At 38.7% G+C, this 72,089-nt stretch overlaps 1 protein-coding gene across 16 annotated transcripts; it reads left to right on the forward strand.

The window, feature by feature from the left end:
- The first annotated feature begins 4,494 nt into the window (after positions 1–4,494).
- On the forward strand, positions 4,495–48,560 carry NAB1 (NGFI-A binding protein 1). 16 transcript variants are annotated; one of them, XM_063791389.1, is made up of 9 exons: positions 4,595–4,680; positions 5,621–5,757; positions 14,931–15,768; positions 26,089–26,222; positions 28,849–28,900; positions 39,501–39,590; positions 41,239–41,401; positions 42,965–43,081; positions 46,039–48,560. In XM_063791389.1, exons 3-9 carry the CDS (start codon positions 14,950–14,952, stop codon positions 46,125–46,127), a joined length of 1,464 nt encoding a protein of 487 aa, XP_063647459.1. In that variant the 5' UTR covers positions 4,595–4,680; positions 5,621–5,757; positions 14,931–14,949; the 3' UTR covers positions 46,128–48,560. The 16 variants fall into 16 exon arrangements, with proteins under 16 accessions (XP_063647454.1, XP_063647455.1, XP_063647462.1 ...); XM_063791394.1 differs by lacking the exons at positions 4,595–4,680; positions 5,621–5,757 and adding exons at positions 4,979–5,108; positions 9,503–9,556 and having other exon boundaries at positions 15,050–15,768; XM_063791388.1 differs by lacking the exon at positions 4,595–4,680 and adding an exon at positions 4,989–5,108.
- The last annotated feature ends 23,529 nt before the right edge of the window (positions 48,561–72,089 follow it).

Genomic DNA, 72,089 nt, shown 5'->3' on the forward strand with positions numbered 1-72,089 from the left:
TCCTCCTTCGAAGGACTGAAAGAATTGAAAAGGGAATAGCTTGTTCAGTACGTGGTTTACTGCTATTTAATGCCAACGTGCATCTTCCATCTCGAATCATCTCAGCATGCTTCTGTACTTTGACAGAGCCATCAGAAGACAATGTGAAGGAGCAGTGTTCATTTACCATTGACTGGTCTTGTGTTCAAAGGTGTGTCATATATACTGACTGTATATTGTCAGTGGCATACATTATATTCTATTTTCCATGAATTACAACTTCCATTCAGAAGCAGAAAAAAAATTATTCTCTTTCTCTAATTTTTAAACCTGAGAGCAGCCATAAAAAAGAACAGGTTCATGTCTTTTGTGGGAACATGGATGGAGCTGGAGGCTGTTATCCTTAGCAAACTAACACAGGAACAGAAAATCAAATACCTCATGCTCTCACTTACAAGTGGGAGCTAAATGATAAGAACTCATGGACACGAGGAAGCAAACAACAGACACCGGGGTCTACTTGAGGGTGAGGGGTGGGAGGAGGGAGAGAGGCAGAAAAGACAACTATTGGGTAGTGGGCTTAGTACCTGGGTTATGAATTAATCTGTACAATGAACCCCAGTGACACAAGTTTACCTATGTAACAAACCACATGTGCCCCAGAACCTAAAATAAAAGTTAAAAACACACACACACACAACTTGAGAGAGGAAATCTGGTTTTCTGAGAGGGGAAATAAACCTGGTGATTTGGCTGTATACTGTGACACACTCTACAACACGGATTAAAATTATGAACACGCCTGTAAAATAAGCTTCTCCCAAATCTACTCCTGACAGGTAAAAACAAAAACTAAGTCAAGAAGGCTTTCAAATTTTTTAAAAAGTGTTTTCAAAATTTAAAACCATACAAGTGATATTTATTTAAGACATCAGAAGTAGCTCTGTCTTGCCCTTACTTTTATATATAAGGAATAAGCCTGGGATGATATTTGCAAGAGATAGAGTTAAGAATAAACACATGAATAATAGATAAAAAACAGAATTTGATGTATTTCTCAGACCACTTTCCAAATGGTGTTAAAAATTCAGAATCTGGTGTATTTATTAACCCTTTGTAATTTATTTAAAAATAAATTTTGTGCCTAAAAATCTAATATGAATTACTTTAGGAACATTCTAAAATTACTTCACAATTTACACACTGCTTCAAAACATATTCTAACTCTTAATATTTTATTGAAAATGTTATATATTTAATCAGAAACTTCTATTAGGAAATACAAATCATACTAATAACATCTACAAAATACAAAATTCTGCTAGTTCATATTTTCCATTTCATTTATTCAGCAAATATTTATTAAGTGACTAGTATGCGTCAGCCAATGTTCTAGCCACTGAATATACAGCAGTGAATAAAAAATTCTGCCCTCTTGGAAATTACACTCATGTCCTTTAGGCTCTTAATGAAATGTAACATGAAATGTGATTTTCCATTTATAAGAAAATTATTTTTATTTTACTATTTGCATTCGACGAAGTATTACAAAAATAATATAGTCTCATTCCTTAGTAGTTTTTATATTCATCTTTTAGAGTGCCTGAAAAGACAATCAAAACTATAAACAGAGACAAAACATTTTCCTTTGTCTTTTAGACTTCCTTCTGTTCTCATTTTCACTGTTTTATAGCAAAGCCCTGGGGGCAGGGAACCATCCATGACTTACTTGTCTTTGTGTTCCAAGCATCCAGCCCTAAACCTGGCACATTCTTGGTGCTTAACAAGCTGTACTGAATAAATGAATAATTTCAATATACAGGTATTTATAATAAAATCACACCAGGAGAAACCAAAACTATTGCATGGACGTTTAACAAAAGATATCCAAAGTGGTCTGAATGGGAACTATTTGTGTTACCACATTCTTACACCTGTCTGGGATGCCTCCAAGAACACTCTAAAGCCTTGAAACTGTTTGATCTCTTCCAGAGGGCCTTCAGAGGATAATCAGACACCATAATTGTTACCTTCCAGGATGGAATGTGAATCTCTTTGCTTTCCTCTAACAAATCCGCAGGGCGTGGGAGTGGGAGAAGACTGTGTGTGTGCTGGAGTCAGGAGGAGGTATTAGGGATGGCATGAGTGACAAAACCTGGTAAGGTGGAAAAAAAGAATCCATCGTCTGACTTGTCTCAGATACAGGCGAATGCTTCAGTTCTTTTTGAGCTACCATATTGACTACAGTGTTGTCATACAGACATACAGAATTGGATGCTTAAAAGCTTAAAATTTTATCTTTCCTTCATTTTCCTTCCTCCCACCACTTCCCCCAGCACCACAGGGCATTTAAGGCAAAGTAAAGTGGGCCAAAAATGCCATTCTTAATGTGGGAAGAATACACTATCTAAATGTGCCCAGAAAACAAACAAGGATAGATTCCACTGTTTAACTGTAGAAACCAGATACAACTCAAGAAAAAAGTATCTGTCCTGACACATTTCCTTTTCAGCATCATGTTCAGCCAGACACAGACAAGCTTGGGAAGAGGATTTAATGTTGTTTCTTCCAACTCTGGAAACAATTCCACTCGAAGGCTCAATAGTTCAGGTAAGACCACTAATTTCGTGACTCATGAATCAGTGATTATACATCTTTACGGAAAAAAGTTCTTTTTTTCTAGCTGTTCAGAACCAAGAGTGTTTGCAAAACATCAAGATTCCACAGAGGAATTAGAAGAGAATTTTGCAGATTTCGTTGCCTGAACATTACCTTCCCCACCAGCCAAGAAATTGCCTAAATCGTCTTTAACATGACCATCTAACTTTCTCTTTAGTAGAACAGGATCCACAGCTGCAAAAACCGTGACAATTAGGGAGACTAAGAGAAACTTCCAGCAGTGATTTCTGCAGTTAAAGAATTTCAGGAATTAAGCAGACTTATTCATTTGAAATATCAACTCAACTACTCCAGACAAAACCTGTCACTAATACTGAAGAAAAAGATTTAACTTTAATTATATGTATTCCATTGCGGCATTACTCATTTCTATAACATGATTTCGCAAAAAGAAAAAAAAAGGTTCTGTACTTTATTAAAGTCTTTTTCTTTCAATATCATCATCACCATCCTATCCATTGCTGCAACATAAAGATGTGGTTTGAAGAATTTCCCATCTCAAAGAATGCCTTGTATCCCCATCAGCGAAGTAGGCACACTCTGGGAGGCCAGCCAGGGTGTGGGAATGGCCTCCTATAAAACTGGATTTTTATGTGTATGTTAAAATGGGATTCTACCTGTCTTTGCAGTAGTTTTATATTAATGAATGCTCTCTAATCTTCAAGAACACAATGCTGAAATTCTTTAATTTTTCCATTTTTTGCAAAGAATTGAAATATAGATTTAAAAAACAGACTTCCAAAATTTTTTTGGCAATAGCTTAAGTACATTTTTCTTTTCTTTTTTTTTTTTTTGAGACGGAATTTCGCTCTTGTTGCCCAAACTGGAGTGCAATGGCACGATCTTGGCTCACTGCAACCTCCGCCTCCCGGGTTCAAGCTATTCTCCCGCCTCAGCCTCCCAAGCAGCTGGGATGTCAGGCATGCGCCACCACGCCCGGCTAATTTTGTATTTTTTGTAGAGACGGGATTTCACCACGTTAGCCAGGCTGGTGTCCAACTCCGGACCTCAGGTGATCCGCCCGCCTCGGCCTCCCACAGTGCTGGGATTACAGGCGTGAGCCCTGGCCAGCCTAGGTACATTTTTGAAGGTGCTTTAATACTTTGGTTAGCAAAGTTTATGCAAACCAAAAAATTCTATATTGTGCCTTGGGAACTCTAATTTAACACACACCAGCACTATACTAGCGCCGTAGTTTTTCTACACCATGGACACAAAAAACATTAAACAGTAAAATAAAAGGCAGATTTTCAGGAGGTTAAAAAGGTTGGAATTAAATTACCCGGCCAGCGCGACAGTTGTCAAAGCTGTACTTCGGACTCCCTGGTTCCATTCCTCCCTCCCGCCTCCCGTCCCAACGCCAGAGAGGAGGTGGGGAGGGGGCAAGATGGGCGAGGCAGAGATGCTCTCCCAGCCGCCGGTTCTTCCAGCGCCGCGCACCTGCCGCCCCTTCCTCCATGCGGTCGCTGCAGCCTTCCCGCCGGACGCCTCGCCCCCCCGGGCAGGGGCGCACCTGGACCACCTGCCTCCCCGCCTCTGCCCCGAGCCTGCGGGGGCCAGGGGAGCCCAGCGCGCTGTTGTTTTTTTTTGTTTTTTTTTTTTTAAAGTCAGCCTCCTAGAGGATGTTGGATTTGGCGGGTGTGCTCTTTGAAATACTATATCGGGAACCTCACACATAATTTTTTTTTTTAATTGCAAACCTTCCCAGTTCACTCCGCAGCTGGAGAGCAGGCCGGAGGCGGCGTCCCCCACCCGTCTCCCTCCTTGTCGTCCCCTCCCCGCGCCCGGAGCGGGACTCGCGGGAGCCGCCCACTCCCGGCGCCCACTTGGTTCCTCCCAGCTGCCGTGTGAATGGGCCGTCCTCCGGATTCCGCGGAGGGGGCGGCGGGAAGGGGCCGAGCCCCGGGCCCAGCGGCCGCCCCCGCCCCCGCCCGGCGGCGGCCCACGCCGGGATCTGCGTCACTCGGCCGCGCGTGGGCGGGAGCCGGAGCGGCGAATGTAGCAAGAGCGGAATCTCCCAATGTGACAGCGCGGGGTGGGGGAGTGGAGGCGGCGGAGGCGGGCGGGGGAGGGGGAGGAGGGTGTAGCGCGCGCGGGGAAGGCAGGGGAGGGGAGGGGAGGGCAGGGCGCGGCGGGGGAGGCGCTGCCGCCGCCGCCGCCGCCGCCGCCGCCGCCGCCGCCCGCGCGCCGCAGCCTGGAGGAGCCGCCGCCGCCGCCGCCGCGGCCAAGCGAGCGCCGTCGGGGCGGGTGGGCGGGAAGAAGCGGCGGGCTCGAGGTGGGGGGGAGCAGAGAGAGCGCGCCCACCACCTTCCCTTCCCCCCTCGATGGGAGCGGGGGCGTCCCGGCTCCCGCAGCCGCCAGAGGAGGGAGAGCCGGGGGCCGTCGCTTCGGAGTTGGGGCTGAGCAGTCCTCGGGGAGAGCGCGCCAAGACCGCTGCAGCCGCTGGCTGAGTACGTACCGGAGCGGACGGTCGCCACTCCCGGTCCGCCAAGTGCGGGACACTTTCGCGGCTGAGCGGCCGCGGGCGAACTTGGGGCGGCTGAGTCGCGGGGCAGCGCGGGCACTTTGGGGGCGGTGTCCGGGGGAAGCGGGCTCCGCGCGGCCGCCGCCGGAAGGAGAGGGCGGCCCCGGGCTCGTGTGGGCGATTCCCGGAGACATTCGGTGTGCCAGGGCGGCGGGGAGCGGGGAGCTCGGCCCTGACTCGTGCATTTTCCCTCCGAGAAAGGTTGGGGTGCCGAGTCCGTTCTGCTAACGGGGTTGGGGGCGTCACACGGCGCTCTGAGGAACCGCGGGGCGCTGTGGGGGTGTGCGATGTGGGTTGTGCGCGCCGGCCCCAGAGTTTTGCAGCCACCTTCGTCAGGGCAGTCTTTTTGTTTGTTTACTTTATAAAAGTGCTGCACTTACCGTCTCGATTTTCTTCTTGGGTATCTTCCCTTTCCGAATGTAGTTTTCTTTTTAAAAGCGGAAGGAGAGTTTTACATGGAAGTGGCTTACAGAAACTTGGCACTGAGGTGCAGGGAAGCCAGAAACTCTTTGTGTCTCTAAGGCCGATGAGGAATTTGCAAACACATGTGGGACATACAAGCGTTGGATATAGAGGTGTGTGTGTGACCTTATCATGGAGAAACACTGAAAATACTATTAAATCTTTGTGGTCTGCAAACTCAGAGCTTCCAAAGCTTGAGATAGGAAATGACACTTCTGTTAAGCCTGAATGTTGCAGGATCTTGGGGAAAGGGATAGTTGAGATGGAATATACATTTGTAGATTCTGCAGACCAAGCTTTGCAGCGAGTGATCGGGAGGAACCGTAGACTTGAATGTACTTACACCTCGCTCCCTGAGATTCGGGAGGCACGGAAAATTTTTGGATGGCTGTTAATTTAAAATTTCATCTAAAAGAGTCGATTTGGAGTAACTTGTCACTACCAGTTGGTTTGCCAGTGACGTGTCTGCCAACTCAAAGAGTGCAAAGATCAGAAGCTGAAAGAGGAATTCTCAGATCTTGTTTAAAAATATTTTGGCAGTTTTAATAGATAATATGAGATTGCATAGGAACAGAGGAGCCGAATTTAAAATAGATTAGTCACGTAGGAAATGCTTAGCTGTTGTAAAAGTGTTCACGCAATGACTTACCTTCCTAGGTTTTCACTTTTTTGAAAATTTTTCCCTGAACAACATACTGAATTATGATATTTCATAATTTGTGTGTGGGTTATAAGAAGTATGAGGAGAGAGGATGCATAGGATTTGCTTTTTCTGTTTTGGGTGGAGATTGAGCTTTTCCTGAAGACCTGAAAGAGCTGCTTTTGATCTAATCTGAGTGCCAGTAAAAGTGGCTCTTAGATGAAAGGCTTTTTCTTCTCCATATTTGTGTCATTTAAGACATACAATATTATCTTTTCTTTAAGTTTAAAAGATTATATTTTGTCATCGGTATTAACATACAAATAAGGGTTTTCTTGAGACTTTGTAGATGACTGGCTAGGTCAGCCTTTTTTATCCCTGATTTGGGTATTAGATATTGGAACATTAGGTCTTGAAAGAAAATTTCAAGGAACTTCTGGAAGAAGCTTTCTTGTTTCAATTTTATTATTTTTACCATTTTGCACTAAAGTTAATATGCCATTTCGATATTAAAAATGTTTTTTGTCCTGACTCTGATGGTCTCTTGTTACTTGTGAAGGTATCAATAATAATGTAATAATGACAACATTGAGGAACTGTAGATTTTTATTTTATTCTGCCTGCTAATTATGGATGTAATTCAAATGACAGAAATTCTTAGGATTACTATGGTTGTTACAAGGACATTTAGTAAGCTTATATGTCTAGTAAATAACTTGATCTATCTAAAAAATACTTTATCTCATCTTATTTCAAAATTATTCAGTTGAGTAATCTCTTTTTTGTAAGTGGCAAATAACATCCACTGTCGTATGAGAAAGTTAATAGATGTTTATTCTCCTTGTTAGAGAAACACTGAAAGCATTAGGTATTTTCATCACGGTATAGCTAAGAACCTATTGGTTTATTAAAGATTTTGGGGGTTTGCACTGTGGATGCTTCTTTGAAAGAAGAAATTATAAAGTGGGGGACATCTTTGATGAATTTGTTAATGAACTTTAAATATTTAAAGTTCAGGTTGGATGAAAACAGAAGTATGTCAGTTTCTAAAGAAAATATAGACATGGGGTCTCGCTATGTTGCCCATGTTGGCCTCAAACTCCTGGGGCCAAGGGATTATCCCACCTTAGCCTCCGAAGTTATGTCAGGTTTCATTGGCCTAAGACTTAGGACTCATTTATTCCATTATAACAAGCCTGGAGCTGTTTTTTGTGAGTGCTATTTATGTACATTTTTGGAAATGAAATCTTTTTAAAATTTACCTTTAAATGCAAAGCTGTGTTTTGGATGGAAGTGACCATTTTATAATATGTTTTGAACAGTTTAAGATCATGCTAATGTATAATCAACCCGTCTATGCATATTTCATTGTGGAATTTGCTAAACATATTATAGCATAAATAATACCCACTTGAGCATAATAGAAGATTGCTAGACCCTTTGCTTTGGATTTATTTTTATCTTACCTGCTTCTTTTATCCTTTTCAACAGTAGAATGAAGAATGGTACAGTTGTTATATTAAATGCAAATTCCCTTTCTGATCTGACATGTTCAATAACTCATACAACAGTAGAATATACTCCTTAAACTTAATAATGGAGCAAGTGGGAAATTTGAGAAGTTGATGCTTGGAAAAAATAGTAATCCTCATCTTGTGAGAATTCACACAGCTGAAACATGCCATTAAGCTTTCAAAGAGTTTGTCATTTCTCAATACATTGTATTTAGGGGGTGACCCATTAATTTGCATGGTATATTAATTTAATGATTTTTACAGAGAAACTTCTGAAAAGGTGAAAAAAACTTATAAATATTGCCCGCATACTCTGTGCTCAGTGGGTACTTAATGTTTGTTGAATGACTTGATGGTTGGTTGGTTAAGAATTTCCAGCCATTGTATGAAATGCTAGTATCTGCCTATTGTTACTATAGTTAAATGAATAAATACATAGTTATCATTTAGCAAAATCTGGTTTCGTTTTTTCTAATTTTGGCAAGTAAATTTAACCTCACACTGAATATTTTTATTAAAATTTTAAGGTGTCTCTAAAATTTTTTTCCAGCTTCATTCATTCCATTCAGAATTTAGAAACGAATCAATAAGAGACAACATTTTAAGTTTCCCAAATTACCTTCAATTCATTAGAAGGTATATATTTAATTCATAGCTAAGATCCAGAAGTATCTTGACTTATATGGTACACCACTGAATGTTTACTAATATGTGTGCCTAGGTAAATCACTGGAAGCTTGAAACACATACATGGGAGTTAGTACCTAGGCCAACCCTACAATCTTAAGTAACCCATAAAGTGTAGCTGAACTATATTTAATCATTTTAGCGTGAGTTCTGGGTCTAGGATGAGAATAAAAGCGAAAATAATTAATTGCATAGAGCAAGCTTGTCCAACCCGAGGCCTGTGGTTGCATGCAGCCCAGGAGGGCTTTGAATGCGGCCCAACACAAATGCGTAAACTTTCTTATCAGCTATCGTTAGTGTATTTTTTGTGTGGCCCAAGACAATTCTTCCAGTGTGGCTCAGGGAAGCCAAAAGATTGGACACCCCTGACACAGAGGCTCATCCTTCCCTAAATCAAATTCTTGTTTGTTATAAACCTTTTCTGTTTGAGCCTCTCGTGTGCCCATTTCACCCTTCTCTCAGGCCCCTGTACCTTCAAGCTATACTCTCCTGAACTTGGAATACTTCAGAGGCTCTAAGTGTAGTCTTTCTGTCCTCAGATTTCCTATTTTCATTGTCCCCATTTCCCATCTCAGTCTTTCATTAATGTGCATCAGATCTTGTCTAGATGTTAAGAGGAAAACAATCTGATGGAACTAATTTACCTTTATCTGTAAATGACTCATGAGCTCTTAACTCTTCCCAAGGTTTTTCACATTTTTTGTAAGTCTGTAAGAGGTTGCTATTAACTCAGATAATTTTAAAGTAAAAATTGCAGGCTGTGTTGGGGGAAGGAATTTCTAGTCTTATGCATAAATAAGTCAGGCCTTACTAGGATTTTGCCCTTGGTTTCTTCCCACTCCTGGAAGTGTGTTCATATGTGTATTGCTATATATGTTTGTGTATGTGTATCTAATAATGATTCCCATAGCATGGAGGGGAGAAGATGCAAGAATAGTGATTATAAATCCCTTTGAGTGTATGGATCATTAATGAGATAGATATTTGATGATAACTTACACCGTGTTTAATTTATAGGAACAGAGAAGAAAAAGACCTAGGATCTCATGACTGAACTTGAATTCTTAAAAGGCAGGTGTTGGGGCCGGACTCGTTGCATGATGTGTAACACTAACCACTTGTAGTTCCTGTATTGGCAGGAACTTTTGCTTTCTTGGGAGAATAGCCATGTTATAGGAGTGCACCGTATAGCTTTTTAAGAAAGAAGAAGTATTAAGGATGAGAGAATGAAAAGGATTGTAGGTAAAGTAACAGGATGCCCTGTTATTGGATTGGCAATTCCTTGAGATACTGGTTTACACAGAAGGCCTCCCCCCTTTGGAATATGAAAGGTTGCTGATCAGATTCTGACTCAGACATTGGGTTTCATTGCACAGCAACCTTTCCAGAGATGTTATTCATCATAGAAACTTTGCTAGGAATAAATGGGGATAAAAGAGTAATGAAACCTAATTCCTACCCTTGGGGTGCTTATAACCTAACAGTGACTTGTTCTGCAGAGCCAGGCAGGTTGCCTTCCTTGTGCCATGACTCCTTCACAGCTGCACAGCATTTACCACATTGTTTAAGTCTCTGCTTCTTGTCTTTCTCCTTGCTCTTAACTGACTCTCCATGAAGGACTGTCTTTCCTCTGTTCCCCAGAACTGGCTTAGTTCTTGGTGTTATTTGAATAAGTTCAAAATGTAAGAGAGACAAAGTGTTGCGGGGTTCAGAGAAGGGAGATGACAGCTGCAGCCAGGGGTAGTGGGAAAGACATTTTGGGAAAGGCTGTGAAGGTTGGAGGGAAAGAGGATGCCTAGCACAGGGGCAGGGAAGTGGAAGGCATATTTGAGGAATGTCTAGTGTATCTGCTTGGCACAAGTATATGGGCATGTTAAGGAACAGAGAGAAGGCTGGAAAGATAGGCTTGGGTCTGGGATGCCTATATGAGTAGTTTGGATTTCTTTATGCACTGGTGGAGAAGTTCGCAAATCTGTAAACTTGGCATTGCAGTGTGGGATCTATTGAAGGTGAAGGAGCTTTTTTCAAAATTGGGGCAAGAAGCAACGAACACTAGAATTTGGTGCTTTTGAGGCAGAGAAAGAAGTGGTGGTGTAGCCTAAGGACATGTAGATTTGAGGAAGAAAGAAGAAAAAGCAAAAATGGAATCCAAACTTACTTAAATCCGGGAAACTGAAAGACCAATGGTGCAACTGAAAGAACTAAGAGAGTTGGAAAGAGTAGACTTGGGAATGTGGAAGAAGGGCAGAAAATGAGAGAATGTACTTGATTTTGGACACATCAAATTTGAGGTTTTGACAATGCCCAGGTGGAATGCCAAATTACAGTTTAGAAGAACAGTTTGGGCTGATGGTTCTGAACTTTTCAGGTGTGAGGATAGCTTTTTAAATAAAAACTTGCAAATATTCATGACTACTTTTAGTATTTGTTTTTTGAGAATACATGTAAAGACAAAACAAAAATTCAGCTATACTGTTAAGTGAGTTTTACTGAATAACAGAAGTGTCTATTTACCTTCATTTGCAAAGTAGACGTGTGTGAGAGGCATCTTTTTCACTGAGCAGTTGGTGCTTTGTGTGTATTTGGATTTGAGAACACTTGGAGTGACTCCATGGCTCTTGTCCAAGCTACAAATACAGATTTGGAGGTCATCTGCCTATAGTGATAATTAAAGCCTGGGAATGGGTGAGATCATCAAAAGAAAATTATGGACACACAATAGAAAAGAGATGTAATATAAAAATTTGGAGAATTCTTAGAATATAATAAGTGAAAGAAGGAAAAACAAATAATATAGCATTACCAAAGTAAGGTGAAGAGCATCTCAAGGAGTGATACCATGCAGCAGACAGATTAATGACAGAGAGGCCCAGAGTTTTGATAGAATGGTGAGCCCAGAAAACAAGCTGGCCTGAGTCAGGTTTGAAGGAATGGTTCTTCTTTTCTCTAGTGACAATTAAAGCCCTCTGTCCTATCAAAAAATCCTCACATCCCAGCTTGGAGACTGTCAGGGAAATTTTGTTTTCCATAGCGAAACAGGAGTTGACCGGTAGTTTTGTGGGCCAGACTAGCTCCCTGCTTCACTTAGCACAGTTGGAATCTGGCAGGTGACTGATGCTACCCTGTAAGGAGCCAAAGTGAGTTTTAAAAAAAGTTTTGGAACAAATGATTACCGTTTAAAAAATCAGTGAATAACAACAACAAATGGTCTTAAATTAATGCATTGTTTAATTCCTCTTCTCCTAACATCATTGGGATTCTTTTTATGGGACTGAGCAGGGGGAGGAACATTTAAGCTGATGGAAGTGGAAGTGGAAGTTGCTGTACATTGGCAGCAAGGCCTCCGAGTTAGCTTTTGAATGCAGTTAACTGGTTTCTCTTAACTGTGGAATTCATTGAAAAGTCAGACTCAGAGTGGTCGTTCCAGGATATCTTGAAAAGCCCAGGTAACAGTAGTTTTCAGCTGAGTGGATTTACAATACTCTAAGCTACCTGTATATAATGTGTTAAGGACCCATTTTATATTTACTTCAGATTGGAGAGAGGCAGGTAGAAGCTTTCTTTTGACTTATTTGACCTTCATGTTGAATCATTAATGGTTATAGATTTTATGAAAACAGAAAATCTTGTAAAAGTTTTCTTTCAAATCACATCAAGTTCATGTATGAAGGGGTGGGTGTTTAAATTATCACAGCCGGCTTTGGAAGGAAACTGAAACATTCTCTTAAAGCAAAAGCTTAGGAGGAGAACTCCGTTTCCAGTAGTAAGTGTGGGCCTCTAGAAAGCTCCAGGGACCGAATTGGTTACTTAGTTATGTTGCATCTGTTATCTTGGCTTTGGAAATGTACACTTGGTCCTGTCAGTCTTTATGGAGAAATTATATTCCTAACTACTTTCTTACCCATGCAGAGGGCTTTCTCTTAAGAACTAGGGGGTTTCATTTTTTTTTAAGTGGGTAAAGATGAGAAAGGATAAAACTTGAAAATTATTTTCTAAAATCATTGCCTTATCTCAGAAGAATAAAATATAAGCTTGAATCTTTTAGTTCTTAAGTTTCTCTTTTGTATTTGTCTAACATATATTTTTTCTTATTGCTCATAAAAAGATTTAAAAGTATTTTTCCAGATTTCCTCATGTAATCTCTCCTCTATTCCATAATGTGAGGAGCACATATGCTGAGTTAATTGATCACCCTGTAAACCTTGCAAAGTTACAGTCCTCTTATTAAAAAAAGATAGTGTGTGTACTACTGGGAAGCCCCATGTCTTGGAGCTTCTGTGTCTTCCACAGTCTATTTTGATCATGTGTATGTATATACACATTATACATGTACTTTTTTTTTTGTATTGCGTTGAAAGCCTATGAAGGAATTGCATGAGGTGTATGATAGGAAAGTAAATGTCCTTTCTTCCACCTCCAACACTTTATAGCAGCCCTTCTATTTGGTATAGTGTAGTTTAATATAGCTCTAAACTTGGGTCTGTAACTCCTGAGAGCTCTGTTTTTGTGAGTTAGTGCCCAGGTGGATGATAGGTTCTCCCTGGAGTGGGAGGACAGGCAGAGCCTCCTTTAGGTGATTTAGAAGATGCAAGAACGTTTTTATCCAGAGGACTGAGGTGGCATGAATGTGAAGGTTGACCTAAAGAATTACCTGGGTCATCACAGTACCTGTAGGAGTTTGTGGTGCCTGGAGGATTTATTAAGTAGGAATCTTGTGCAGTGTGTCATATTTGCCTAATCATGGAAGTCTCCTGAGATGCATCTCAGGCACCTGGGAAACTGCATTTTTCAAAAGCACCCCAGGTGATTTCCTGGGTTTTAGTAGAAGCTACTGGGCCCTAATTCAGCCTTTGTTGTCTTTTGGGAAGTCATCAGGTAACCTGGTTATGCCCATACTAGCCCTTGCAAAGAAAGAGACATAAAATTTGCGGAAGTCAAAACAGATGTGGATGACACAGAGGTTCCAGGAGATGGGGCTTCCGGTAGTCAGTGCTTAGAGTGGTAGGGACACCCATTCTCCTGGCTTGGAGTGACTGAGACTAGAATTTTGTGTAGCATTCTGATTGGTGGCATAAAACAAAAGTCCCAAGTTCAGTGACTTCTTGGCTTTCAGGGACGTCCCAGTTAACTATTGCTGCATACTGTCAGAGTTGAGAGTGGGTCTTCCATTTTTCTCTGATGCACATATTCTTTTAGCCTTCTGTTATCTTCTCCATAGAGGGCTACAGGGTACTTTTAATCCTAAGGGTGCATTTGATTACAACAAGTTTATTTGTTTCTCTTAAATGGAAGTACTTGGCCAACTCCTCTTAGTATGTGGGAGGTCTCCAGGCAACTGTGAACAACTTTTAAAGGCTGCTAAGAGGTCAAGAAGTACTTTGCTGAGTCTTGTTCTGTCTCTTTAAAAACAGACTTCTTTGTCTTGCTTGGGCTCAAAAAGTATGTCTCTTCCTTGGCTCTGTCTTAGGCTTTCTGCTGCTGCTTTGGAGTGATCACCCACCCTCCTTATTTTATCCTACAGCCCTCTCCCTGATACGTAGTTAGATTCTAGTCTATTATTTTGCATGCAGGGCCATTCTACATAAGCATTCTACCCTGTGCCATGTGCGAGTGCCATGTGTTTGAAAGGGAATCCCATCATCCTCATTTTCCTGTGTCCCCAGTGCCTGTTAGAATTCTGAACTCTCAGATGTAATCTCGTAGTCACCTGTAACTCTTCCCTTAAACCACAGAGTGTCAATAAATGTAACTGTTTTCTTCATCAATAAATGTCAATAAAGAGTAACTTCCTTCCTCACTTAGATCTAAGTGATCACCAAGTCTTGTCAGTTACTTGTTTGACTTTTCTCTACCTCTTCTTTCTTGATTCCTAAATTAACACCTTCTATTTCTCACCTCCAATTCATACTGAAATGTATCTTCCTCTGCCTGCCAGACTCATATTGCTCATTTTTTCTCTATAAAATGGGAATAACTGTACCTGTGTCACAGGGCCATTGTGAGAATTAGACATACGTAATGTAAAGTGTTTATTGTATTGCCTGGCACAAAGTAAGTATTCAGCAAATGGTAGCATACTCTGCTTCTTACCTCCTGCTAAATTTGATTATCTTTCACTCCACCTGCGTCCATACCTTGGCAGTAGCAAAGTATATAGCCAAAAATATGGGACATGGAACCTTTGGTTTGATCCTTGGTTTGAACCTCCAGATTCCTGCTTACCATTTATTCTCTTTTGGGAAAGTAGGTCAGTTTAGTTACTGACCTATAAGGTTTTTAGGAGTTCAGAATGAGATAAAGTATGTAGAGAGAATGCTGCCTTCACAGGCAGTCACGATGCAGATGCTTCTCGTTTTTGTTCTTAAAACCTGTAGTGTAACCTATTTGGTGTAAGGAGTTTGAAGCAAGTATGATGAGTTTTTACTTTTTTTTTTTTTTTTGGCAGGTTAAACCCATCCAGAGTAATGGCTGCGGCCTTACCCAGGACCCTGGGGGAGTTGCAGCTGTATAGAATATTACAAAAAGCCAATCTACTTTCTTATTTTGATGCCTTTATCCAACAAGGTGGTGATGATGTCCAGCAACTCTGTGAAGCAGGAGAAGAGGAGTTTTTGGAAATCATGGCACTCGTGGGCATGGCTAGCAAGCCCCTTCATGTTAGAAGGCTGCAGAAGGCTTTGAGAGACTGGGTCACAAACCCTGGGCTTTTCAATCAGCCACTGACTTCCCTTCCTGTCAGTAGCATACCCATCTATAAATTACCAGAGGGATCACCAACATGGCTGGGAATATCCTGCAGTAGTTATGAAAGGAGTAGCAATGCCCGGGAACCTCATTTAAAAATCCCCAAATGTGCTGCCACCACCTGTGTGCAGAGCTTGGGACAGGGGAAGTCAGATGTGGTCGGGAGCCTAGCACTGCAGAGTGTTGGTGAGTCCAGACTCTGGCAAGGCCACCATGCCACTGAGAGCGAGCACAGCCTCTCCCCAGCAGACCTGGGCTCCCCCGCGTCCCCAAAGGAGAGCAGCGAGGCGCTGGATGCTGCTGCTGCGCTTTCTGTGGCTGAGTGTGTGGAGCGGATGGCCCCCACACTGCCAAAAAGTGACTTGAACGAAGTGAAAGAGCTGCTAAAAACCAACAAGAAGTTGGCCAAAATGATTGGTCACATCTTTGAGATGAACGATGATGATCCACACAAAGAGGAGGAAATTCGGAAATACAGTGCAATATATGGCAGATTTGACTCAAAGAGGAAGGATGGGAAACATCTCACACTTCATGAGGTACAAAGCCCGCGTTGTTCCTTCTGTGTGTGTATGTGGCATGTTGCTAGTCGTTAGAGATAAATTTGGTAATAGTTTGCCACAAATGTGATACACTACCTGAAAGCAGTATTAAAAACATTGAGGTGTTAGCAACATGTAGCACTTTTGTGAAAATAGACCATATTTATTGTGTTCAGGGTATATTTGTATTGAACTTGAACATGTTTGAGCTTTGGAACTACAGTACGAGGTGACTTTTAGAAAAATGTCAGAATTTAAGCAGTGAAAGTGTAAAGTCTTTGCATTTGTAAGGCTGTTTGTTTTTTAATTAAAAAAATAAAACTAGGTTTTAAATATAACTTTTAAAAAACATTTTTGTAGGCTTTTTTTAAAGAAAAAATTTCATAAAAATAGCAAGAACTTAAAGCAATTCTCAGCTAGCATAGAAAACAGATGAATGTTGGAAGAATTCTCACTTTGAACATTGTTTTGGTTTGATGTTTGGCATTAAACATTTTTATTTTATCTTTATAGTACTCTAGACATAGTCTGCTTAAGTTCATGTGTGTGTATATGTGTGTGTAGATATAACATTTTGTCCATATAACATATTATACTTCACGTGTGTGTATAAACTTTGGCATTTACTCCTTTTCTTGTCTATCTGGTCAACACATATCTTTAAAACTCAGCCAAGAATAAGCTTGTGTTTTCTGTAATCTTTTCCTTCAAGTAGAATGACCTTTCCTTTCCATTTTTATCCCTACATATACTTCTGTCACAATAACTTTAACTTCTTATTGTACTCATTTGTATACTGGTCTGTGCTTCACAGTATACTCTGGGTTTCTTCAAGGCAGAGATAATGTCTCCTTCATCTTTATATCCCCAGAGTCAAATGTACACAATAAGTGCTTGGAAAATAAATGCGTTTTCAAAAGTTAAAAAGACTATGTCATAGCTAATTTTTTTTTTTTTTTTGAGATAGGGGTCTCACTCTGTCACGCAAGCTAGAGTGCAGTGGGTGCAGCCTGGACCTCCAGGGCTCAAGCAGTCCTCCCTGCTCAGCCTCTTGAGTAGCTTGGACAACAGGTGTGTGCCACCACACCAAGTTAATTTTTTAAGTTTTTCATAGAGATGGGAGTTTCTCCATTGTTGCCCAGGCTGGTCTCAAGCTCCTGGGCTCAAGTGATAGAACTGTCTTGTCCTCCCAAAGTGCTGGAATTACAGGTATGAGCCACTGTACCTAGCCTGATCTTTTTAAATAAATGATTTTAGACATGAATGTTGGAGCTTGAGATCAGATAATTGGTTAGCAGAATTACTTAAGTCATAGCCAGTCTGTGACTTGATCTATTTTGGGAGTATCCTTTGAACCAGTAGAGGAATCCACTAAAAGGGCTATATGGCTGTCATTAGTAGAAAAACAAAAGGCAAAATGTGTTGGCAATTTTAGTTTCATGCTTTAACCTAGTTTTCTTATAATTTTTAAAACATAGCAGATGAAATACAAAGTTGAGTCGAAATACATGTGTTTTTTTTATCAAAGTAAAAGTATTTCTAAAAGATTAACAAACCTAGTTAACCTGACTTAAAAAAAATCATACCCTACTTTTAAAAAATCTAAAAAGAATTATTTTACACTTAGCTTTTGCTAAGGGGCTCTTTGCCTCTTTAGATAAGTAGGTACATATGATATTTAAGTGATGAGACCATGAATTTCACAAAATAAGGAAATACTCAAAATGAATGCCAGTAGGCTGAAATGTGGGGGTGGGGGCTTTGGAAGTTGTGGCTTGTGTTTTTGAAACTTAACTTAGGCCTTCTTGTTACTTGTACTCCAGTATGTGAATCTGGTCCAATAATATAGTTTAGGATAAATGTTTGTGAATCAGGAAGCTTTCTTAAAACTAGTAACTATCCAAGATCTTGGAAGAAATTACAGAATCCTGGGGGAATTGAAAGAAGGTACTATTAGGTATATCTTTTAGGTATTATGAGAATTTTGTATTTTTTCTCCTGATTATTTAAAATTAGCAGAAGTTTTTTTAGTTCTAAGTTCCTGAGATTAAAGAATGTTGCTAGTTTGTACTCAATTTCCACATAAGGAATACATGACTTACTCTTAATTCATTGTTGGCTTAATCTCACTGTTCTGAGGGCTTTCTTCATATAAATTGTGTGGATACTGTTCTTTTAATCTTTCAAGACATAGAGCTGTATGTAGGTCACTGGTGGATGAAATTCAGGAAGCTATCTATACCTGTAAGTTTTTTTCAACTGTTCAAGTACATAAGATTCTTTTTCTTGTAAGAAGAAGAAAATATTTGTTTATATATTTATAATAACATAATTTGTTTCCAAATGTACACCGTAAAGAATTATGGAATGACTTATTGTTAAGCCCCTCTTTTTTTTTTTTTTAAGCTAAAGAATCAGCAGTAGTCCTACAGCCTGGCTAAGTACAGTCTGTTTTATAGGTGTCAGATTGTGAAGAGAGTGAGGGCTGAAGCTTAGAACCACACACCTTGCTGGTGTTTGGCAGGTGCCAAGGGACAAACCCAGAGATGATATCAGAAAAAAGCCAGCAGGCAGTGTTGCATCTATCGTAAGGGGTGTTAATAGATAGTAGGTGGTAAACTAGGCAAGCAGTGTGCCCCCAATCTTAAATCAGTGAATGGATGAGGAGAGAGCAACTAAAACTTGGGAACAGCAAGGCAATAGAGAATGTAGAAAGTTGTAATACTCAGAAATGTAAGCAGGTAGATAATTTGGCATTACAGAATATTTGTCAGCAGATAGCAGCTTCCAGTCAAAGAGCTCTAGAAAGATAGGAAGGAGAAGAGGAGAACGTAGTCAGCGGGTAACTGTAAGCTGAGCAGAAGAAATTCTGCAGGAATTGGGGTGCTGAGCAGGTTACCAAGATAAGTACCCAGGCCTAAAGAATAAACAGTGATGCCAAGCTTAGGTCAGTTTCCATTATAGTGCTGAGAAGTCAAGGCTGAGTGTTTCAGAGGAGGCCAGCAATTTCACCTTTGAGAGAGGAGGAATGCTGACTCTGAGAACCGCATAAACGTGGTCACATTATTAAGTTAGCTTGTTTTATTCTGAACTCTCAATCTCAGAATTCATAGATTTCAGCATCTAACACTTGAAATGCTGGACTTTTCCTTCTGATGATTTTTAAAAATGAATTATGGTAGTCTATTTCTTGAGTCAATTTTGGTAAGTTACATTTTTCTAAGAATATCCATTTCATCTGAGTTTTCAAACTTAGTGGCGTAAAGTTATTTATAGTTTTTTAAGACCTAATATTGACCTAATATTGATTTTACACTTCTCTCTCCTTAGCCCCTGACCAACCTTGCCAAAGGTTTGCCAATTTTATTCTTTTTCAGAGATCTGCAAACTAGGGTCTGTGTGCCCAGTCTCACTCACCTCCTGTTTTTATAAATAAACTTCTATTGGCACACAGCTGGGCCTATTTATTTATGTACTGTTTGTGGCTGATTTTGAGCTACAATGGTGAGTTAAGTAGTTGTGACACAGGCTGTTTGGCCCGTAAAGCCTAAAATATTTACTCTCTGGCCTTTTACAGAAAAAGCTTGCCAACCTCTGATCTTTTTGAAGAAGCCACTCTGGGCTTAGTTGCTATTCTTGCTTGTGCTGTACACGTGTATATATTTGTCTCCTCTCTTAGTTATTTTATTGTTCTTATCTAACTTAATTTGGGTGCTTAGTTCATTAATTTTTAGTCATTCTTTTTCTAATATGAGCAATTAAAGTATAAATTTTCACTATGTATTGATTCAGTGTTATTCCCAAAGTTTTGTTATGAGGTTATTTTATTATTTTTCAATTTTAATTATTTTTATGATTTCTGACCATGTGTTATTTAAAAGTGTTTATTTCCAAATATGAGTAATTTTTTTTCCTTATTTTTCCTAATGATTTCTGACTTAATTACATTGAGGGCAAGAAAACATGGTTTGTGTGATGCCAACCCTTTAAAATTTGTTGAGAGTTTAGTTATGATTCATTTTGTGGTCTGTGTTTTTTACGTTTGGAAATGATATCTTAAGCAGTTGTTAGTAGAGTGTTCTATATGTGTCTGTTCTAACAAGCTTATTAACTCTGTCATTCAAATCTTATATTCTTAACTATTATTTTGTCTGCTTGCTCTGTCAGTAAAAAAAGAGTTGTGTACTAAAATTTTACTGATTGTAGTGTTGTCTGTTTCTCTTTGTATTACGCAGTAATCTTATTAACCTTTAATAATGTATTTTGCTTTAAAAAGCTATTTTCTTTAATGTTGATATAAATACATGAGCTCTCTTTTTGTTAGTCATTGCCTATTACATCTTTATATCTTTTTTTTTTTTGGAGACAGGGTTCACTTTGTCACCCTAGCTGGAATGCAGTGGTGAGATTACAGCTCACTGTATCCTCGACCTCCCAGGCTTAGGTGATTCTCCCACTCAGCCTCCTGGGTAGCTGGGACCACAGGCATGTGCCACCACACCTAGCTAATTTCTTTCTTTTCTTTTTTCCTTCCTTCCTTCCTTTCTTCCTCTCTTTCTTCTTTCCTTTTTTTTTTTTTTTTTTTTTTTTTTTTTTGTAGGGACGGGGTTTCCACATTGCCCAGGCTGGTCTCAAACTCCTGGGCTCAAGCGATCTATCTGCTTCAGCCTCCCCAAGTGTTGGGATTACAGACGTGAGCCACCACACCTGGTCTATTCCTTATTATATCTTTATATCATCCTTTTATTTTCAGCCTTTCTGAATCCATGTTTTATATATATCTTTTATAAATACTGATCAGTTGGTTTTTAAAGAACCCAGTCAGACATTCTTTGTTTTTTAACTGGAATATTTGGTCCATGTACATTTATTTTATGACTAATATTTTGTATTTTTTTCCATTATTTTATTTGTATCTCCCCTGTAGCCCTGATATACTTTCTGTACAGATTTATCATCTGGGATTAGCTTCCTTCTATCTAAAGCTCATTTAGGATTTTCTTAATGAAGGCCTACTGGTGGCAAACTCTGTCCTTCCCTACTTACTAGAAAATATCTTTATTTTGCCCTCATTTTTAATTACTATTTATTTGGGGTATTAAATTCTATAATGTTAGTGGTTTTCCCTTAGTAATTAAAGATACCTTTGTGTAAATAGCGGGGCGTGGTGGCGGGCGCCTGTAGTCCTAGCTACTCGGGAGGCTGAGGCAGGAGAATGGCGTGAACCTGGGAGGCGGAGCTTGCAGTGAGCCAAGATCATGCCACTGCACTCCAGCCTGGGTGACAGAGCAAGACTCCGTCTCAAAAAAAAAAAAAAAAAGTTAGTGGTTATTCTGCTATTTATTGTGTACTTTTAAAATCTTGTTTCTGTCCAATTCTCCTCTCCTGATTCTCAAGTTTCGTGGTTATTTTTACTGTACTGCTTTTTAGTCGTATTTTCAAATCCCTTTGTTTCTTCAAATGAAGTCTTTGAGGGTCTGATTTTGCTGTCTGTTGTTTCTACTAGTGTTCACTTTTGTTCCCTTGTTTCTTTTGATGTTTTATGATTTATGTGAATTCATATTTCTTGGAACTTTAACTGTGAGAACATTTAGAGTCCCGGGAAGAAAGTGAATTCCCTAGAGGTTATTTGCTTTTTCTTTTTACTGGGCATCTGGGGACATTACAAATCTAAGACCCTATGAAAATAAATTCTCAGCCCACTTAGTGTGAATTATGGTTGATTGGGGGTTATGAAATCTCAAGAGAGTATCTTCTGTTCTCTCCCAGTCATTACTAGGGTTCAAGACAGATAATTTTCTTTGCATTCTCCTGGGGGTACAGGCGTATTTCTAATTCAGCCTTACATTGGGTGTGTGTGGTGAGGTTTCAGCTTTATGGAGGAGGCATCTTAGACTCTTCAATTCTGATGGGCTGTGGGCTTTGCCTCTTTTTTCCTTCCCATTCTCCTCAACCCCATGAGGCCATGAAGATTGAAACTCAAGCTCATCAAGTTTAGCAACTGTCCCTAACTTAAACTTCTTTGAGGTACTGTACTCATTCATTTTGGCCTCAATGTCCTTATTCTCATCAGCTCATTGAGCATTTAAAAGATGATCCCCTCCCTATTTTATTTAACATTTTTAGTTTTTTTTTTTTCTGAGAGGGGCCAGTAATGGTACCTAGCCCTCCCAGTGCTGGAAATGAAAGTCCTGATTGCCTTTTGAGCCTCCCTATCACACAGTTGTTCACAGTGTTTTTGTACCAACAGTACTTAAAGTCACAATCATTTAATTGTTGGAGATTATAATTTTAACAACCTGTAAAGAAAGTTTTTTTAGGAATCAGTAAACCACTCTTCTTCAGGATAAAGATAACTGTAGTAAGTCCAGTTTTTAAGTCCAGTTATAAAAGATAGCTAACTTCAAGAGGCCGGGCATGGTGGCTCACGCCTGTAATCCCAGCACTTTGGGAGGCCAAGGTGGGTGGATTGCTTGAGGTCAGGAGTTCGAGACCAGCCTGGCCAACATGATGAAACCCCGTCTGTACTAAAAATACAAAATAATTGGCCGGGCATGGTGGCACATGCCTGTAGTCCCAGTAACTTGGGAGGCTGAGACAGGAGAATCGCTTGAACCCGGGAGGCTGAGGTCGCGCCACTGCATTCCAGCCTGGGAGACAGAGTGAGACTCCATCTCAAAAAAAAAAGAAAAAGGAAGCGAACTTTAAGAAATCTTTCACATAAAGACATGGTGGAATTTTGGTATTTTGGGCCACAAAAAGAGGAAATGGAGGAAATAAGTAAACCAGTAAGGGAGAATATCTTGTTACTTTATCCTTTTAACAAAATTAGAGTATTGGCATTCAGAAAAAGCTAACAGTGCTGCTGCAAGTGACGGGAATATTTTCATATTTTCCCAACTGCTTGGGGATATTTTCATTTTTCTTTTGTAATTATATCATGATAGTTATTGATGTGTTCATTATTAGCAGCTAGGGAGCATGAAATCTAGGTAACTCTGACAGAACACGTGTTTTTAAGGGAGAGGCTTCATGAATCAGCTTTTTATTACAACTCGGGGGTGAGCTAGAGTTACTTCTCCAGCCTCAGTTTTTTACCAGGTTCCCTGAGGGCCTGGAGTTTAGTCTACTTTTTTGGTTTGTGGGAGCCTGAATTCAGTGACAGTGAATGCATTATGTTTATTTTTCTTGGTTTCTGGAAAGGTAATAGAAGGAATACTAGAATATTGTTTTCAGTTTATGTTGAAAAGTTATTTTCTGTGTTTGTGCATAAGCTAGTACCTCTGAAATGTTGTCAAATAAAACGTCTTACTGAAAATCAGAGGTTTCGTTAGTAATTTAGATTTATTAATATGAAAAATAAATCGCTACATAAAAAGCTATTTGAGAATCCTCTTCAAGGTCATTTAGCTACTGCCATGCTGAAACTGAAGTTGATTTATTTTGAAAATCATTATTTAAAGTATACATTTCACTTTTAACTCCAATAACATTGTGCCTTTCAAAGGCACTTAGGGGAGGAATTTATCTATTGATGACTCTTTAGGAGGAGTGGAGAAGGCTGAAAATAAATTCTTCCTTCAATTATGCTTTCATATTCAGCTATGGGTTTAAAACAGGAGACCTGGGTTTATTGTTATAACTTGCTGTCAGTGGCCAAATTAATTGTCTCAGAACAAATTAATATAAATTACAGTTATAAATTTGGGGAGGAGGATGTTAAATATCTATATCATACCATGTACCATAACACATTCTAGATGGTTTAAATACTTAGGTGGGAAAAGTAAAACGATTAGACTAAATTATGGAGCATTTATATATTATTAGAGTAGGAAGAGATTTTCTTTGCCTGTCACCCAAGGCATAGAAACTGTTTGGCTAATGACAAACTTAAAAAAAAAATCCCATTACATATGATGAAGAGTTAATGCTGTTAATAAAGAATTCCTGAAGTTCTAAGAACATGAAACATTGTAATGAGTCAAAGATGTAAGAAAAAGCTTTAGTTTCATAGTCAAAGGGATGCAAATTACAACCAAATGCTGTTTTAGAAATATAAAATTGGTAAAGTTTTAAAAAGATAATAACTAGTGTTGGTCAAGATTGTAGGAAATGGACTCATCATGTAATTATTGACAGCATTATGATTTAGAGCAACTTTTCTGAGGGTAGTTAGGTGGAATGTATAAATTTCTTAAAATTTTAGTATACCCTGTGACCTAACTGGTCTATTTGTAGGAATTTATTGCAAAGAAATAATTGGATATGTGTGCAAAGGTACACATTTAAGAATCTCTTATGCAGCTTTTGTTAAAATAGTCCATGGAAAACTGGAGGTAGTTTGATGTCCAGAGCGAAGGTAGTTTAAATAATATATGGTTGTTTTCTACAATGGAATATTGTATGTGTGGGTAGTAAAAGTGATATTATAAAGGATTTTTCAATTCATTCATCAGTCAACAGATATATATTGAACTTCCAGCCCATGCCAGATGCTAATGTAAACAAGCCACGTCTCTGCCTTAATACATCAGTAGAAATGAAAAATATAGCATATGTAACTGAAAAAAGTAGATTACAAATTTGTATGTACATATATACTTAATGTTTATATGTACACTGAAATATTGGAATAATGTATATTAGAATATTGTCATTCTGGATGGAATGATTGCATGCTATTTATTTTTGTTTTCAAAAATTTTAAGTAAGAAAAATTATTCTAAATAAAGATGAGATGCCTGGGTAGGGAGAAAGGGTGACTACAGTAGTCCCCTCTTATCTGTGAGGGACACATTCCAAGACCCCCAGTTGGATGCCTGAAACTGCAAATGGTACCAAACCTTATATATACTGTTCGTCCCTATACATGCATACCTATGATAAAGTTTAACTTATAAATTAGGCACAGCAAGAGATTAACAACAATAACTATTAATAATAATAAAGTAGGACAATTAGAACAATATGCCAGCATTACTGCTCTTGCACTTTGGGGCCATTGTTGAGTCAAATAAGGGTAACTGGAACATGAGTACTGAGATATCAGAAGAGTCCATCTGTTGACTGAGATGGCCACCAAGTGACTGACAGCCAGGAGTAAAGACAGTGTAGATACACTGGACAAAGGGATGATTCATCACTCGGATGAGACAGAGTGAGATGGCACACAGTTTAAAACTTATGAATTGTTTATTTGTATAATTTTTCATTTAATATTTTTGGGTCCCAGTTGACCACAGGTAACTGAAACCTCAGACAGCAAAACTGTGGGTAAGGGGGTACTGCCGTACCTGATTTCTTATGAAAAGAAAACAAGAGTTAACACTAACCACAACCTTATGCCAGGTGTGTCTCCTCATCTACATCTTGTTAGAGCCTTTTGGGATAGTGATATTATCCCATTTTGCCTCTCAGAATACCAAGTACCAAGCCTCTCAAAAGTTTTGCATGTCCAGAGTCACAGCTGGTAAATGATGAAGCAGGACTCTCCTCAGGTCTGTCTGCCATCACGTCCCATTTTCTTTTTGCTAATCATCATGCCTTGGCTAAGTACATCTTTTGCATATTAAAAAAGTCTGATATACCTCTTGACAGTTTCCTATATCTATTGACAAAATTATGTGAAAAAATTTCTAGTTTGTTAAACAATTACAGATTTTGTGTTTAGGGTAACAAAATTTTAGTACAAAGTGTTTGGTCAACTAGCAACTCTATATTGGCAATATTTAATAATTACTGAATTATGAAAGGGTGGTAGAATTAGATGGATCTTAGAGATTAGTCCAACACCTTGATTTTCCAATATAGCCCTAGTATATGATAACTCTGTTTTTTACTAAGTGATTTGATAAATGTTTAAAATCATATGGTCTTGATTCCTTTTTAAGAATTTTCATGTCAGTTCATAAAAAATCTGTCAGACCATCTACATTCATTTTTGGTTAGAGAAATGGTGTCAGCAAATCCTGTATTCTAATATTTTGGGTTTTTTTATAAGCGAGTTGCAGAATATTTTTTACTTTTTATTTTCCTTGTTATCTATAAACTCTCCTATCTAACCAAAAAAAGGATATAAATAAATAAAATCAAGATGACTATTATGATTAATTTGGGCTCTGTGAGATGGCAGATGAGTTGGTTTTCTTCTGAAATTCGGCATTAGGCATAATTAGGAATAAATACCATTCTGATTTTTATGAATAATGATTCCATTATATAATGGTGTAACATTCTTATATTTTAAGTGAAACCTTTTGCATTTTGATGAAATTAAAATGTTCTTAATTTTGAAACTCTGTTTTGGATATCCAGCTCACGGTTAATGAAGCGGCTGCTCAACTCTGTGTGAAGGATAATGCCCTGCTGACAAGAAGAGATGAGCTTTTTGCCTTGGCTCGACAGATTTCTCGAGAAGTCACCTATAAATATACTTACAGAACCACCAAGTAAGTATTTAACTAATCGTCAGTATTTTTGCATTGCTTGAGAGAAGTAGAGTTCGAAACATCATCTATTGATAGAATATAAGCATTTCTGAAAAAGTAGAAGTATGATTATTGTTCTATGAAACTAAACAATGCAGTGATTTTGAAAACATTGCCAAGGTGATTTTTGTTGTTTAATTCTCGCTGTTCTCTTTTGAAAGGCATCATTCTCTAGTTACTATAGCATTGTTCTGGTAGTGGTTTTAAACATTCTTCTCTCATACACACACTTTGGTTTTGAGTGTGATGAGGGGATTTAGTCAGACAGCATTTATAGACGTATTTGTACACCCGCTAACTACATGAACTTGTTGAACTCTGAGGAAATAGAATGGTCCTTTTTGCAAGGTGTTTGAATCTGATGAGATTAGCTGAATATGTAAAACGACTCTATTGACTAGTATCTAAGGGAAAATTGAAAGATACTTCTATTACTAGCACATGGGTTATGGAACACAAGTTTGAAATAAAACGTGATGTTAAAAAGCAATGGTGGTTTCAAAATTTAATGTAAACATAGCATATTTTTCTTCACCCTATCCTTACTTAAGCATTGTCTACAGGATAGGACCATTTGATTTTGTTCACTTGATTCCACACAGACCCCGATTTCCAGCCCGCATTGTGTTGTGCCTGCCACTGTTTCTCTGGATGCAGATGACCACTGCATTAGAGTAACTCTAAGTTTTTGTTGAAAATTCACATTCTGAGCACCCTTTCCAGCCCTAATCAATCACATTCTTTGGGGATGGAACTCTGGAATCTGAACTTTCACAAGCATCCCAGAGCATTCTTGTGCATCCTAAGTTTGAAAACCAGCACTATAGGCATTTGCCGTCATTACCATTATTTTTCCTAACTCACAGCAGTTTCATTTTCTGCCCTACGTCAGTACCTACGTATTTATAACTGACAAGTAAAATCATGTAGACTAAGTGAACAGGGTAAGAATATACAGCAACATTCTATGGGATTATTTATAAGGTTTTTTTTTTGGAGTTGTATAATCAAGAGCTGATTCGCTGATTTTTAATTTTCTTCATTGTATTATACACTATTTTCTTTCTGAGTACTTTATTTAAATAATTTTCTTTAATCAAAGTGATACATGTCCACAGTTCAAGAAGTTGTATAACATGTAAGGCTAACAGTGAAACTCAACGGTTCCTGTGCTCTGCCTTCCCGCTTCTCAGCTCCATGTTCCAGAGGCAACTGCCTTCACCGATTTTTAGCCATTTCCTCTAGTATTTACCTTCACCTTTCCGTTTTTTTTTTTTTTTTTTGAGACAGAGTCTTGCTCTGTCACCAGGCTGGAGTGCAATAGCTCGATCTTGGTTCACTGCAACCCCCACCTCCCGGGTTCAAGCGATTCTCTTGCCTCAGCCTCCCAAGTAGCTGGGACTACAGGCGTGCACCACCATGCCCAGCTAATTTTTGTATTGTTAGTAGAGACGAGGTTTCACCATGTTGGCCAGGATGGTCTCGATCTCTTGACCTTGTAATCCACCCACCTTGGCCTCCCAAAGTGCTGGGATTACAGGCGTGAGCCACCATGCCTAGGCTCACCTTTCCTTTAAAGTTAAATGTACTTTAAAATATGTTAACACTTTTACATAATTTAGAAGCCACCTTGGACTCCTAAGGTGCCCTCATTATTTTTTTACGGCTGCATGGTATTGAATTGTGTGGATGTGCTGTGATTCATTTAGCCCCTATTGATGGCTACTGGGGTTGTGTCTAGTCTTTTATTGTAAAACCACAATAAATAACATCATACATAATATGTTTTGTTGATTCTGAGATGTACTTTTTCACATTTTAACAAATCTTTTATATTGAAGTATAACTTGTAGTTGATGGCTTGTCATAGTTTAATTAATTTCATAGTGGTACATGAAATAATTATGTGTCTTACCATTGATGGAGCATCATTTTATATATATATATGTAGGTACCACTGGGATAGGTTTTCCCAGCAGAGAAATTGCTGGGTTAGGGTAAATACATCTGTAGTTTCTGTAGATAGACAAAATGCATTTTAATCTCATGTAGCCATAAACATACATCTTAAGTGGTCATTTTAGTCATTTTATCCTAAATTATTCCTACTGAACCATAAAGGGATATCCTCCTTGATTTTTTTTTCATTATGTGATGATCATTAAATATTTATTAAGTGCTAGGCTGGGCACAGTGGCTCACGCCTGTAATCCCAGCAATTTGGGAGGCTGAGGTGGGAGGATCACTTGAGCCTAGGAGTTTGTGGCTAGTCTGGGTTGAACATAGTGAGACCCCATCTTTAAAAAAAAAAATTATTGAGTGGCTTTCATACCAAAGCCAGAGGTGGTGAGTTCTTAGGTAGTGGCCTTTTAAAATGTATAATTGTATCTATACCTTCCCCTAGTGTTAACTTGGAAATGATGAAAGATCTTTTCTTCATTATTTTAATGTTCATTATGAATATGTCATTTCTGGTGTTGGAGTTTCAGGGTATATGTTTTGGTGGAAGGTTATAGGCTGAGATGCCTTTGGAATAAAATCAGTTACTTTCTCAAGTTTTTTTTTCTCTCTCTCCCCTTTCCCTTAGGTCAAAATGTGGAGAAAGAGATGAATTATCCCCAAAGAGAATTAAAGTGGAGGTATGGTCATATGTTACATTTTCTTATGCTGATAATATTTGCTTTTGTTTTAAGATCAAGCAAAATCTTAACTAGTCAGACAAAAAAGATGGTCCCATAAACTAGTGAAAAATGGCTTTCAATAAATCTTTTAAAAATATAGAATTTTGTTACCTTGAAATACAATATTTACAGTAATTTGAATTAGCAGACCAAGGAAAATTTTTTTAAACTTTTTTTTCACGTAGAGATGTGGTCTCGCTATGTTGCCCAGGCTGGTCTTGCACTCAAAACTCCTGGGCTAAAGTGATCCTCCCTCCTTGGCCTCCCAAAGTTCTGGGATTACAGGTGTGAACCACCATGCCTAGTCCCAGGAAATTCTTAAAAGAAAACTGTGGTGACTAGTCCAGTCAATTTATCAAAGGTTGATTTGCAATTGGTGTTTCTTACAGATTTAAAACTTCACGGGTTAAACCATTCCTTTTATAGTTGTATTTACATCATTAGTCATCAAATACAGAGGAGCTAACTTTTCGTTTCTTTATATTAACTATCTAAGGGAAATGATAATTTAGTAGCTATAAATTACAGAGACTTTACTGTAACTAAAGCCTCTTTTAGAGTGTCACGGTTGAGGCTGCTCTTTTGATTTTAGATTTGCAAGTGGTAAGGTGGGAGTTAAGAAAAACATACTTAGGACTCTCAGAACTATAGAATGGTTTCAGAACTATTGTTTCTTACAAATACTTTTTAAAAAGTCTAGTTTGCAGCAGAGTGGAAATCTGGTCAGGTGGCTCCTTCCTTTCTTTTTGTTTTAGGCAGGGGATGGAGGTCAGTGTTCTCTTAGCCATCCTATTATTTAATTTCAAGTTAAAGCAAATAACCTATGCTTGACCACCCTAAATTTCTGTCATCAGTTATATCTACAGAGTATCTATATGGCAGTAATCCTTTATTCATATCAAAGCCAGAGTTATCTTATAAAAACATAAATCCCTTTCTTGCTTAAATCCTTTCAGTGGCTTTCTACTGTACCTGGAATAAAATCTAAACTTTTTTTTTTAAAGGATCTAAGACCCCACATGATCTGACTGCAGCTTGCATCTCCTACCTTGTCTGCTGCCACACTCTCCATTCTTACTGTGTTCCAGCCGCACTGACTGACTTTCTGTTCCTGAACATGCCAAACTCATTTATGCCTCAGCACTCACTGTTTTCCCCCTACCTAGACTTCTGTTTCTTTAGATGGCTTCAAGTCACAGCCGAGTTTCCCCTGACTTCCCTGCCTCCCTTTCTAAAGGGGCACCCTCTCCCCAAAATCACACTCAGGCTTATTCTCCTGGTTTGTTTTCATAGCATTCGCCAGTATTTGAAACTGTTAGATACTTGTTTTAAATTTATTATCAGTCTGCCCCATTAGATGAGAATAGGTCTCTTATCTGTAATCTGCTGCTGTATACTTAGAGTTTGTAACAGCGTTGCACCTAATAGGCACTTAATAAAATCTATAGAATGAAATAATGAATGGCTGCAGATAAGCATCTTTGACTTATAAACACTTTATCCGAAAGCAGTGGTTCTCAAGGAAGAGAAGTATTTTGTCAAAAACAAAAAGCCACATTAAAAAAAGAAATGTGGGCTGGGTATGGTGGCCCACACCTATAATCCCAGCACTTCGGGAGGCCAAGACAGAAGGATTGCTTGAGCTCAGGAGGTCGAGACCAGCCTGGGCAACATGGGGAGACCCTGTCTCTACCCCCAAAAAAGTACTTATATTTGTAACCTACCTCACTGTTAGCTCTGGAATAATGTTTAAGATGGTTAACTCAGAAAATGTTGAAATTATCTAAAAGGCTACATTGAAAGATGATGTAACTAGTGAGATGTTTTATCTCTTGCTCCCCCAGATAACAGGTAACAGAGGGTCCTTGTGGATTTGGCTGTTAATGACTCACTGCCACTGAAAGGGAAAGGCAGGTGAACATAGAAACTGCTAAGAAGGCATGTGCCATTGGAGGGTTGAGAGGAAAGAAAGCACAGAAACTACCCAGGGGCCAAAAAATTAGTCAGTTGCTAGGCTAGAAATACGTCTCTATCTATTTTTCACCATTGGCCCTAAGTGTGATCATGATTCAGGCTGCTCACATTTAAGCCACACTTGTCTAGCTTTAGAGGTCACTAAATATTGAAAATTGTGATCATGAATCTCATGGACTGTTTGAGCTGCAGTTGTTTCTTGATGAGTTTTATTGGTAAGTCTTTCTGACCCTCTCAGAGGCCTTGTATTTCATTACAGTGCTTTCAGTTTCCTATTAGAAGCACAAAGTGTTGGGCTGTAACATTAGATATGACCTTTCTGTTCCTTTAAATATACTCCACTAGAGATACTTGAGTTATAGTTCTATATGGTTAGTTTATTGGTTTACTGGAGGTCACAAAGCCACTTGAACAGCTCTGGATTCAAAATTAAGATAATCAGTGTTACTTTTCCCTGTGAATAACTCTTCTAACCCTTCCTAAATAAGACAAGTGACAATCGGCCCCAGGCTTCTTTAAATGCTTTTATAGACACTAGACTCTTGATTTCGTTTCCCAGAAATAAGTAGTAACTACACCTTTGAATTTAGGACAGTGGCTCACTTTTTTGTTGTTGGTTTGTTTTTAATTTTGTTCTGTTCCTCTTTCTTAAAAAGCACTTGTGTATTGCAGGTCATCAGTATCTCTTGAACATGTGTGTGTCTTGTGTGTATGTATACCTACACATGTAGATGGTGTAATCCTTTGCAAAATATATAGTATTGGTATGAATCCTTGTCTGTGCTGTACTATAAGTCAAATTTGAGATACCAGAACTATTTCTGGAAGCTGTTATGAGGTAGATAGTACTGGCTGTATAAAGTTACCACTCCCTTAAAACTTTTCACCAAGTACTGGTGCTTTATGTCTACCTTCTATATGGCTTCTGGGGAGAGGGAGAATTTCTGGTATGAGAGGAGATCAGGGGAGACTATTGGGAAGGTGTAATTCGAGCTGGGTTTTTAAAAGAAGGGTAGAATTTCAAAAGGTAGCGATGTGGGGAGGGGATTGGGGTGGCATTATAAAGATAGACTAGCATGGGCAGAGACAGAGGTAAGAAAATACTAAGCATGTTTAGAGAACAATAAGTTTGTCTAGGGAATGTGATTGACACAAAGGACCTCATAAATAAAACTAGAAAGAATTTAGAATTCTTTTAACATACTTTTTCTCTTATTTCATTTGAGTCTTTCTCTTGTGATTCTCAGCTTGTTATTTTCTATTTAAAGAAAGTAATATACAAGGCTGAGCATGGTGGCTTATGACTGTAATCCCAGCACTTTGGGAGGCTGAGGCAGGTGGATTGCTTGAATCCAGGAGTTTGAGACCAGCCTGGGCAACATGGCAAAACCCCATCCTTACAAAAATTAGCCAGGCATGATGGCATGCGCCTGTAGTCCCAGCTAATCAGGAGGCTGAGGTGGGAGAATCACTGCACCACTGCACTCCAGCCCAGGCAACACAGCACAACCTTGTCTCAAACAAAGGAAAAAAAGTTTTTAAGTAACGTACAAATAAACTTAAGCTTAGCCCATTTTAAAGTGTAACAGATTTCTAATTACAAAGCCCAAACTAATGAGACAAGTTTTTCTCTTTTTTCAAATCTTTAAGCGTTCTAAAATCCTTTATAACAATAAGCATACGTGCCAGATTGCTGGCTTTTTCCATCTTAAAAACAATTTTTACAGTGAACAAAAAGAAATGTAATGTTGAGCAGATAAAATAACATCAAAATAATTTGACATGTAAAGGAAAGAGAAACTTTTTTTGCTTGTCATTATTAATGCATTAGGGTACACTAATACAAGTAGTGCTTTGTTCAAGCTCAGTAAGATCTTTCGTTCCTAAATACTGTGTTTTCCTGATCTATACATGAAGGCTTGGGTGGAATGAAGTTATAATTCATTGACTTGTCTGATTTTTCTACCTGGAAAGCTCTTATTTATGTAGTAGGTTGTTCCCCCTTAAAGGATAGTTAGTTACTTATTTGATTTAAAAAAAAATAGCAGTATACACATTGCATAGAAGTAATCAAGATAATCTGTTGTCCTTAAATAGTGTTCCTCCTTACAGGGTATGTTAAACATTAAAAAACAGATTTTGAACTTTAATTCCTAGAATATTTGAGATGGACATGGAGAAAAAGATCGCCTGCTAGCTTAGGTGTGCCTTAGGGAACCTACCATTTGGAATGAAATCTCTAGGGAAACGTTTCTTCAGCTAGTTAGTAAGTGAGGTTGGAATCCTTCTGCTTAGACGGAATGAATAACATGTCCACTGGAACACAGCCCTCTGTGAGTCCACTTTCAGCTGAAATGAAAATAGATTTTGTTTATTCTTACTTATCTTTTGAATTAGATCTAATTAAATCTTCTCATTCTGGGGCAATTGTAAAAATTGCTACTTTGTATTGCTTTTATTTTGTATCAGTCCCTACTAGACATTTGGAATTCATTATCACAAACATTCTTGTCTAACCTATGTGGAGGCTTTATGATTTCCATTTTACAGCCAAGGAGAGACCCAGACAGGCTCAGTATCTTCACCTGTGTTGCCAAACTGCTATCCAGTAGCAGAGCCAGGGCTTCCTATCTATGTCTGATTCCTGAATGTCAAAGCAGTACCACCTTCCTAGGTGCTAATGATTATTCACAAAGCATCTTACCTGTGAAAAAAACACTATTGGGGTTATACCTTTCCTCCTAGTACCGTGTGAAGGGCAAAATGTGTGCAGGACTGGTAGTCTTTGAAAAGGGTGGATAGTGGCAGTTATTATTTTCTAATCCAAGAAATTTTATGTAGTAAACAGTTACAAGTTTTGAGTAGAAAATTTAACAATGTAAATTGCAAACTATTTAAATATAAGAAATTTTCGTTTGATATGCTGATTGTTTATGAGTAAAAACCTTGTGTTGGGAAGATACACAGAGTAAATCAGAAAAATTAGTTTGATTTCCTTATGTCCTACCTATGAAAGAACATATTTAAGGTGGCTTGACAGCTCATTCAAGGAAATGAAAAATCAAGAGCCAAAGTCCCTGGCTCTCTTGTCTTCTCCTAAATTTTTTAAAATGTTAGTTAAAAGTGAATTCAATTAGTAACCTTTCTTTTTCATTAAGAACACATTCAGTTCCATGAACAAATTTGTTATTAACTCCAATGTTATAAGTAACATCTTAGAAGGGAGGAAGGATATATAAAGCTACAGTCTCAGACTTGGTGATGGCAGCTGACTAACTGGACTGAGTGCTGTTTCTCATTTGAGTTTTCTTCATTCGCTGAAATTGCTGGAGACTGGGCAGAGATGGGAAATGACAGCATTCTTGACCCTGTGGGAGTCAGAGGTGCAAAGCATTCAGAGATAAGTGGATGAAAGAAATGAGATTTGTTAATAGAGCCCAGGAAGTCAGAGAACTGGGGCTTGAAGAAGAAAGACCTAAAGGAAACATCTGCTAGCAGTTCCAGCAAGGTGGGGGTGGGAGAGCAAGGAAGGGGGAGGAAAGAGGTTCAGAATATCCACCTACGCTGCTACTAAGCCTGTTGAAAAGAAAGTTGGTCTAATTTGACGTAGACTCTTCCCCTCTGGATCAGAAAAACAGAAGCATTACAATATGCTATTCATACAGAAAGTGTGATTAGAAAAAAGGAAAATGCACATGTGGGGTTGAGAACATCTGCTGTAACAAGTCATCTAGAGACAGCTAAGCAGTGGCTTTAAAGCAGCTTGCTAGTGTTCGGCAGAAAGGATGAGGAGGCATGGGGATGGAGACCAATGGGATGAGAGTAATTAGGTCATGCACCAGCCTCCATCCCATAGCTTTTATTTTCTCAGTGATCAGACCCAGAGTCTCGTCAGCAAGGAAACACTGTGATTAATGGCGTCAGCCAAACATATGACATGGAGATAGATTGCTCATAGCATGGTGCAGCTAGCTGGTGCCTGGGAAACAAGCTTACGAGACATAACGAAATTGTGCACCACACATAATGTGAAAGAGACCAGTTTCTTGGGAATGTTCTTACTTTTATTTCTAAGTCATATATTTTGGGGACCTTAAATCTACTTTATGTGACATGCAGTGATAGCTACTCGATTTTGTAGTTTTTCCATCCACAGTGAACTGTCAAGACTGTAGGAGTAAATAATGACTAATGTGCTCAGTTGCAGAGAAATCACTGATTACTTTGGATATTGTTATTTATTACTTATTTTAGGCTTTTATTTATCTTTATTAATGGTGGAATAGTGTCCATTTTCTAGCAACTTTCACATGTAGAGTTTGAGGTTCCCCCATCCAGCTTTTTCAGTATTCTCATGGTTGAATAATCCTGACTTTAGTGCCACCATGTATTTGTATGGCAATGTGTACTTTTCCAAGGTTCACTTATTTGCGTTACTTTATTTAATCCCCACAAACTTCCAGTGGGCAGATACACAGGTGGTGTAATCCTAATTTAAAAATTTGGATCACTGGAAATAATGAGGTTTACTTTTTTGCCTGAGATCACACAGCTGGTTCCTAATGTGAAATGACTAGATCATACCTTTCTCCTGCAAGTTCTTCCAGAAACAGTATTGAGGCATTGGGGCTTATGGGGATTCTGATTGGTGCACTCCACTCGGATTCTGCTGATGAACTGATAACCCTCTAATCTGGGTCTCCAGCCTTGATTTTACCCCAAGCTCCACACTCACTGCCCCTGCTTACCTGGCTTATCTACACACGGAGGTCTCACTAGCAAATGAGCTCAACCGAATTCATCAGTGTTCTGGCCCCTCCCAGACCTCGTGGTCTTGAGTTCCTTATTCTAGAGAATGTCATAACCAAACTCTCAGTTGCCTTATTTCTGCGGCACCTGCCACTGTCCAGGGCTGGGCCTTCACCAGCAGCCCTCTAACCAGTGTCCCTGTCACCACCCTGAACTCCCCTCCTCCGCGTACATTCTCCCCATCACATTCACATGTGATGGGCTTTCTGAAATGCAAATCCGATCAGTCTCTTCCCTGAGACTTTCAATGGCTTCTCTTTGTATTTAAGATAAAATCTAAAATTCTTAACATAGCTTACAAGGGCTTACAGAATCTGGCCCTGTGTTTCCACCTTCCCTCACCACTCCCTCTTTTTCAGTGTATATTGAATATTTTCCGGCTTCCCAGAGTGTGCCCTGTTCTTTTTGCCTCCAGGCATCTGTACCAGCTGCTTTCTTTTAGAACTCTCAGCCTAGACACCCTGGCCTCTGGGATGGCTGCTCTGCCACAGCGCCCTCTGCTGTGCTCTGGGTCTCCGTCCATTTCCTTCCCTGGACTGTGTTGTCAGGAGCGCCTGAGGCATGGCCATCTTGTTTGACGTTGTATTCCCATATTGAGTACAGTGTATGAATCAGCTGGGTGGATGCGACATTTTTGTTGAATGTATAAACACATGTTTCTAGATTTCCAGTGTTCTTTTCACTGAGATAGTTCCCCACGAATGTGCTTAATATTCTCTGGTTGATTTTAGTATTAAATGTTGAGTTCTTCCTTCTCTAAGATGTCTATACTTTGTAATTGTCCATAAAATTTCTCTTTTTTCCCCAGTGTGATGCTTTACTCTGATTAAATCTGGTGGCTTTTTGGATGAACTTAACAGATATCAGTAACAAACATTTATCAAGTAATTCCTGTGGGCCAGGCACTGTGTTAAGCATTTTTCATGAATTTTCTGCTTCCTTAAAATGATTCTGCAAGTTAAGTACTATTGTTATCCCCATTTTATAGATGAGAAAATAGACACAGAGAGATGAAATAATCTACCCAGTATCACAGCAAATAAGTAGTAGAGTTGGGTTTTGAACTCTGCAAGTCATATAGTTAAAGCCCGTCCAGCTTATGAAAAACAGAGCTATAATTTCTGTTTATAGAAATGCCTGTGTTCTTGTGAGTTTCATAAAGGTAGTAACTCTGAATTTATGGACTGAGCATAGGCTTTGAAGCTAGTGTTGTAGCTGTAAAAAAAAGGAAACCCAGTCTTGTCTGTGATGAAGATTAAATGAAATAATGAACATAAAATATAGAACATAGGGACTGGTATATTGTAGACCCCTGGAAAATGATAACCGCTCATATTGAAGTTGTTCTAACTCTTCTACTAGCTTACCTCACTGAACTTGAGAACTTAAGCAGTTCCAGTGGGGTGGGGCTTTGCTAAAGAGAAAGTTGGATTTTTCAGTCTAAATAAATAAGAAAACTTATTTATAAGAAAACTGGAATGGCTAAGAAAAAGTGAACTTTGGATTTAGCTTGGACTGTATACACTTATATGAAGTTCATTTTAGCTTATTTTATGATTATGTTCCATACACATCTGTGAGCCAACATGGAAACCTAGAAGAGTGGCTATTTTCAACACTTCAAAAGTGCTAATTACATACTGGCCCATGATAAAGCTACATAGGACCATCTTAAGATGTTAAGTTTATTAGCTCTTGGCTCTATATCATGTCTTTGAATTTTAAAAATAGCAAATTAGTTATTACTTGGGGAATGTATTTTGATAGATAAAATATTTGAAAGAAATCTGCAGTGGAGAAATAATTTATTGAAAAGACCCTGATGGGGGAAAATTTTTGAACCACTATCTTATATCCCAAATAAGGTAAAATATTTTGTTATTATTACATTATTCCATCTTTTTCTGCTGTGTATTGTAAGAACTTTGGTTTTTAAGGATTTGCCCTCTGCTGCAAATACATAGCTTATCAAAGAAGGGGAGAAATAATGTTTTGGAGTTTAATTGTAAATGCTAATTTCTGTGAGGAGTCCTTTAGGAGGTTTCACTAAAGTTACTAAAACCATGCTGTCATGATATTTTGTAGTTATAATGATCATGAGCAATAAACAGTCAAAAAAAGAAAACCTTGAAAAAAGTAGGTGGAATACCAAGTATAAAATGAAAGTAATTTAAGTTGAAGTATTATCCAGTGCCCCCAGGTAGGCCCTATTTATTATAGGAATTTAGTATGTATTGATATACCTACCTATTTAGTAATTATTACATGCTGAAGGCATTATCTCACTTGCTTTATCTCATTTGGTCCTCACAACAATCCTAATAGATAGGTTCTCCTATCCTCAATTTTCCTATAGGGAAACTGAAGTTCAGAAAGGTTAAGTTACTCATCCAGTGGTCACATAGCTAGTGAGTGGTGACAGGCCTTTCGAATTCCAAAGCTCCATTTCCTGTCATAGGATATGATAAAGGTGAAATCACAAGCCAACATGAAGGAATCCTTGAGCAATTCAGGTTGGGATTATTGGTTAGCACTTTAAAGAACATTTAGTTTGGATCGTTAGCCACATTTCATGTAACAAAATTAATTTCAGATAGGTCAGAGGGTTAAATTTAAAAAACAAATCAAACTTTTAGAAAAATTAGAGGGTAGATTTGAGTACTGAACCAAATTTCTGAAGCAGAATTTCTCTAAACTTTATAGCAACAGTTGAAATCACAAAATAAAAGTATGTACAACTATAGCATATAAAACAGGCATATAAAAATTAAATGATTTTTGAGTATCAAAAGTATAGATAAATTGGCATAAATTAAGAAAACAAGAATTCTTAGTGCTGACAAGGAAATTGTCATGTATTGCTTGTGGTATGATAAACTAGTAAAGGCCCTCTATAGGTTTAACGAAAGTACATAAGGCACAAAAATATCATCTCTGCAGTAATTCTGCTTCTGGGAATCTTTTGTAGTAGATAATCTAAGCTATCGAAAATGCTATCTCCATGAAAATATTTTTGCAGTGTTTTTCATAAAACCAAAAATTAGGAAAAGAATAAAAAATGTCCAATGCGAGGATAGTGGCTAATCAAACCCCCCACTAGGTTAAATGTTTTTTGTGTGTTTTGTTTTTGTTTTTTTGAGACAGAATCTCACTTTATCACCCTTTGTCACCCAGGCTGGAGTGCAGTGGTGCAGTCTCGGCTCACTGCAACCTCCGCCTCCTGGGTTCAAGCGATTCTCATGCTTCAGCCTCCCAAGTAGCTGCCCAGCCTCCCTAGTAGCTGGGATTTCTGGCGTGTGCTACCACTCCCAGCTAATTTTTTTTTTTTTTTTTTTTTTTTTTTTAGTAGAGATGGGGTTTTACCATATTGGACAGGCTGGTCTCGAACTCCTGACCTCAGGTGATCTGCCCACCTTGGCCTCCCAAAGTGCTGGGATTACAGGTGTGAGCCACTGCACCCAGCCTAGGTGAAATGTTATATAACCATTATTATCAATGATCATAAAGCCTTCTTTCCAGTGTAAAACAATAGGAATGATGACATTTTTCATCTTATTTATGTTTCTACTGAAGTTACAGCTGTAGAAAATAATGTATGTTTCATAAAAGGCTGAAATGAAATATTTTATAACCAATGAAAGATTTTATAACCATTAAAATCTTAATCATGATTATTCAGGTAGTGAGATTAAGAGTTTGCTTTATTTTCAAGTTTTTGATAATATTTTATTATTTACAAACTCTAAATATAAAGGACTTCTTATTTGACCCACAGGATGGGTTTCCAGATTTCCAGGATTCTGTGCAAACACTCTTCCAGCAGGCTAGAGCTAAGAGTGAAGAACTTGCAGCTCTTAGTTCACAGGTAACATAAACTCCCAGTTATTACTCCATAATAGTATCTGAAGGTTAAAAAATAAATGACTACTTCAACTAGCTTCAGTTTTAAGTATCTGAGGCCTGACTTTTTATTTCCGTTTGTTTTTTAAAACGTCATCTGAGCCACAGCTGTATCAACATGAAAGCAATAACAACTTGGTTTGATTCAGTTTATGAACGGAATCTGATATGGTGCTACTTATTTATTCTTGTAGTTTTGTAGGAAGTGAGACAGATTCTCTACTCAAGAAAACTTAAACAGTTTGATAATCAGGAAAACCAGCCATGTTGACCATGGCTGTGTGTAATACAACTCTGAGATAAAATAATACTAGTTCTCAATAAAATATTAATAGTCAACATTGTAATTATTGTTAAATCTTTTAAATTCATATTTATTGAAAAACTGTTAAATGAATATGTGGCTTCAGGTGCTTTTGCCATTAAGTTATTTAATTTTGTCTGTATACTGAAATTAAAATTTTAAAATGCTTTCTGCAAACATCATCTTTTAGAAAGCACTGTAAGCTTTTATTCCTGTTGAACAGCTTCTTTGTAATAAGTTGCTTTTGATCAAATTTAGTACTGCTAAGTTTTGTTTTTTTCATGTTAGGATGAAAAATACATTTTTTACCTCAGATATGCTTATTTAAATTTTGTCAATTTAGTAACAAGTTCAAATGAAATGAAGTTGTAGTTACTTTTGATTTGGTTTATATGCACTCAGAAAAATAGTGTGTTTATCATGTTTATTCTGTGAATTAATATATTTTACCTACTGATTTTTACATTGTGAATCAGGGCATTTTGTAACCAATTTTATATAGCAGCTTTCTTGTCCTACTCTCTTATATAGCATGGTAGTGATTCATATCTGTGCATTTTGACTATTATCTCCTTGGCAAAATACCACAAATACACTGCTCTGAATATCACATATAAGTAATTTAGAGCAGTGCATTGAAAAGGAACTTATAAAACACATACAGAGATAAATTTATATGTCAGTTGACTAATTGTATATTTAAAATATGCCTTTTTATGATTGGTTGGGAAATACTGCAGTTTCATTTCATGATGAAGGTAAAGATGCTTACTGGCACTGATGTTTTTCTGCATAATTTACATTGTTTAATTTTAGTGGGAAGTGTATTTGTCTTGTTCTTCTAGACAGCCGTTTTACACCTTTTCTCCCCCAAACATATTGTCATCATATCAGAGTCTGTGTACTGCCAGATCCTAAAATAAAAATGCCAAGATTTCGCCCCAAGTGTTAGAAGTAGTTTATAGCAGATGTTGCTGTTGCTTTTAGATTTCTGTTTTAAAAAATCCTTTAAAGGACTTAGTACCTTGGAAAACAAAGCTAAGGTTATGTTGCTTTTGAGCTGACATGGAATTCTCTTGAAAGAATTGAGAAGAAAGCTTTTATCTTTTGTACAATATCCAGCCTTTTATGTTTTAACATGATGATATAGACATCTATGCATATTTATGGAATTTGTATACCACATGAAGTGTGAACTAATTTTAATGAATACTAAATATATTTGCTGGAGTCTGAAATTGGCATCTTTAAACCATTAAAAAATCTAGAATGTTTCAGTTACTGATTTGATTTTTGCTTTACTTACTAGCAGCCTGAAAAGGTGATGGCAAAGCAGATGGAGTTCCTTTGCAATCAAGCTGGCTATGAGAGACTGCAGCATGCCGAGAGGAGGTTGTCTGCAGGGCTTTACAGGCAGAGCTCAGAAGAGCACAGTCCTAACGGCTTGACTTCCGATAACTCAGATGGACAAGGTACATCTTTAGAATATCCTATGCCTTTAGGGCCACTATGTGCACTTCAAAGAGAAACAGAAGACAGTGGCTGATTTTTAAATTACGATATTTTGTAGAGATTATTTTACAGGTTCTCTTATCAAAATTATTTTTTGAATTCTTCATTTTTCTAAAAAGATAATTTATCCTGCAAATTTTAATTTGTAAATTTTTTAATCTTTAAGCAGTTGGCACCTGAGATTGACATGTATTATTTTGTAGGGGTTGGTGGGAATGTGAGATGTCAACAGTACAGATTATTTTCCCCGAAGAAGCAGATTCCGGGAGAGATGTTTATCCTTTTTAAATGACCAAAACTTCATATTTTTTTAGACTTCAAAAACAAGTTTGTGAAATTTACAGCATTTGGCTCTTAAAAGAATATGGTGACTGCATCTAAAGTGTTATGACAGAGTACAGCTCAGGTTTAGAAAGCCATGTGATTCGTGAGTGTTTTTACCATTCTAAAAAGTACTTCATTCTTTTCACATCCTCACATAAAGAAAATCCCAAGTCATTGTTATTCACCCAACCAACAGGCATTTTATTTTTTTAGCAATTCCTATGTGCCAGGCACTCTCCTAGGCACTGAAGATGCAGCAGGGAACAAATCCCTATTTACCTGGAGCTTACATGTAGTGGAGGGAGATGTACAGGTTATATATATCCTCTAGTTTCAAATAGTAATAAGTGTTTGAAGAAAAAAAATAATTTTATAGTGCCTCCTTTTTATATATTATTGTTATACTTTTCTAGAGAGTGGTTATTATTGTAAAAAAATAAAAGGATTCCTAGGTAAGGATACCATCTTAACAAGGATTCTCCAGCCATGGACTGAAATATTACATGTGTCAACACATCAGAGTACTGGAAGAGAAGAAAGTTCTTCCTTTTAAAAATATTACAGGAACCTCTGAGTTGAGGTCTTGTTTAACTTCTCCAATTATCCTTAACAGTTAAGAAGCAAAGGCAATTATTAAAGATTTGGTGACTCTAATTTGTGACACCAGGATAATTCAGTGTGGGGTGACAATTTGCTAATGTGATGGATTTCAGTACATGACAACATGATTGGGTATATAATTTTTCCCATATTTGTGCTAAATCTGTTTTTTCACGGATTTTGCTGTAGTTTTTTTTTTTAATCTTTAATTGGCTTGAAGCCTTCTGTGTCTTTCTAGTACTTGTTATTATATGATTAAATGACATGCCTTGGTAAAATGGTTGCTCTAGTAAGAAAATACCTTATAGAGGAGATGTATTATATGCCAAAACTGGAATGCTCACAGGAATTCTCAGTCTTTTGTTTAGCTCTTAAAAATATCCTGGCAGAATTGTAAACCTTGGGACTGGCATGAAATGACTTGCCATTTTCCTCTTAAATTATTATTTAAAATGTTTTTTCCAAGTCTTATTTAAATTCTTCAGTGCTCGTTGACTCTCCTCACTTTTTTCCTAAGGAGTGTTCAGGCAAAATTTATTTTTAAGAAAAACCATGGTATGTTTTTAATATTATGCATATTTCTTTTTTCTTTTCATTAGGAGAAAGACCTTTGAATCTCCGAATGCCTAATTTACAGAACAGACAACCCCATCATTTTGTGGTGGATGGGGAGCTGAGCAGACTTTACCCCAGTGAGGCAAAGTCCCACTCATCAGGTGAGAACGTGCTATATGATGAGAGGGTAACACTTGAATAAAAGCATCTTTAAATTCTGTTCTATTTCCTCCCCCATCAAAAAAAAAAAAAAAAAAAAAAAGTCATTACTGACAGTGTTCCTACAGGTTGAGTATCCCTAACTGGAAAATTCGAAATGCTCCAGGATCCAAAATGTTTTGAGTGTCAGAATGACACTCAAAGGAAACCCGCATTAGAACATTTCAGATTTGGGATGCTGAACCTTTGGTGTAATGCAAATAGTCCAAAATCTGAAAAAGCTCAAAATCCATAGCACTTCCTGGTCCCAGGCATTTTGGATAAGGGATGCTCAATTGTCAGTTTTTCTCCCCTTGGAAGTGGTAGATTGCCATAACACTGGCTGCTCTCACTAGTCTTTTTGCAAACTTCATATTCCCAACAATGACAGGGAAAACTCATGAAAGTTGAGATTACTTTGATTAGCCATTATATGAATGGTGATGTTTATATGAAAGTTTAATAATAAATGGCTGGTTTGAGTTGTGTTACTACCTTTTTTGGCAATAACATAATATGAAATTGATGGACTACATGTTTGCTTTGACAGTGAGAAAACCTTGTGTATCAAAATCTAGACTTTTCATGCAGATGTATTTTGGAGGTGATACTCATATTTCAGAAGTAAACTGAATTCCATAAAAGGATGAGCAGCTCCTTATCATAGTTAGATATTTACATATTTTTATCCAAGTAAAGTGAGTTAGACCTAGTTAAAGCATTAGAGACCAGCACAATTTGAAAGAATCTGTTATCATTCAAGTCTTTGAGTTAAAGTAACTTTAGGAGTCACTTAATCAAAGTCACTGATTTTATAGATGAGGTAGCTAAAGCCAAATAAATAGCTCCAAATTTGCATTGTAAGTCAGCGGGAAATGTAGTTTTACAAGCATTAGGATTAAACCTGACTTTACATCTGTTATCTAGATAGAATGAATTGTGTATTTACTAGAAAAAAAGTGTTATCAAGAGCATTTATGTCTTTCAATTTTAGATCATACTCTTGGTAGCAGATGCTAAAAAGACGAGTTCTAAATAATGTTCTGGTACTGTGACTTTAAAGCATGCTATTGCATACTTGATTGTAGCCATTTTAATAATGTCAAGGGGAGGTTGGGAAATTGAAATTATCCTAAAAAGATGACATCCTGGTCTCATGTTTTCCATAACACAAAAAAAGTGATCTTTAAAGTTTTTTCAAAAACGAACAAAAAACGACTTTTTACCAATTTATATTCCTTAGAAGACTCTATGTAACAGGAATACTCCAATTACATTGATCATGTGTCTCATCATGGGGCATATTTACATATTTCATGGAGATATATTACATAGAGATATAATTGATCTAGGTTTTTAGGTAGAACCGAATGAAGAAATGCCTGAAAAAGCGTCTTTCTTTCTCTTTTTCTTTCTTTCTTCCTTTCCTTTCTTTCCTTCCTTTCTTTCTTTCCTTTCTTTTCTTTCCTTTCTTTCTTTTCTTTTCTTCCTTTCTTTTCTTTTTTTGAGATGGAGTCTCGCTTTCTCGCCCAGGCTGGAGTGCAGTGGCTCAATCTCGGCTCACTCCAGGCTCCTCCTCCCGGGTTTACGCCATTCTCCTGCCTCAGCCTCCCGAGTAGCTGGGACTACAAGTGCCCACCACTGCGCCTGGCTAATTTTTTGTATTTTTAGTAGAGACGGGGTTTTACCGTGGTCTCAGTCTCCTGACCTCATGATCCGCCCGCCTCGGCCCCACAAAGTGCTGGGATTACAGGTGTGAGCCACTGTGCCCGGCCACCTTATTCTTTATTTTTAACTGAATAGGAATAATACAGGTTTCATATAGTGCAAGCCTGGGTCCAGATCTTAGCACCAATACTTGACTGAGTGACCCTGACTGAGTTACTTAAGTACTCGTCCTTCAGTTGCTTCATTGGTAAAAGAGAAGTAATTTCTGCCTCGTAGGGTAGTTATGAGGATTAAACAAGATAGTGTACCTGCATCGTACACTATCTGTTCCAGCCAGCAGGAATTCAATAAATAGTAGCTACTTTTTTTTACTACTCTTACGCGGAACTTAAAATCCCCTTCTGTTTAGATAGAGAGGATTCATAAATTGAGCTATTTAATTTCAGATAAGCTATTAGTATTGATTACTTTCTAGAATCCAAGGTGTGAGTGTATGTGATATGGACGTTTGCATGTATATGTGTGTGTACATATATCCCAGTATTTGTACTTTACATAAAGGTTACATTTGATTGTTATTCTGTAGTGTTTGTATATGGTTGAAATAACTGTACACATAGAACTCCATGGAATGATTTCTCATGAAAATAGTGTTCATTATTTTATCCCTATTTCTCCTACCTTAATATGTCATTGTCAGAAGAACTTTAAAAAATAGTTCCAAGGTTATGAAGATATTTTTCAGTCTGATTCCTTCATTGATGGTAAATATTTTAACCAGTAACAGTTATTTATGAATAATCAGCTTCCTTTTATATATTTATCATGTTGGATCAAGCATTAAATAAAAATTAATATATTCTGTATGCTAAATGTTTTATGTGCATTTCATTATTTAACTTTCGTGCCACTTTATGTAGATACTATTCCTGTTTTATAAATGAAGACACTAAGGCTTAGAGAGGTGTATAACTTGCCCAGAGATGTATACATCTATACATATATGTATAGTATACATATGTATAGTATACATATGTATACTATATGTATACATCTAGTAATTGGCAGAGTTGAAATTTAAATCCAGAATCCAAGCTCTTAACAGCTCTATGAACAAAAATTTTGCATGGAATTACAGAATCATGAATAGTTGATACTATTTGATATGGAGTTTGGGGGTTTGTTTTAAAACTTTGATTTTTGTAGTCCATTGATTAAAATATCAACTTACTTTGTTTCCATTTTTATGTAGAGAGCCTTGGGATTTTAAAAGACTACCCTCATTCAGCTTTTACCTTAGAAAAGAAAGTCATCAAAACAGAGCCTGAAGATTCAAGATAGCTGTGATTTCTCTCACCGTTCTCTGGAAATGGCATCAGATTTAAGGATAATACTCCATCATAGAAATAAGCCTTAATAACCAGTGTTGCCTCATTCAGCTCAAACAGATTTCATAGCCAAAGCAAAAGGACTGGTACGGTAGTCTGTGGAAACCAGGAAGATAAAACAACAGCCACAAAAGAGAAAATCAAGAGTGTTGCAATCTATAACAGTAATATTGATTCATTCACATTCCTGTGTTAAGTCATTTTATATGGAAAGGCTTACAAATCAATATTGTAAGCATTCATTATTTAAGAATGTACAATGTATTTGTGTAATTTATAGAAGTAAAATCTAGATGTTGAGACCTGTTTGGTCTAATAGATGTGGATACAGTTTATTTTACTTGAAATTTTGTTGTCTACTTTGTGTGTTTAACGTAAATATATGTCAGAGTTTAGAATCTTTGCCTGCAGTTGTGAAAAAGAAAGCTTAAGTGATGTAGTTATTGGCAAGATTGCAATGATTGTGGAAAAATAGAAAGCGAATACTCAGTTTAAGCCAAGGAAAATATTGTGGATTTAATATTTGATAAAACTGATTTTGTTTAACAGGAAATTTTTAGCATTCAGTCATATAACATCTGGTTATCAATGCACGTTTACACAATAAATACTTGAGTGGAGGAAAGTTAAAAAGATGAGCAATAGAGTAGAAAATATATCTTAAACTAGTTGACCTAGATTGTATTAATAGCTACTTAAGATGTTTCAAAGATAGGAAGCTATTGCTTGGACAGAGAACTTGAAATAAGTGGACCCATGTATAAAAGCTTTGACTTAAACATTGATATTTCAGAATGTGTTAAATAGATTAAGACACAGTAAGTTAACCCTACATGTTACAAAGATGGTGGCTGTTAACAAAGGCTGTAACAGATTAAGTACTATTTTATATCCAGAAAGTCTTCTCTATGTAGAGAAGTCAGAGAGACTAGATGCTTTCACTAGGGAATGTCTTCCCACCCAGCCATCACAAGTGTGGACAATCACTGCATCCACATCTGTAGGCATATTTCTATGGAAGTTTAGTTGACAGCTATATTCATTATTTATTTTACGATTTCATTTTTCTACACCTTTGAGATTTATGAATGCAGTTTTTTCTTAAAATTTATTTTAACTTGACAGTATGTTTTTAGTTCCCCCAATTTAATTAATGGACCATGTGCATATATATGGGAGTGTGCTTACATGTTAATAATTTACTTGCATACTTACGAGAATTTCACATTGGAATTCATAATGGTAAAACAACATACATCTGCCAATATACGTTTTTTCTGTTGGTTTAAGAGAAGATAACTGACAGCTTTACCTACTTCCTACAGATGCATCTAAACCCAGATATTACTGAGAAGAGTGTATTGACTCTGAGTGTAAGAGAGTATGTGTTTTTTTGTTTTTAGTTCTGCTCTAGATCATAATTGTAAAAAATATTAAGTCATAATCTGTTACACTAAAATTTGTCAGCCAAATGTTAGATGAAATGTCTGCACTGTAGTCTCAGATCACTGTCACGTATATAAATTGCTTCTTCATTTTAATTTGTAGAAGTACTTTACAGTAGGAAACGCCAGTAAACAACTTTTATACTGTTAAAAGGCTTTTTTCCCCTTCCTAAATGTTTTAATTGTACCATAGTGTTTTGCTCACTGAAGAAGCTTCTTATGGACCTTGCAACTTTGTTGCTAGCTTGAGGTTGATTATTGTGGTTGTATTGTTCACTGTGTATAGAAATAGTATGAGTACGATTTCAATAGACTGTTCAGTTTTTAATATTAGCCATAGCACTGGTTAGTATCTCAGTAGTTTCATGAAACGTTTCCTGTATTCTAATCTATTTTGAAACATTTTGTTTTTTTTTAATTGTGTCTTACAGTCAAGTTTGTAGATTTTCATAAGCCACAATTTTAAAAGATGCAGTAATCTTCCAACTTCCAATATTTATCCATTCGTTGTGGACCCACAGATTGCATCTTTAAATTCATAATAAGTTTCCTTAACTATCTTATGTTTCTAGTCTTTCAAGCTTAGTGATAAGGTGGAAGCACAAGAAAAATTTCAGTAGAATACAGTTTTTATTTTGTAAACACTAATGTATTAAACTTGCTATACATTAAAGCAAATAATATATATTTTTATTTGAATTGTATATGTGAATTGGAAGTTATAACTAGTTGATTTTTTCATTTTGTTAGAGGTATTTTCACTGAACAAGGTCAATTGGTTACCTCAGTATTACAGCCAATATAGTCCAAGGGACCATTTCTCCCCGAGTCTCTTACACTTTATTGTGCGATGTCCACGTTTTTGTGACTCTTCAAGCTGTTGGTGAGGTGGGACGAATGCACTTGCTTCCTGTGGCAATAAAGATTTTCTGTGCCTCACACATTTATGTTTATAGCATTTTCTACATAGCAGTTTTCCAGTGACTAATATTAACCCACTCTACCTTGCTTATCTGCTTATTTAAGCTGGGTTTCAGTATTAAGGGACAAGAACTTACGTCTTAGGTTGGGACTAAATATTGTCAGCTACCGTCATTTCTAAAAAATGATTTGGTAAACAGGTTCTCAGTAGACTCTTGTCTGGCAGAGAGAGGTCAATTTATATTCTCATTTATGTAGAAGTTTATGAAGACATTTTTAAAACTCCACCATTTCTAAATATTAATAAAAGGAACATTAGGATTTAACATCTATAATACATATATGTATAATATTAATGTGATTTGGGTTCAGTGTTATGGGTTAATTATATGAAATTGAGCTAACCTGTAGTAAAGAACCAGGAAGAACCTTTCAGCAGGTATTGATGAGTTCTATAGATTAATGAAGATCATCAGTGTGCCAAGCACTGTGCTAGGTGCCAGTGAAGAGGTAAAGGTCACAAACGAAATATATGATCCTTGCCCAAAACCTAGCTGGATAGGAACTAATACCACTCACATAAAAATTTCAGTGCCTTACATATTGGGATGAGGAGCTGACATTTAAGTGCATTCTGTATTAGGCAAACATTGTGGTAGCAGGCACTTCACAGGTGAGAGAAAGCACATTCAGTGAGTGAGATTCAGAAGAGATCGGTCAGGACTGAAATCAACATTCAGAGGTGGAGTTTGATAAAAAGCCATAGTGGCAGTACATTTCACTTTGAGGCTGCTTTTTTGTTGTTGTTGTTGTTGTTAAATTACTGCAATTTTATTTTGAAACTGCATGGCAGTTAGATCTGCTTGCCTGGGTAATCATTCCTTTGACGATCCACTAAATCTGTCAAAAGGCAGCAGGGAAAGGTGCTTTTCATCTGTCCTTAATTAGTGAAACCACTTGGGTAAAAGCTTTAGGATTTGATAATTATGAGACTACTAGCACCTAGTGTACCTTTACAACTATAGTTGACACTATTTAAGACTTAAAAGCTAAATAAGTATGCATGGAATTTCCTAACTTATGGTCTGTCCACTTGGGTCTCAAAATAGTTAAGTATTATTAACACAATGCCCATTTTGCTTGTGACTTAATGTACTACATCAAGTCTTCAAAAGAAAACCAAGGTATTAACCAACCTGATGAAGCCAGAAGGTCTGCCTCTTTTAGGAAATGAATTCAATTAGTAAGTAGCTGAAGTTAGAATTGAACAAACCTTGTATGTTTGTAACAGCTTGAATGACCAAATACAGTAGTTGCTCTTTTACTAAAAGCCACCATATGGTCCAGCTGTGCATGGGTGGTGTTTCAGGGAATGCAAGCTTCTTATCTGTGGGTATCCTCATAAATGAAATTTGTAGGTAGGCCTCCAAAGTTAATAAGAGAATGATCCAATGCCTGACATTTTTATTGTAAATACAATTTAATATCAAAAATCTTACTGTTAACTATGTCCATAGTGATCCTGTAAGACAATTTTTTATTTCATATAGAAGTGATCAAAAGCAAAATGCTGGAGCTAGGATTTTTCTTACTTTCTGAGTATGCAACAGTTAAACCTTTAAAACATCTTTGGGAGGCTGAGGCGGGCAGATCACGAGGTCAGGAGGTCGAGACCATCCTGGCTAACACGGTGAAACCTCATCTCTACTAAAAAAAAAATACAAAAAAATTAGCCGGGCATGGTGGCGGGCGCCCGTAGTCCCAACTACTCGGGAGGGTGAGGCAGGAGAATGGCGTGAAGTCGGGAGGTGGAGCTTGGAGTGAGCCGAGATCATGCCACTGCACTCCAGCCTGGGCGACAGTGCAAAACTCCGTCTCAAAAAAAAAAATCTTTGGCATCTGTTTCTGCTGACCTATGACATTTTTTTTTGTGATCACCTCAAAGGTGTTTTTTATTTTTTGTGCAGAAAAGCCTAATCAGAAATTTATTTTTTAAGTTCATAATCAACTTATTAGAATGCAAAAATGTATTGTGCTTAAGGTTAAGTTCAGCTTACAAATCTTTACTTTCTAAGTTTAGCAAATCGTAATCACTTTTAAGGGAACTGTGAACTGGTTCTGTTTACAAAGTTGGTTAATTAAGCCTTACTCTTTTATAGTCTTCCCATCTGTTAGGTCACACAATTCTTAAGTGTTAAAACGATGTCCTGTTGAATTCTAGGTCTCCCAGCTGTGTTTGACTATTTGGTCACAATTTCCAAATTGTTATTCTGACTGCTAAGTGATTTACTTTCAAAGTATTGCTCCAATAATGTTAAAGGTCTGGCTTCTACCACTTCATCTTAAAGGAATTTTTAATGAGTTTTTTTTTTTTTTTTTTAGCAATTGGGGTAAAACCCTCAAGGAACATCAGACTCATAAAATAGTAATCTTAGTTCTTATTTCAACATCCATATGAAATCCTTAGTTACCATTATTTTTCCATTTTATTCTTTTAATTTTAAAATATTTGACAAAAAGATATTGAAGTATACAGCGTGATGGTTTTTTATACCAGTACATTGTATACTGATTACCACAATCAAGACACTGAAGTGGGAAATTACCTCTCCTAATTTTTGTTGACTTTATATTTAGTGCACTTTAGTCAATTTAGTTATTAAATATCTTAAGAATAACTTTCATTAAAATGTTTAAAAAATTTCCTCTGCACAGAGCATTATGCTACATTTATGTAAATTGAGAAACCTACCTAAATACAGTTTTAAGTTTTAGAAGTTTCTATTGAAATGTTTGCTTTATTATACAATTCTATTTAAGTTTTCCATTCTAACTTATTAAAAGAATCAGCTTCTTCACAGTCTCTGAGAAGTAGTGATAGTTCAATGTTGCCATCAAAACATAATGTTGCAAAATGTAGATTAAGTACATCACATTGGTTCAAGATGGTAGTGCCACACATGTTAAAATCATGAACCCAATAATTTTTCTCATTTACTAAGAGTGACAAATTTTGTGAATTTCCTGTTAGTCCAAACAATTTGGTAATCAACCTAGCCTAGTTTTGCTGTGGGTGAGCACTAGTGACGGTATAAATTAGAATGTGCTTCATATGTACACATTCTGAAACCTTATGAGTCATCTTTGCATTAGAAGTTTGCACCTCATAAATTTGTTCAAAGTGCCATGTTCAACACCCACACATAATCCCAAGCAAGCATGGCCATTCTCTCGTAACTGTCACAGACACCCTATGTTGGCAGGTCACTTAGGCTGCAGTATGTAGGAAGCTAGTTAAGTAGTGCATACGTAGGTGGCATCTTACTGGTAACTGTTTCAGCAGAGACATTTTATAATTTTCTGAGACTACCTATCATCTTCGACTGTGAACTGTTAAACCAAACGTCTGTGGTCTAGCACCCACCATACCCTGCTATTATCCTTTCCAAAAGACAAAGTGATTTTTTTTGGTAGCATGTTCTTACACTGTAGGCTCTTCAGAGTCTCATCGTTTTCGTTATTTTTCCCCCAAAAAATATGTATTTTCCATCCCCAGATCCCTGACAACATAATGTAAGCATGTTTTTCATCAGCAGTTAAAATGAACTAGGTCATTCATTTTCTTTTTGAATTCAACCAATGTCTCCATCATCAGAAAATGCTCATACATTGACTTTTATGAGTTTCTTTTGCATATATTGGCTAACTTTCAAATTGGACCACATCTTTCTGATTTTTATTGGTGAGAAGGCAACAGAAAAATTTGTATAGTGAGATAGGGACATCGCAGATACAGCCAGGTACTTGATTCCAATTCTTAGGATAATAAAAGGCAATTTCCACTTAAAAATTAACATTAAAGGGGAAATTAATTAGAGGTTATGTAATTTATTCAAAGAGAAGAACAATTTTAATATATTTTAATATTTAAAAGTGAGAGGAGAGGATTCCATTTCTCAAGACTTTTCCATTTCATGTCACAGGTATGTGACAGCTGGCTTATAAGGGAAGTCACTTTTTCTATGATTCCTTATTTAAAAGACAGGATCTAGTTCTGCCTTGCAAAGCAAAAGATTTAAAACTCAGGCTTATATTCTTAATCTGGTAGGTAGTGCCATATAAAAAATCCACCATTTCCTAGCACTGGGCCAGCTGCTTTACATGTAATCCTCTGCAACTCCAGGAGGTACTTATCACCCCCATTTTGCAGATGAGAAAACAGACGTCTCAAGAGATAATAGTTATTCCACAACTAGTAGTAGGAACTTAGGCCAGTCACTTGTCCATGAGCACCCGATCCTGTCAAATATCCTTTGAACTGAGTGGCCTGTACTATGTGTAGACATTTTACATGGTAAACACTTTATAGATAAAGCTTGAATACACACATGTGGAAAGAACTAGGCCACATGTGGGTACTGATCAGCTGGTTGTTAGTGGTGTCTAGACTGCAGCAGGGGCTTCCCAAAGAAAGTAAACATCAAGCCTTTCTGAAGGCAGCTACTGAAGCGGAGAAGTGAAAGGGCATTGCAGGGCTTTGGAATTAGCATGTCTGAAAGGCCCAGGTTGGGAAGCAGAAAAGCCACATTCCAATACCACTGGAAAATGTAATGGACTAAAGCAGAAAATTCAAATAAATGTTTAATTAGATATAAAACATCTAGAAAAGAGTGCCTACTAAATGAAATCCTTTGAAACTCATACAAAGTTCTCATTCAATCTGGGAAGCAATTAGAAGTTGTTTTGTTTGTTTTTGTTTTTTGAGACAGGGTATTGTTCTCTTGCCCAGGCTCGAGTGCAGTGGTGCAATCTTGGCTCGCTGTAACCTCTGCCTCCTGGGCCCAAGCAATCCTCTCACCTCAGCCTCCTGAATAGCTGGGACTGCAGGCGTGCGCTACCATGCTCAGCTAATATTTTAAGGTATATAAGCTGTTCCAAGACACCCCCAAAGGGCTTGATTCTGGCTATGTTATGTGGAGGCAGTGACTAGGAAGCTGTTGCGGTTGTTCACCCTTCAGATGGTCAAACTTGAGCAGTGACAATAAAGACCAAGGGGAACAAGAGTGAAGGATATGCAATTATTCAATTATTCATTCATTTAGCAAGCATTTGTTAAGCCACCTGCTTAAAAATGCCCAGGCATAGTGTTAGGAACTGCCCTTTAGGGACACAAATTAGCTAGGTTTCAAACCATGGTTTAACTTAATTTGCATCTCCAAATTTCACTCACAAATTATTTATTAATTACAAAGGAGACAAGTCAATTTTACAATAGTGAACTCTAGACTATTCTCCTTTCTTGTACTAAGTGGAAAATTCTAGAAATAACACCTTTATTTAAAGGTTGCAAGGCTATCTTTATCATTAGTTGTGACCTAATTAATCCGTTTCACAAACCAACAAATTTGGCACTATTATCCTCATCTTATAAAGGAGAAACTGCACCAAGAGATTTAGGAACTCATTGATACCTAGAGAAGAAATCAGTTTGCAGGTGATAAGTATTATTTTTGCTCTGGTTTCTGTCTGTAATGAGAAGGAAAAATCAGATTGTGCATTTTAAAAATATAGGTTTTCTCCAGCTCCTTGATGTGGGCTAGTGTGAGGGCCCTAATAAGACAGTTGTGCAGGGACTGAGGAAGCAGCAGCACAGCAGCATAGCTACTGATGACTTGAGAGAAATTCAAAATTAAATGTAAGTATTATATTTTACCTGTTTCTTAAATTGAGGGTTTTTTTGTTTTGTTTTGTTTTTGTGACAGGGTCTCACTTGTCACCCAGGCTGAAGAGTGCAGTGGTGTAACCATGGCTCATTGTGACCCCAACCTCAACAGCTGGGACTGCAGGTGCTCATGACACCATGTCTGGATAATTTTTTGAATTTTTTTAGAGATGGAATCTCACTATGTTGCCCAGACTGGCCTTGAACTCCTGGGCTCAAGCAATCCTCCCACCTTGGCCTCCCAAAGTGCTGGGATTACAGTTGGGAGCCATTGTGCCTGGCCATTAGGCACAATGGCTCCCAACTGTCTTTTTTAAAGACGGGGAAAATGTTTTTAAAAACTCAAGTTTCCTAAACACAACAAAAAATTATCCTCATTAACATTTTTAGGCACATCTAAGGACAAGGTGACCATAAGAACAAATTAAAACATGATTTTTGAGCCTGAAAGAGTTGTAATCTAAAACAGACAAGCATTATCCTGAACAAATACAAAGAATGTAATAAAGCATTATAAACTGCCCACTACCCAGACTCATTCTCTGCTTCCACTCCAGGACATGAATGCATACCGGGAAATCAGTACCACTAGGGGCCACCCGGGAGACTGCCTTCCACAATGAGGGAGACAATGAATTCTATTTGGGACCTGTGGAGTTTGAGAGGCCTTCCGTTTATTTCAGTGGAGCTATTTAGGATTTACTTGGAGACAAAAGTCTGGAGATCAGGAAAGCCTGAAATTCAGGTCAAGACCGGGATCTTAGATTTGATAGTCACTGGAGTCTCCTAATTGGCCGCTGAAGCCACAGGAGTGAATGAGACAACAGGAAAATAAAAGAGGAGATGGGTAAGGCTAGATCTCTGGGAAATATTAACTATATGGGGTAGGTGGAACAACAACAAAAGCCACCAAGGATACCAAGAAAGAGCAGTCAGAGAAATGGGAGGACAACGGAGAGAAAGAAACATCCTAGAAGAACAGGCAGGAAGCCACAGAATAGAGGGTACTGGGAATGTCAAACTAGGTAAGAGTCAAGCAGGGTGAGAACAGGCTGTGGAAGCAGATTATTAAAGAGGCTACAGTTAACTTTAAGAATGTTAAGAGAGTGCTGCCAAACAGGGTAATTGGGAAGAATAATTGATGCAATAGTTTAATTTACTAAAGTAAAACACAGCATACTGACAGAAGTAAACAGGAAGAATATGAAAATGAGTAATGGACTCACTATATGGCATCTTTTATTCAAATGTAAGGGTTGCCTGTTCCTCAATAAACACCACATTCCTCCTTTATTCAGAGAAGGTTGGAGAGATTTTCTTACAGCTGTTTGATACATCCAAGCTCACTAGGCACACCACCTTTGCACTGTCTGTACCTAAAAAGGTCAAAGAAGAATCCCATAGAACAACTGATCAGGCAACACCTAAACTTTACAGCACAGCAAATTAATGTAAAAGAAAACATTTTTTATTTTCTTTGTTTTTCCATAAATTTCAGTAAAATGACTTTTTAACTGCAATATATTAATGACTCTTGACCCATGATACCAGGGCACCCTCATTGACATCTGGCTGTATATACTAGCCCATGTTTCTTTGGTTTAAAACACTTTGCTTATCTTATCACTGCTTATCTGTAGTTGTTATGGCTTCAAAAATATGTAGTGAAAAGCAGGCATGAAGAGAAGTTTTAGAAGGCAACAGTAACAATTCACTAATGATTTTTTAAAAAAGGACTTGAAATATGTTTAAGCCTCTAAAATATATTTGTTTTTCTCCTGTTAAGAGCAGCTTTGACTTATGATCAGAACACTTTAATAGCAGTAGTTCAACCTAAACATATTCTTCCTGATCTCACAGAAATGATGAATTTTGATGACATAAATTCCTTGAAAGTAAACTACATCTGCTTCTAGCTTCTCCAATCAAAGAGAGTGAATTTATACAGGAGAAATCCTAGAAAACAATATGTGCTCAACCACATATTTGGGGAGGAAAATATCCACTAAAACTCAAATTGGAATTGGAAGTAAAGAGCTATCATATTTTAAAATTTTAGTAGCCTACAATACACTACTCTTGAACTAAGTTGCAAGGTAATTAACTCATAAAGACTCCTGAGTTAAAGAAATTAGACTAATTGTTACCATCCTTCGTAGTTTGCTACTTTTAGCTTAATAAAAATGGCTTTCAAGATTCACTTCATTCTCTCAAAAACATCTCACAACATGTCCATTTTGTTTGTTTGACTGCAGATAGGGCACCAGAATGCGAATTCTGCCACATTATCACATGGGCTATGATACACACACAGAAGAATCAAAAAAGCCTGTTCTATTGAAAGAGTGTAGCATGTTGAGGTCACCTGTCCCATTTCCCAAAGCAAATCTAGGCCCAGCTGTTAAGTGACTTGTCAAAGCTCTCACACAGTGAACAAGTGACACAGCCAGAGACCCCAGGTCTCTGTTTCCCTAGTTCAGGTCTCATTTCCCTGCGGCACCCTTCTTCTCTGCTAGGTGAGATTTTTATTACTTAACAAACAACAACAATATAAACACAAAATTTTTACTATTAGTGGTTAGAGATAATTTAGGAAACAGGAGTTTGAGTCCTGGCTCATCCACTATTTATTTGACTGCCATCAAATCATTTTATATCCCCATATCTATAGCTGCATTTTTCTTATCCAGAGAAGAGCACTTTAGAAGTTCAAAGCCATGTGCTACAGATCAAAGGACGGGGAGTCAAAAAACCTGCATTTTACAACTAGTTTTATCTTCAGATGATGAGACCTGTAAGCAAGTCATTCAAGCTTTTTGAGCTTCAGTTTTCTCATTTGTAAGAGGTTATCATAAAAGATGCCCTCCAAATCCTGAGATTGTGGTGAAATCATGGCATACACAAGACATAAAGATGCTATAATTGTCACCGCCTTTTTAGGGGGTGCAGATTTTTAGGGGGTACTTTCTCACCTGATTCCATGCATATCCCCAAGAATCCATGAGATGAATCTTATAAACATTTAAGTTATTGCTAATATTTACTGAGGAAAACAAATTCTTGGAGTCAGCAACCTTTGTCTCGCCGTTGAAGAGCATGCTTTGCCTGCTCATTACAATCCCACGTTAAAGAGGCTTTTATTTGAGCACTCAGGAGGCACTGTCATGCAGCAGAAGAACCCTGGATAATGTTCCGGATGTGTGGATTTCAGTCTTTGCCTTGGCCATTGTATTTATGTGTGACTTATCAAATCACATTTTTGCCGTGCCTCAGTTTTCTGTTAAAAAGGGATTGGGCTTTAACTGGTTGTTAACTCCTGTGTCATGTGCCCTGTTGGTTAGCTGATGAAACACATTACTCCTTTCCTTATAACAGTGCATGCACTTAACCTCAACTTTTGCATAAATTTCAGTGGGTCCACAGCCTCACCCAAAACATAATAAAATCGAGGTTAAGAGGCCCTATTTGATCTCTTCTAGCTTTAATCGTCTAGGAAAGCTACAGCCAAACTGTATCTACTTTGGACAAAGATGACATTCCATTTTCAGTTAGCTTTTTCTTCATTAAAGTTCAACCCAACTTCTCCAGTTGTCAGGAGCTTTCTGAAACACTACTAAGCACAGGGTCACTCCACAAATAGCTGACATTTGTGAGGGAAAGATCTGATGGCCTCAATATTATTTAAAATCAGGACTGCTGAATCTGTCATCCCATATATTAAGCGTTGATAATTTTTTGGTTCTCACATTTATGCCTACAACTAATACATAATGCTACCTTTTTTTTTTTCTCACTCTGTCGCCCAGGCTGGAGTGCAGCAGCGTGATCTCAGCTCATGGCAACCTCAGCCTCCTAAGCTCAAGCGATTCTCCTGCCTTGGCCTCCCTGGTAGCTGGAATTACAGGTGCACGCCACTACCACCTGGCTAATTTTTGTATTTTTAGTAGAGACGGGGTTTCACCCTGGTGGCCAAGCTGGTCTTGAACTTCTAACCTCAAATGATCCACCTGCCTTGGCCTCCCAAAGTGCTGAGATTACAGGCGTGAGCCACTGTGCCTGGCCATATAATACAATTTTGTAAAATGAATTCTAAAGTCTCTGTTCATATTAAAAAGGAAAGTCAATACATCCAGATGCCATTTTCTACTCTGAAGAGATAAATGGAAAGGGAAGAAATTAACTTAAATTGTGTTCTTTTCCTCTCTTTAATGAAACCTGTTTTGGGAATCACGTGAATGAGTGACAGTCACATACTCTATCAATTATATAATGACTGACCCCTATAGTGAGCTATTGGCAAGACTCTGTGATTGACTGGCATAGAGCCCATTCAAATGAGCTTAAGCACAGGGAAGTTTTCGAGAAGAATATAAAGGACATCTTAAGGAACCCCAGGGCAGGAAGTACAGCCCAGCCTCAGGAGGAACTGGAGTCCAGGAAGCTGGGGAATTCAGAAGAAAAGGTGGTCCTCTGCATACCTCTCTGAGAGGCAGAGTGTTTCCTCATTCTCCCTTCCCTTTGCACACTTGCTTTGTCTCTCTCAGACCAGCAATGTCTGCTGCAAGATGCTCATGGCTGCCCAGGCCAGCCCGACAATAACTTTCTATCCAGACCCCAATCAAGACTGACCGGAGTCTCTAAAGCCCAATTCCAAATTATCTGCAGGGAGAATTTGACTACTCCAGTTTAAGGCAGGAATACGTTTCAGTGAGCTGGGAGAAATTTGGCTGCATCACTGCCTGCTAGCGATTAGTAGAAGCCACGGGAGCAAAATTCCCGAGAAGGAGGCTTGTATTGGTTCCCTAAAAAGAAAGCATCGGGGCAGAGTGAAAATAATAGAGAAGGAAATTACTTTCCTCCCTAGCATGTGGCAGACCTCTAATCAAAGCAAGAGAGTCAATGCATCAGGAGCGTCGCGGCGGCCGGCTAAGCACGGACCTCTGATGCTTGCTCCCGTGGTCCCAACACACAGAGAGGAAGTCTTTACTTGGGGAAGACGCCCATGGCATAGCAACTACCATTTAACAAGAGGGGCAGAGAGAGTCTATGTTGGTCATATCTCTTTCCAGATGGATACCAACATTTGAGACTAATTGCAACCACATTCTGAAATCTTCATCAGGGAAATGTTAACTAGAGGGGCAATAAATAATACCAACTTTTATAACAAAAGTTATAGGACCATTTAACTATTAGTGTTAATCTCTATAACGATTTTTAAAGTTAGTTGGGAAAATGTAGCTTAGCTTTGCAACCATGAAACTGTATTAATTAGCACTGTTCCGGTTGCTAAAAGTATAAACTCGAGTTAGCTTAAGAAAAATTATAAATTTATTTTAAGAACAGAATGATATTTAAGGATAGGGAGACAAAGGACAGCTCTATTTAGACTAAAACTTGGAATTTAAAAAGTGTCAGGAACCCAGACAGTCCTCTTTCCACTGTTTCCTCTGGTTTTGCTTGTTTGTTTGTTTTTGTTTTGTTTTGTGACAGGGTCTCACTCTGTCACTCAGGCTGCAGGGTCGTGGCATGATCTCAGCTCACTGCAGCCTCGACCTTCCCAGCTCAAGGGTTCCTCCCACCTTAGCCTCCCAAGTAGCTGGGACTACAGGTACATGCCACCATGCCCAGAAGATTTTTGTTTATTTTTGTAGAGACAGGGGACTCACCATGTTGCCGAGGCAGGTCTCGAACTCCTGAGCTCAAGCAATCCGCCCACCTCAGCCTTCCAAAGTGCTAGGATTATAGGCGTGAGCCACTATTCCTGGCTTCACCATCTCCTCTTGTTTCTCTTTGTGAGTCAGCTTCATGATCATCTCTGCAAACTGGCTTATACCCTCTCCCTAATTTACAAGGTGGAATATGACTGCCAACAATAGTGAGTTTACTCGCATAGCAAAGTAATTTCTTAAAATATTAATGTGTGTGTGTGTGTGTGTTTCTGTTTTGCATTTCCTTGTGCTCACCCAGAGCCGTCCACATTGACTTAAAGAGAGAATTAGAGTGGTTAGCTAGTGCTGGTATGCAAAAGTAAAGAAACAGCCAATGCTTTTTTGTTGGTGGTGGTGGGGGGCTGTTACTTTTTTTTTTTTTTTCTGAGATGAAGTCTCGCTCTGTCACCCAGGCTGGAGTGCAGTGGTGCGATCTCAGCTCAATGCGACCTCTGCCTCCCAGGTTCAAGTGATTCTACTGCCTCAGCCTCCTGAGTAGCTGAGACTACCGGCATGGGCCAGCAGGCCTTGCTAATTTTTGTATTTTTAGTAGAGACAGGGTTTCACCAGGCTGGTCTCAAACTCCTGACCTCAAGTGATCCACCCACCTCGGCCTCCTAACATGCTGGGTTTACAGGCGTGAGCCACTACACACGGCCAAAACAGACTCTTTTCTAAGAACCTATCAGAAATAATAGCTCTGAAAGCCAAAGCTTTTGATTTAAAGAATGAGGTGGGTTTTGTTGAAAGAAAGAAAGGATTGTGAATTGAGAGGAAAGACCTTGAAGGAAACAAGGTATACAATTTCTGTCCTAACAATAATACATTAGAAAGAAGCTGCGGGAGGACCCTGACTATGACCACCCTCTCCCCAGGGGGTAGGAGAGGTCAGGTCAGTGGAGCCCTGGGGATAAAGGAACAGGATCTTAGGGAAGCCGTATGGATGGAGGCAGAGTTGGCACCCAGAGACTGTGAGTACCTCACTCTCCAGGGCTGGGAGCCACATGGGGGAGCCTAGCCAGACCTACAGATCCAGGAGCACTGTGGAGTGAGCCCACACTGCCCCTGGTGCTTTTTGCCAAGGTGCCACAGTTATCTGGGTTTTGTTGCTTTGTGACCTATACAAGTTCTTCCACAGGCAGCAGCCAGCACATACCCTTGGCCAGCAAAAAAAGGGCTTCCTGGACTCAAGACTTAGCGATCTCCATCTGTTCAGGCCACAGTGGACAAGCAGCCTGTTGAACAGAGCAGGACATTCCTAAGCCTTCCCCGACAGAGGGCGGGCCTCATCCCAGAGCAGGGCTAGTGCTGTGGCGAAAGAGTACCACTGCCCCGTGCTTGGGTACCACTGGACAGTGGCGAATCTGACCTTGTCACTGGGTCTAGCTACATCAATTGCCACTGTCTATCTCCAAGCCTAATTCCAAATTCCCTGAGAAGGGACTCTGATTGACTTATCCTGGGTCAGGTGTCCAGTCCAGTTCAGCCAACTGTGGAAAGTGGAATGGAGATTCATCCACTTTGGGCATGGGAAGAGGGAACTTTAAGGAAGACACTATGAACTGGACAGATACTCCATGGCACAGTTTCTTTTCTTTTCTTGAGACAGGGTCTCACTCTGTCACCCAGGCTGGAGTACAATGGCACAATCATGGCTCACTGCAGCCTCAACCTCCCAGGCTCAAGTGATCCTCCCACCTCAGCTTCCTGAGTAGCTGGGACTACAGGCGTGCACCATCACGCCCAGCTAATTTTTTATATTTTTTGTAGAGAGTGGGTTTTGCCATGTTGCCCAGGCTGGTCTCAAACTACTGGCCTCAAGTGATCCACCCACCTTGGCCTCCCAAAGTGCTGGGATTACAGGCATGAGCCACTGTGCCCAGCCCCAATGCAATTTCATATGGAACTCTTTCCACAGTTTTAATCTGTAGTATCAGACCATTGCACGTCTTAGCTTTTAGACTTAGAGTATTCAGTCTTTTATAAACTATGATGTAAACTTGGACACAATATTTCCGTGTCCCAGTTTCTTTACTTAAACTATAAAGATACTGGTAAAAGTATCTCTAGGATTTCTTATAACTATTTCAGATTCTGTGATTCTCTTCGTTTCACCATATCTGTAGATGATGAAGGAGTTAAAAATATGCCACTCTCACATGTTGACTATTTTGAATTAAAGGCACTTGAAAATCAGCAGGTGCAAGTAGATCATTCTGACTTTGTTTCTGTTTTTAAAAAGTAGGAGATGAAATTCCCACGTGAAAGACACCCTCCCTATACGAGAAGAAAAGGCAACATTCTTATTACCAAGGGTGAGAAGTTGAGACCAAGAGAATTCTGTACAGACCTTGTTAAAATAACTCTTACTTTTTTAAGTCTTCCCAGAACTCTAGTTGCTTCTTCAAAACTTGCTTGGTCCAATCTTTGGCCAATTCAGTATATAAGTAATTGACTCTAATTTCTTCTTGGGTCTTCATTTCATTACAAGGCTCCTGTGCCATGTAACACATCTGTTACATTCATTTGTATGCTTTTCTCCAGTTGATCTGTCTTGTGTGAATTTAATTCTCAGGCCCAGACAAAAAGGAACCTTAAGGGGGAGCCTCCCTCCCCTACATGGCTACAGGCTGATCGTTCAGAGTTCGTGTTGAAAAATCAAATTCTGTTCTAAAATTACCTTTTATACCTGCAAACATGCCACACACCTCCTCACCACACAGCATGCCCCCACCCACCCACACTGTCTCCCACCCCCACCCCGACATAGATTCACATACTGGAAATTGCTTGTCTCTACTGCTCAGGATTAAAGTCTCTGTCTTGAACTTGAGAGGAAAGAGGATGTTTTGTAGGATGGACAGGCTGTGGTAGAGGGAGGAGAGGTTAGAGAGGTTAGACAGGGCAGAATGGAGTCTTTTCTCCAAGTCTAGGCAGGTTTGGGGTCCTCTGTGCAGTGAGGGGTTGGAGCCTGGGGCTGGATGAGTTATTCAGAGAACTTTGTGAGGCTTGAGGACAGGCCAAGTTGATTCAGGAGCTCAGGTGACAGGTGTGGTTGGGAGCACGGCTGTGACACCCCCAGGACCAGCAACCATGGGCATGGGCCCTGCACCCTGGACAAGGACTCTGGAGGTCTTGGAGGCTGGTGGCTACAGCAAGCCTTCTTCTCCCAGCAGCCTTGTGAGGAGCTGATGGGACGAAGCGAAGCTGAAGTAAAAGTAGAAGAAAGGTTACGGTGCATGATGGGCAGTGCTGTTGTCGTGTGGGGACACATTTAGGACTCATTTTGCCCTATAGGACAAGGTCCTGCAGTAACTCAAACAGGGACTAAAAGTGAGTAGATCTTTAAGATCCACAAAACTTTGTATCCAGATATTATGGGCTCAATTGTGTCCCTCTCCAAATTCATATATTGAAGTCCTAACTCCAAGGATCTCAGAATGTGACTATATTTGGAGATAGGGTCTTTAAGGAGGTGATCAATTCAAAATGAGGTCATTAGGATGGGCCCCAATCCAATATGACTGATATCCTTAGAAGACAAGACAATTTGGACATAGATACATACAGAGAGAAGGCGATGTGAAGACACAAGAAGACCATCTACAAGCCAAGGAAAGAGACCTGGAACAGACCTTTCCCTCACAGCTCTCAGAAATAACCAACACTGCTGATGCCTTGATCTCAGACTTCTGGTCTCTAGAACTGTGAGAAAATAAGTTTCTGTTTAAGTCACCCAATCTGTGGTACTTGGTTTCAGCAGTCTCAGCAAACTAATTCACCAGAACACTGTTTTCTGAAGGAACTTTCTAGATCTCTGCACTTTATGGATTTCCTAATATCAGGGACTAAAAGATTCACTGAGTTACAAATGTAGTTTCTTACAGACAGAGAGAAGACACTGGTTTTATCCATGTAAAGCTACAGAACAGAAGAAAAAGCTCCACCTTCAGCTCAGCTGGTGACCAGTGGCCTCATAGGTAGTGCGTTGGCCACATTTTCATGTGATTTCCTAACAAAGTTCTCTGAAACATACCAACTAACTGTTTAATTTTTGAGGATTTCCCACAAAAGAAATTATTTTAAACTCAGAGCTGGTTTAAAAGGTAAGTAGTTTCTTTACTCTGGTGGGACCCCAGTCTTTAAGAATTCATATGGACACACCATAACAAATTGAGAATATTGTGCTAGTTAATGAATTCCTTGCATAATGGGAAAAATGTTAGCTGTCCTGCTCCTTTGTGTTCTTGAGAAGAAATACCAAACAAAAATCTCTGAAGAGTATCTTTCAACATACACATGCATGTTGCACACTGCAACTATCAGTTGGGTCTCAATCATGATATATTAGTCCATTTTCACGCTGCTAATAAAGACATTCCCAAGACTCAGCAATTTACAAAAGAAATCAGTTTTATGGGCTTACAGTTCCACGTGGCTGGGGAGTCCTCACAATCATGGCAGAAGGCAAGGAGAAGCAAGTCACATCTTACATGGATGGTGGCAGGCAAAGAGAGAGAGCTTGTGCAGGGAAGCTCCCATTTTTAAAGCCATCAATCTCATGAGACTTATTCACTATCAGAGAACAGCATGGGAAAGACCCACCCCCATGATTCAATTATCTCCCACTGAGTCCCTCCCACAACACCTGGGAATTATGGGAGCTACAACATGAGGTTTGGGTTGGGGCACAGAGCCAAACCATATCATGTGAGATCAGCTGATAGTCTTCTGAGGTCTCAGTCAGCTACTATTATGGCACTGTGCCACATACACAAAACAAGTAATTTGTTTCAGTCTAAAATTTAAACCTGTAATAGAACTCCCAAGAAGTTTCCTACTAAAAAAAAAAAAAAAAGAGAGGGAAAAAAATCTATAGAAAAATTAGATAATTTTTGCCGTTTTTTTTTTTTTTTTTAGTTTTGACATTGGGCTACAGGAGTAAAGCACTAAATGAATGTGTTTTTTCCTGTTTCTCCAAAAGTTTCCTTTACAAGCCAGGCATGGTGGCCCATACCTGCAATCTCAGTGCTTTGGGAGGCTGAGGTGGAAAAACTGATTGAGTCCAACAGTTCAAGACCAGCCTTGGCAACATGACAAAATCCTGTCTCTACAAAATAAAAATAAAAATCAGCTGGTTGTGGTGGCAGGTGCCTGTAGTCTCAGTTATTTGGGAGGATCACTTGAGCCCAGGAGTTAAATGCTGCAGTGAGCCGTGATTGTGCCACTGTACTCCAGCTTGGGTGACAGAGCAAGGCTCTGTCTAAATAACAAGTTTCCTATACAAAATAGGTTTTATCTCCTGATTATGATATAGAAAAATCAAATAAAGCAGTGTTGGATATCTGTTGGGACAAATAATTACTTTTACGACTGTGTAACTGAAAGCTGATTGAAATTGGAAATGTTCTTTTCTAAATGAAGTAAATGCCATAGATTCAGTGAAACAAAATTTGATTGATATTATTGACATAAGTGACAGAAAAACTGAAATGTGAAAATCTTATGCTACAGTTCAAATAATAAATCAACTCTTTTGAACATAAAAAAGTATACAACTGTTGTTAATAAAAATTCATTTTTCCCTCTAAACATATGAAAGAGTATTTAAGTAATATTGGCTTGAATGGATGATATATCTTGGTTGGGCTCCACTTACATTATCTTCCCTATCTAGTTGGAAGAATTTTGTAATTAAGAAAAAGTTTCATTCTTTCCTTTTTCCTGCTTCAATGGTCTGATTCAAAAATTGTAAGCTTATCAACTTTCATAAAATGAGCTGTTCCCACCAACATATGTTTAGGGTAAACTTGAGGGAGGAGACGATAGAAACACCAACTACTCTTACTCCTAAATGGTGCCAAGATTTTTGTCTTCACTCAGACTTGAACCCTGAGTCATCTTTGAAACTTATCTTTCTCTTCATGCTTAGTCAGATATGAAGGCCTGCTAATTCTTCATTTGTATTTTCACACGCACACACGCACACATACTCCTATTTCTTTCTAGTCCCATCATCATTCCTTAGTTCAGTCCCTTTCATCTCATGCATTTTCAACCTCTCTTTTTTTCTATTTTCCACTCCATTCTGTATATTGTTTCTAGAAAATTTTCTCTCAACACTACTTTTCTCTGCCAAAGAAAAACAAAACACAATACAACAAGCAATGTCAACAACTCTCTACTGCTAATAGAACACAATTCAAATTCCCTAGGCCAGCATTTTTTTCAAGCTAAGTCAGTTCCACTGAGTTTTCTCTCTATCCAGATTCCAGAGCCCCTGGCTCACCGGAAAAACAAAGTATATGCTTTGGCTCAGAGCATCCCCCATCCGGCACTTCAAACCTTCTGTCCTATTCTGCCTCATTGCTAGATTTCTTTTCTTTTCTTTTCTTTTTTTGAGACGGAGTCTTGCTCTGTCGCCCAGGCTAGAGTGCAGTGGCGTGATCTCGGCTCACCACAACCTCCGCCTCCCGGGTTCAAGAGATTCTCCTGCCTCAGCCTCCCGAGTAGCTGGGATTACAGGTGCCCACTACTGTGCCCGGCTAAGTTTTGTATTTTTAGTAGAGACAGGGTTTCACCATCTTGGCCAGGCTGGTCTTGAACTCCTGACCTCAGGTGATTCACCCACCTGCGCCTCCCAAAGTGCTGGGATTACAAGTGTGAGCCACTATGCCCAGCCGCCTCATCCCTAGATTTCTTATTGCCTGGCCCCTTCAGATTGAGAGTGATTTTGGGCACCTGCTTGGCTTGAAATTGAGCTTCTAAAAAGGTACCTTTGGAATCCAGCTTCATACAGTGCAGACTGTGACATCCCCTGACAAACTTAACACAGCAGAGGAACAACGCTCTGGCACTAGCAGGCTGGAAAGGGGGATCAGACAGTCTGCAGTGCTCTCTTCAGTATGGCCTCCACATAGATATTTTTTGCTTTCTCTCATTACACAAATGATTTATTTCAGCAAATAGTTTAACTGTGGTACCCTAAATCGGAATCCCTAGTCCTCCTCACCAGAGAATGACGAGGCCCCTCCTGTTAAATTGTTCAGGCTGTTCTTTGCTGACATGGCACAATCAAGGACTCCAGCGTGGCCATCTCTATGGCTCATCATGTTCCCTGCTTCTGTAGGCCATGAGTCTCCTCATTACTGCCATTACCAGGTAGGACCCTTCTGGTAACCCACTTGGGGGCAAAGTTCCCTCCAGTTCTGTCTCTGCCCAACCTTTTGGCCTGTCAGTCTCCACTTGGCCAAACGAAATGGAGCCTCAGTGACTGTGGGAACTCTTGTGTTTTTGTTGCTTTTTCCCAAGGGAGGGTCAGATCTCAGGATCTGTCCTCAAGGCAGTGTGAGAAGTGCTGGCTGTGGCTCTATCCACATTCCTTTGTTCCACCTGAGGAGAGGTCCTTCCTGACCTGGGCTTTAAAAGGAAAATGCCTTCTGGAGATCCATCCTTCCATGCTTTCTTCCCTCCATCTCTCTGCACTGCCATTAAAGGCCCCATCCTGTAACTGGGGAAATTCCTTCCACGTAAGGAAGAGGAAGCTCTGTCCAGAGAAACCTTTTTTGAGTCTTGAAAGCTTGAGGTCCTCAGGCTTTGACAAATTGTTCTCTGGGGCACTGCTATTTATTCAGTCAGCTCTGGAAGGGAGGGATGGGCTCCAGGCCCCTGAATGAGTATGAAAGTGGCTGTTCAGTCTCCCCACCATGACAGCTACAGTTGATTTCCTCACTGGTTACCTAACAAGTTCTCACCTTTTTGCCTAAGAGAACACCATCTAAACTCACATCTAAAAAAGGTTATTTCTTTGGTTAACTTGGCTTTTCTCTTACCCTTTTGAGAAAAATGGAACTCACTGTTTGTTGTGTCAAAAAGCACTTGTTTCTTTATTTTTTATTTTTATTTCTTTTTAGAGATAGGGTCTTGCTCTGCTGCTGAGGCTGGAATGCAGTGGCATGATGATAGCTCACTGCGGCCTCAAACTCCTGGGCTCAAGCAATCCCCCTGGCTTTGCCTCCTAACTAGCTGGGACTACAGGTGTGAGCTACCAAAACCAGCTACTTAATTTTTTTTTTTTTTTTTTTTAAGAAACAGTCTCTCTCTATGGTTGCCCAGGCTGGTCTTGAACTCCTGGGTTCAAGCAATCCTCCCGCCTTGGCCTCCCAATGTGCTGGGATTATAGGCATGAGCCACCGCACCCAGTTGAACTTGTTTCTTTAATAGGTTACCACACCAGCTGTCCGAGAGGGGTGGCTCAGGCTTCCATCAGCTTTAAATTCCAAGTTTCCCTTTTATAGGGTTAGAACAATGAGACGGATGTTCTAGTTCATCCCACCTTTCAGTATTGTGCTCAGATAGCAATTACTAACTTTTCCTTCACAACTTATATGCAGAAGATACCTGTGAACCTTATGGTACATATACAAAGAAATGAGATAATCTGAATTTCAGAAGTATGCAAGCTAACGAGCAAGGTAAGTATGTCAGCAACTAGTCATGAAGTACAAAATGAAATAACTAAGAGGTTGCAAATGAGGATGGAGGAGAGTTGATTTTGATTGGAGACGGGTGACTTTGATCAGAAAAGGTTTCTTGAATGTGATGCCATTTAATATCCTTCAGTGTGAGTAAGGTTTTGATTGGGGACAATGACATTAGGGTCAGATGAAATTACATAAGAAAGGCCTAGAGTGTTGGAGAATATGGCACTGTTGGGGAAACAGTATGGGTAAAGAATCTTGCTAGGAATTTAAGAACAAAAATGCATTCCAGTTTTTGAGCAGAAAAATATTCTCACCTAAATTTTGGTTGAGAAATACAACTCTAGTATCAGTGAGAAGACCAGATTGGAAAGGTGTACATATCAAATGCTTCTTGACAGGGCTGCTGAGCTTTGCTTGGACATACCAAATTTCCATAAGGCCACCTGCAGCAAGTAGAAATTCAACCCTACTTTTCTTATGCCTTGGGGAGTCTTCTTTGTTGCTTGAGGCCTTGGGTCTCCACATCAGTGCCATTAGCTGATCTCAACTACTCCCAGCAATCCACAGAGGGGGCAAAATCTCTCTGTTATGTATTACACTAGAAATACCCTTGGAAGTACATAGTAGAAACATAGGTAGCTGTTTACAGACCAAAAGGAAAAATCAGTAAAGCAAATGTACAATATGCTAATACCACTTTAATATTTAACTTTTCTATTTATGATGGTTATTATATATGTTTGAAGATCCATAAAATTGATTTTCTACCCACTAGGGAATAAATGGGCTATTTAAAACCATAGGCCCACAAACAATCCCCTGAGGTGCATGAGAGCACATTTCCCTTCTGATAATCACCCACAATTAGAGCAGACTCTTTCAGATACATAAATTAAAGCAATAAAATGAGATAACTATAAATAGCCTTGCTGTTCACACTAAAGGAATTGAGCTGTAAACCACAAATCCTCACCCAAAATAACTTGGTTCTCTAGTTGCAAGCACTGATAAGAATAGGTTATGGAATCACCAGATGGGAAGAAATTCTAGTCTAGTGCAAATCTTTTCTTCTAAACTAGATTGGATCAAACCTCCTAGAGGGACAAGAATCTGTCTTGTTCTAATCATTCAGATCAATGAGTAATTTGCAGATTAGTCTGAAAAGAATTGAGAATGCTGGTGAGCGTTCTTTACAGGTCACACCTACACAGTATCACTCCCCTAAAAGGTGAGAATCGGGCAAAGACTGGCAGATTTCAGGGGCTGTGGCGAGTGCTCAGGGACAGATCTCTTCTCATCCCTGGTTAGGATGCTTGAGGCTAGGTGGAGTACCTGAGACTGTTTCCTGAAGATGCTTCTGAGGTGCTAAGTCTGAAATCAGGATGCCTAACCAGGGGCTTGAGGGGAGACTGAGGCTCAAGATAGGTAACCAAAATAGGATGAATAGTCAAAATCAGAGGCTCTGAAGGGCTTGGGAGGATGGGCTGCATCCTCTTAAAAGATTAGAATGAGGTGAACCACACTTTCATTTATTGGCATTAAGTACAGACAATTCTTCCTCAAAACAAGTTTTCTTAACATGAATTGCTTGAAAGACAATTGGCTAATTAGGGAGCATGTTTTGCATAACACAGATATCTTTGATCATAACAATTACAATCAAGAACTACACCAAAATAAGAAAAATGAAAAAGCTGTGGCTAGCACAGTCTGGGAATACATCACTGCTTTGCTGTGTGGCTGGCTGCTCATTTAACTCTGATTGCTTTTGTTTATCTCTTCCTTATACCAATTTTGTGTTTTGTCTATAGTAACAATGAAGGTGATAGAATTGTGTTAGAGACCCTCCAGATCCTAACCGCATCACCCATGGAAACAATTATGTTTATAATAAATTTTTTTGTAATGTGAGCTGTCCAGAGAGTACAATTATTGCACTATGGCAGAATAGGCATTTTCATGTACATTTCTTGGCTTTAAATTTAGTACTACTCATTTCAAAATTACAGAAAATGACAAAAAGTGTGCTTGGAAAGATACACCCTCAAGGAATGTATAATCCAGTTTAGATGAGACCTGCTCATTTCTCTAGCCATTCAATGAACCACACTTTTCTCAAGAAGCTAAAATTTTTAATCAAGTAAAATGTAGGGCAGTTATTGTGTGTTTAGTGAATGAACTGGGTGAGTCCAAAATAGAAGACAAAAAACAGTCACCAGTCACATCACATTCAAACATGAGTTATCACAGATCATGTTGTCCCTATATCTCTCTGTTTTGAGGGCCCCTTTATAAGAATGGTGTAAAAATAGGATCTGAGTTACTAAGGAGGACACTTTTCATATTCCCTTCTTGGATATTATTACAGCCATTTTCCCTGAGTGTTTAAAGTTTCATTTTCAAGGCCTCTTCTAATTGGCTAATAGTGCCTGCCTGGAGCACTGGGTTGAGTAGGACGCCAAAGCCATGACTTGGCTCAGAACAATCCAGTGCCTGATTGATTAGTACTGCCTAGCATGATTGTGGGGAAGGAAGTATGTAGGTGTGGACACTGAGAATTGGCCTTCTTGGGTTTTAGACTTTTTTATATATATACATATGGAATCTCACTCTGTTGCCTAGGCTGATGTGATCTCGGCTCACTACAACCTCCACCTCCTGGCTTCAAGCAATTCTTATGCCTCATCCTCCCAAGAAGCTGGGATTACAGGCACCTGCCACCATGCCCAGCTAATTTCTGTATTTTTAGTAGAGACGGTTTTCACCATATTGGCCAGGCTGGTCTTGAACTCCTGACCTCAGGTGATCCACCCACCTCGGCCTCCCAAAGTGCTGGGATTACAGGGATTACAGGCTGTGCTACCACACCCAGCCAACGTGTTTGTTTTATAACTAATGAGGACATTCAGGGAGACCCTTCCAGAAAGGCAGAGGCCAGGGGGAAGGTTGCCTAAAAGGATGGCCAAAGAGAGTCTGAGAGAGTGAACAAAGCTGGTGGCTGGAGTCAGGAAGAACTTGATTATTCCATGGTCTCAGAGTAAGCCACTCACTACTACCCTGAAAATTAATGGAGAACTAGAATTTCTCTCCACCCAGAGACTAGGAGGCATTTCAAGAGGGGGCTGAAGTAGAATATGCTTGAGGTCCACTGTGGAAATTAGGTGAGACTACACAAGCTTTCAGAATAGACCTTCATCATGAGTGTGTGGTGGGATGAGACAAGCTGAATTTCATTTAAAGCTGTATCTCAGATATGCTGGCTGCATCTTAGATTCACTTGGGGAGCTTCACAAACCTATATCTGCCTGGGGGGCTATCCTAGACAAATTAAATTATTATCTTTTGGGGGCGAGCCCAGGCATCTTATTTAAAAAAAAGATTGTAGGCCACTGGCCTAGAGAAGGAAGAGCCAGTATGGTGGTATTCCCAGTTAATGAGTAGGCTCAGCAAACTCATTCTGGAAAAGAAGGATCAGAAATGAATCATGGTGAAAACATTTGAGAAGCCCTCCATGCTCACCTCCAAATAGTAGTCCACTGACCTCCATCTTGGGCTCCATCTGAAAGCTTGGAGGCCTGAAAGGAGGATTTCATTCAAGGTCTTCGCCACCAAGTCTGAGCTGAATAGAGAGAG

This window comes from Pan troglodytes, chromosome 13 (genome assembly GCF_028858775.2).
Source record: "Pan troglodytes isolate AG18354 chromosome 13, NHGRI_mPanTro3-v2.0_pri, whole genome shotgun sequence".
NCBI lineage: Eukaryota > Metazoa > Chordata > Mammalia > Primates > Hominidae > Pan > Pan troglodytes.

Bases quoted from the DNA above. Each gene is read 5' to 3' on its own strand.
- NAB1 (XM_063791384.1), top strand. From the start codon at position 4,510: ATGGGCCGTCCTCCGGATTCCGCGGAGGGGGCGGCGGGAAGGGGCCGA. The intron at 15,769-26,088 runs GTACAAAGCCCG...TTGGATATCCAG, and splicing joins AACATCTCACACTTCATGAG to CTCACGGTTAATGAAGCGGC. The intron at 43,082-46,038 runs GTGAGAACGTGC...ATTTTTATGTAG, and splicing joins GGCAAAGTCCCACTCATCAG to AGAGCCTTGGGATTTTAAAA.